Below are 72,089 nucleotides of genomic sequence, written 5' to 3' on the forward strand. Positions count from 1 at the left end.
TTTCTGTCATAGCTGTAGTCCTTGTTAACAGTAACAGCATAGCATGAAAAGCTTCATGCTCAGATGGCAGGAAAGGGAATGTTCTGTCAATCAGGTCTGCCACTGTCTGTACTCACACATTTTTATGTACATAAATTTATGTGGAACTGATAGCCACTGTCCCACACCTTCTCACAAGTCCACAGTTGAAAACATAACTGCAGCTTCCAGGATCATCTGAGGGCACAGGTTATCTCCTTCTTAAATCAAATTATGTATTTCAGCTGCAATAACAACATATCAGTTGTTTATTTTGTTACAAGGCCTTTTTTTTTTTTTTGCCAATTAAACCATCTCTTATCTTTCAAGCAGAAGTAACTGCCTTACAACTGCTTAACTGCCCAACAGCTTTCAAGGTTCATCCTCCTTCTTAAAATGACATCAAAGACATTCTTCACTCCATCTACATATTTCCCTCTTCTTATTTGTATATACTTTTGTGTACACATATATGTCCCCAGAAAAAGATAGAAAGTGTTTAATGGTCCAGAAAATGAGTTCCAAAGTTTGTGCTTATAAGAACGGTGCCCTGCAGTTTACTCCAGCAAACTGTCATAGGAGACATTAGGCTCAAATGATATTAGGAGTTCCAGCTTTTCCATAACTGTATCGAATTTCAGCAAATTTATGGTGCTGCATTCTTGGCAGGCATGTATTACATTGCTGGCTGCACTCTGCTCTTCTCTGCAAACCCATTTGCAGAAACATTAGACAGAGCAGAGCTGGCCTGGCATGTTTTGCCAGGCTTGGCACCTCCCTTGCTCCCTGCCCATGGCTCAGCTGCAAGGGCTGCCTAGCTGGGGCACAGGCTGGGAATGGTGTAAAGATGTGCATCCTTACTACAGGGAAGGATGAAAGAATCGAGGCAGATATTGCTGCCAGGAGCTCTCATTCCTGCCAAGAGGTCATCCTTCAGTAAGCTTTTCATTTGGCCTATCCCCTCACGTGCTCCTAATTGAAGGGGTGAGCCCTGTAAAAGTGCTGAGAGCAGATGACATGGGATTTTTTGAACATTCTGTGGGGTACTTAGAAAGAAATGCATGCTCCTCCAGAAGTGGTGGCTCAGAGATCTTCACACTGGGTATTATATCTCAGTCTGATACATGAATGCTGAAATAGGGTATCAATGCAAACATCTAACAGAAATCAGAACAGTTTTTGGGAAAATTATGTACTTTCAATAATAATGGCGAGGGAAATAAAGTTTAATCTACTCAGTGTTTATACCTGATTTAATCCAAAGACAAGGGAGCCTTACAGTGAACGAAGAGGACACAGCTATTTCTAACATTTTCCTGCCACCATTTCCCTAGTAAGAGTAAACCATGTTTTTTTTTCCCTGATAGTGATGTTACAGACCAGGGTGATCCATGCTATACTGTCACCAGTAAACAAACAAATGAGACAGCTATCCTAGGAAAAAAATTCATTATATAAAACATCATTAGTTAGATTAAAAAAAAATTGATTTTCTGTCCTGAAGCTATAATAGGTTAGTATTTTATCAAATAGTTTTCCCCCCCATACAATTTCTGTAAGATAAAAATTAATAAAGGTAACACTGCAGAGGTTATGATTGCCTGTAGTGCTACCCCACATAATGGTACGATCTTTAAATTTTCATTTTAATATTATTTCCTTCGTGGTTATTAATTGTAAAAGATTATTTGTTGTGTAAATGTTTGCTGGTTGTTAACAGCACTGTATGTCTGGAGTTCTAGATATCTGGTTGAGAGAGAGGAATTAAAACCTTAGCTTCAATAACAGACGGCCACTGATTGTAAGCAAAAGTTGTTTTATGTTACTGCAGAATTTATCAGTAGCATTAAAAGATCGTGTATCCTCTGATTACTACCTAAAGGCTTCCTGTATTTGCTTTATGTTAGCGTTATATGTTTAACTTCTTCCCTTTAGTTCTGTTACTGATGCAGTAACTGACTGAGCCGCGTACAAAACAAAACCCAAGATACAAGATGATCTTAAAACCTTATGTTAGGGAGGCAAGGAAAAGGTGCCAATCGCTTTTGTGTTCTAGAACACAGGTTGATCATAAAACCTCATCATATTCTCTTTGATCTGGTCAAATTACAGCCTCCTTAGAGTGGGAGGAAAGAGTTGGGACTTTATGGGCCTATTTGATTTCTAGCATCTATGTGATAAGTTTGTCATGGTTTGGTTGCATTTATGGGATGGCTTAATTACAGGTTGATCCAGCAAAGTTACCTGTATTTAAAGAGTTGTGTAATGCTTTCTTGCTTGCCCAAGAGTACTTTCAGTCACTCATAATAATTTCAAGTGATAAAGATAACTTACATTGAAAATCTAAGTTGTTTGGGATCAGATGGAGGCTGACTTTTTTCTCAACAGGGTATCTAACTTGAGCTCAAAAATCTAATGCTTTCTTAGAAAGAGGAAAAAAAAATCACATGCACACTCACACAACCTTCCAGTTAAAATTTTCAGTGTCTCTGATTTTTTCAACAAAAATTTGATTATTTCCCAGGTTTTATTCTACTGTCAGATATATGTGTATTGGTATCATGCTTGTCACACCTGATCAAATTGTAAGTGATTTGCAATTTGCAGACAAATTATGAGTGTCTCTTGGCTCATATGCAAAGAATAACCTTTCTGAAAAGTGCTTTGTCTAAGGATCTTTGGAGTTGACCAAGGCTTTCCTCTCCGTTTCCACTGTAACCATAGGCCTTGTTACTGAAATTAAATACAGAGATTCATTCAACCAAATGGAAACCTTTATCTTCAGATTAAATTAATCATGATCCAAAACTCCATTATCTAAATCTCTGCTAACTAGAAATTCACTGGTAATGATTAGCTCATTTGTAGAAGTCTACTTTTTTTAATGCGTATGCCGTGTTGTCCTTTCCTCACAGACCTCGTACTGCCTCTCCTGGTGTGCAGACAGCCCACTCAGGTTCAGATTACACAGCAGCTGGGCTGCAAGAGGGGACTGTAAATTGCAACAAAGGTGTTTTTGAAGAAAAAAAAAAGACAAAACATATATTTTGGGAGGTAAGAAATGATACCAGCATTCACACAGAGACATGTCCTGAGGCCAAGGCTGAGAACAAAACAACGGGGAAGAGAGAAACTAGGGTAAGAAAGCGATCTGGAGGTTGGAGCTAAAGAGGACACATCCTAAAATAGTATGAGGAGGCTGAGATCAGAGAACAGAACAAATTGCTTGGGGAGTTGCATGGAAAAAAATAATGTTGGTTCTCCATAATATATGAAGCTAGTATTTTGGGGTTGCAGATTTCTTCCAGATCTTTGCTGATGGAAAGCATTGCATGCAGGGTTTTTATTGTGCTTCAGAAAAAAATAAGACTCTAGAAGTTTCAAAACTGCTCAAAACAATGTACTACTTCTGTAGATCTCCTTGTTTAGCCCTGAATCAGTATTAGCAGTGAAACATTTAATACAGAAAATCTGATTTTTATACATAGCTGGGGATTTTTCTATGTCACACAGATTTATCTGAAGATATTACAGGAGTTTGAATGAATATTCACATTGTTACACTTGAATATATACTGAAGGGTAATAATCAATAAATATTTCAGTGGAAATCAACAATAATTCATGGGGAAACACACTCTGTCTTCTAAAAAAGAAAATATAAATCACAAAATTTGTAAGACCAAAGCAACAGCTATGGCAAACAAAGATAGATTTTAAGTAATCTATTTTCAGTAGTAATTCTGTTAGACAAGCTGGTGCCCTTCTCATCTCAGGTACATTTCTGTTCTAATAAGACAGTCCTTTATAACCTAAAAAGCTTGCCTTATATTCATTCAGAAGGCTCTGAATGGGATTAAAAGAGCAAGAACAGCGTGTTTTGTAGCAGTCTCCTGATAAAAGCATGCTTCGCCCCCTTACTCTCCCCTTAGGAAAATACATAAAACCAGGAAAAATGCAAGATCAGTGGGAGACTTTGAATCCCATTTTCATTGTAATGCTAAAGTATAGCCCCAGCTTGAGGCTGACTGAGATTGAGGCAACTCAACTCATTTTCAGGTTCTTTTTCCTTTGCCCTCCCGCCAGGCTCTCCACATCTCAGTCACCCCAGCACAGTGCATGTAACCACCCTCCATCTCACCAGCATGGCCAGCACACTACTGCTGAGCTCAGCCCTCTGCTGCTGGCTGCCCCATGAGACACAATGGAGTGGTTCGGACTCTCTCTGTGCTGCCTGTGTGACCTCACTCCTCCTCCTCCTACAGTCCCATAGCACCAAAAAACAAAGTGCTGGAAATAGGGACAACCTTTACATGAGCTGGAAAGCACCAGCAGCATAAATATTGACAAGGAGTGAATATTAAGCCAGGTTCACCGCCCTAAAGCTAGGGAAGAACCAGATGGGCTCTCAGGAGAAGCATCTGTGTTTGGCTGACCCTGAGCCAGGAGGAAGCAGCAAGTGGGTGACATCAGTGGGTGACTCCTTGCTTCAAGGGACAGACAGACCCAGCTGCCAATCTGACCTGCTCTCTAGACAAGTTTGCTGCTTGCCCACTGAGAACTTACGAGAGAGGATTAAATAATAACAATGTGTGTGACAAGGCAGTGAGTGTCTGCTGTGGATCCCCTGACCAGGAATAACAAGTGCATGAGGCTTTGCATGGGCAGCCAGAAGCAGCCACCCATCTACAGACCTTGATCCTCATGGGGCATTTTAACCACCCTGACACTTGCTACAACAGCTTAAGCAGCAGCTTTGCTGCATGGAAAGCACAGCTTGGCAGAACAGGACCTGGTGCTCCTGACTCCATGAGAAAACAATGTGCTTTTGACACAAAGGAGGCCCATGACATCTTGGGCTGTATTTGGAGTGTTGCCACCTGGTCAAAAGAAGTGATCCTTCCCTTCTAATCAGCACTGGTGCGTCCAGCCACACCTGGACTGCTGTGTCCACTCCTTAGTGCAAGAGAGACATGGACATGCTGCAGACAGTCCAATGAAGGGACACAAAACAATGGACTGGAGCCTCTCTCTGATGAGAAAAGGCTAAGGAATGTGAACTTGCAGCCTGGAGAAGGTTCAGGGGGGATGTTATCAATGTATACCAGTACCTGAAGGGAAGGTGCATAGGTGGCAGAGGCAGGCTCTTTTCAGTGTGCCCAGCACAGAGGCAGCAGTACCTGAAGACCAGGAAGCACATTTTTATCTTGAAGGCACGTTTTCACTTTGAGCACTGGAACAGTTTTCCCAGACAGGCTGTAGTCTTCCATCCTTGGAGATACTTAAAATCCACATGGTCCAGAACAACCAGCTGTAAGTGGCCATGCCTGAGCAAAGAAGCTGGACCAGAGGACCTCCAGAGGCCCCTTCCCACCTTAGCCTTCCTGGGAATTCCCCTTTTCTTGAAGCCAGATAACCAAACCTTACATTCCACTTGTCTCCTGATCGTAATATTGTAACCCTCACTATACTAACATTCTGCAGCTTTGTGCCAAACGTTAAAATCTGGGTTATTGGTTTTCCTTATGATGTTTTCAAAATAGGCACTGTGTATTTTCTACAATTTATCAGCAAGATGATAGAGTAATGCTTTGTACTTTTAATATCCTGAATTTGCCAAGTACAAATTCCAGCCATGGCTTATGCTGCAAGGACAAGTACTACTAGCACTATGGCACTATAGTGGCCTAAAACCATTTGCATTAAAATTTAAAAATTGAATCCCCTTCAGTAATAGGCATGCTTATATTCACAAACTGGTTCATGCACAAGAAATGAAGAGTTTTTATAGAAGATAGTTTTATTTTGCAAAAAATTTATTACTCACTGTTGTAAAAAATATGATGTTAAGATAATTTTGACACAGCTAGGTAGTTTGCAGATTACCTAGCTGCAGGGAAGAAATCTTCACAATTTTTAAGGCAATTCAAGACAGTAACAACAAGTGAATTACACATTTTGAAATATTCCATTTATAAGCTTTACACAAATGTTACCTGGTACTTGGTATCTGTAAACTTTAATGCTTTATACAAAGTTTCCATTCACATAATTAGAAGATGCAACGAAAATAATGTTTTACAGTTCTTTTTTAAAGCCTCTTACTTCCACTCTTGGTTTTACAGAAATAGCTGGCTTAACACAGAACTTTAATTTTTAAAAGAGACAGAGTAGAAGTGATTCCAGATTTCTAAGTCGTTTAAAAATGGGGAAAAAAAGTAATTATCTATCTTTGCTGAAATGTAAGAAAAACACCCAAATAAAACATTTTTAAGGTAAATTAGACTAGAAAAGCATTATTTTGATTTAAATAATTTATTACTTTAACTCTAGGGCGGTAAGTTGGCAAACATCTACTTAAAACAGCCAACACTGATTCAATTTAAGCTCATACAAATTTGGTCTATTCTTTTAGAAAAGTACTACTACTATATTTCATGAGGAAAGAAACCATACTCGCAGAGGTTTCTCTACACCACCCTCCAAGTAATTTTCCAAAGAGTGCAGTCGTTATTCATCCTAGGTCCTTCTGAACCATAGGAGTTTTATATAATTTAAAATACAAACAAACAAAAACACCACCAAACATTAAGAGAGGGAGGGGGAGACATTAGTATTACCTTAAAAAGTGTATAGCCAATAACTAAACATAAAGATGCAAGACACAAAGCAGCAAGAAAATCACTAGAGGACAGATTTTCATCTGGCATAAAGTCAGCATACCTCCACTGGCATCAGCAGAGCAATCCTGACTTGTATCAGCCACAAATCTGACTGTCCATGTACAGAAAAACTTTGTTTATGTTAGCAAAAACGATGAGCAGTGTTCAGGAGAGAGGTGTTAGCAACACAGTTTCTAAATGAAGTAAGTTCATAACACCTTGGTTCTCATCTAGTATTTTCCTGCTGATGACTGTCACTCTGGCAGTGTATTTACTTTCAGGATGAATTCATTACCACTTTCAAATGATACACTAAAATATATGTAACATTGGTCTACGAAGTTCTTAACCACAGCTAGTTCTTACCAAAAATATTCTGAAGGCCATTTACAGTGTGAAACTTAAGGTTTTAAAAGTACTATTTTATAACGTTGGTAAGTTTTTATACTGTTATGGGTTTTCACTGACCATAATTTGTGTGGAATGAACTGCAACCACTGGAAATCAGCAGTAACTGAAATTTAGAGCACCATGACTCCTGGCTGTTACCAAGTATTCCTTTTACAGATCATTAGCTACAGTAAATTTTTTTTAAAATATCCCTAAGGCATATGTTTACAGAGCAAATCCTAAAAGCAGAATTATAGCTACAGAAATAAGTAATTGCACAAGTTTCTTATAGGCACCGAGACGTTCTTTTAAGGCACAAGAGAATTCCCAGAGTGCAGAAGACAGATTACTTAACCAGGAGTGCAAACATTAAAAAAAACATTTAAAACCTGGGAAGAAGAGGTGGAATTTCACCTGCTGCTTATGGCAGCATTCAGATCCCACTACTGTCATCTGCCAAAGGTATTTCAGACTTTTTGTGTGTGTATATGTATATATATATATAGTGTATATGTGTGCTTAATCTAGTACAGTAACAAAGGGGATTCAGATGATTTCTGCCAGAGATGTGTGTAAACGCTGACCTCTACAACTACCACATACTACACTCAAAACAGTTTCTCCCAGTGTAATTTTGCACATCAATAAAAAGATATCTGTAAAACACGTAATGCAGAGTATGCTCAATCCATTTGAGCTGTATCTTCTGTCAAGTTCTACTTACAAAAAGAAAAAGTTCAATGAAGTCCATAACAGGGCAAGTAGGCAACGTAGTGGCAGCTACACTGGACAAAACTCTTGGCAATGGTCATCATTTCTGCAATGATACTATGTCAAAACTCACAAGAAACTGAGGTACAAACTTAGGTGAAGTAAACATGAGATTTATATTGCATTCATTTGAAGTATGATAGTTTCCTCTATTGCATGATTTTTTATTTTTTTTTTGATCCCTTATTTCCTTAAAAGAAAAATACATCCTCGCATACAATGCTGATACCCTATGTGGTGATGCCATAAATCCCTTAGGATAGCAAGTTTGATGGGTGGTAACCCATTAGGAGAAAAATATATTTTTGAATATTATTTTACATATATACAATATATATATATTTAATTTTCAATCAAAATGTAAAGTTTTCTTATATACTCATTACTATTTTTATGTCCAAAATGAAAAAATATTTTGTATCTCAGTTCATATAAGTTAAAAGTTAACAAGGTATTTGATATCCACCAACACTATTATTTGCTTCATTTCTACAAAATTAAAAGAAAACAAAGAAACAGTGAGTTATAAAGCTTTCCTTCTCCAAAGCCAAATACAATAAAATTTTGAAGCTAAATAATTAGTTAAAAGAACACCAAGTTTTGCATTGTAAGTAATCACAAAGAATGCAAAATGTAATCTAAGTAGAAACTAGCATTACTCTACTAACCTAGTCTAAAGACAAAGTATTTTTAAGCCCTTTTTTCTGATAGAATGTGTCCAGTGTAAATGTAAATTTAAAGCAAGAGTTATTTACACTCTCACCTGTCTATCTTAATTTTGATAAATCTCTGCCCCCTCAATTCCAAAATACCTAATATCACAAAAGTATGACAGCCACTTATTTACAGGTTTTTTTTTCAGCACTGTGAAAGGCACATTTATCTTTTGATGCATGTTTCTGCTAATGTCCTAAACTTGGGTTCCAACTGATCTAAGAAGTCAAGTGCCTCTTCTTCATGCTGATCACTGCAGCAGCCTACAGAGCCAGCCAAGGATCCTTTTCCTTCATAGTTATATGAAAGGAGATAATCTTCAGAATGCTTCTGTTCTTCATCCTGTCTGCATAGGTGCACCTTCTGGATAGGAAGAGAACAGATCTTATTATTTTCTTAAATTGTTATCCTAAACATATTGCAAAAAAATAATTTCATTTTGATTTACCTTTCATTCAATTATTTTTAATCAGAGTGTGTCCTCTAATGGATTCCTACATACAAAAAATGCACATGATTGGTCTGTATCATTACGACTACAAAATATAAGTATTTAATAAAGAAATAATTTCTACTAATCATGTATGTAACAATAAAAGAGGAAGAACCTGTTTAAATAACCTGTCAAGCAACTAAAATTCACTGAAAATTAAAAGACTGATTTACACGTAACTAGTTAGGCAAGTAGTGAAGAGTTTTTCCATCTCCAAGAAATAGAGTGACTACATTTCTAATTCATTCCTGCTCCATTGCTAAGTCAAATAGAAGATTTAAATAAGCACAAAGCAAGCAGTTAGAATAAAAGCAAACAGACATTCTCGGAAAAACTCACAAAAGCTTCAGTAATTATTCTAAATTATTCAAAATGAAAAATAGCATGGTGCTTATAGTTTAAGCCACGAAAAGAAAGTAATTTACACTTACAGCTGAAATATATTAAGGATTACTTCTAGAAAGAGCAATATTCCAAAGGGGATGCAGAGGAGCAAAGGAGAGGAAAAATGAAATGAAACCAAAACCAGAAAGCCACCTTTCTAGCACATTTACATGTCTTCCTTGAAAAGCCTGTATATATTGACCATAACCTACACTTCAAAAACATCAGTTTCAGAATACTTACTTCGCCTAAACGAGGATGTGTGAAATTATGCCACTCTGAGTAGGAGTATCTACACGTATCCATCATAGCCTGTCCTCCTCCTCCTTCTTTAACTGATCCCAGAGTCTGATGTCCACCTCCCTTGACTGATTCCAAGGTATGCCCTCTTCCTTTTACCATTTCAAATGTTTGCTGCTCTCCTGTTTTCACTCCATACCCTCCTTGATCACATGTGTTTTGTAAAGGAATTATATTGTGATCCTAAATAAAACAAAACAAAAAAAATGCAGTACTGAGGGTACCTTTTTTTCCCTCCCTATTTTTTACCTTTTTAATTCCAAAGATGAAACAGTGAGTAGAAACAGTCTCAACTGAAACTTGAGAAGTCTCCATCTCTGCACTGTGATATTTTGAACAAAAGGGTATCCTTATTCTATAAAGGTCAGTAAATCATCTTTAAAAAGGATACTGTGACAAGATAGAAGAGGGGATATCTACATTTAAATATGATATGAGATCCAGAAACTGAGGTTTTATCCCAGTGACATGTTTAATCCATATACTAGTTTATAATGGCACTACATTATGCTTCATAGGCAACAAGAAATTAGACACTTGCAATCATAAGGATTTCTTGGTTTTCAACATGAAGTATCGTTTTCAAACTTATCTCCTCTTCTTGGGGAGAACATTGTCAGGGGGTGGAGGACAACAGAGAAGAGGTAGAGTCTAAAGAGCTACATTCTTGTGTATGAACACAGTCCTGGACTGAACTATGTTCATGGTAGACAGAAAGAAGTTTAGATGCCAAAAGCAAGAAAGATTTCATGAACACGGGCTGTTCATGAAATCAACTGCATTTGGGGTCATGTTTCAGGGGCAGGGCAGAAATTGCACCTGCAATTTACAACAGGTATCTGATAAATATAAAAATCCTTCTCCACGGAAAAATAATGTTTTGCTATTAACACATATTTAACATAGGCAAAATAATAAATTTCCATCTAATCTCATTGTTAAAAATGACTGAAAATTTTATTTAAATGTTCACCTGAAGCTTTCCACCAAATCCTTAAAATCTGGAAGAATTACAAGCAGCCAGCCAAATAACTACAAGGTATGCTTAAATGTATATGGTACTACCACCTCTGCCTAAAGTAAGAATTTCCAAATTCTTGTTAAATAGCAAAGTATATCTAATGATCCCTGCACTGATTGCTTATTCCTTTACCAAATCATTTACTTGCAGGTAGTCCTGTTTTCAAACTGCAATGCTATGGACATCTTAATTGCAAGTTTCTGTGTTGAAACAAATAGACAACTTACCATCACTTCTTCTCCTGGAGCTTCTGTGTTTGAAATGATTAAATTGTGATTGGCACAATCATCAGTCACCTGCCTGTGCATTACCCCAGCACCACAGCAACCACAAATTGTGATCAGGATCACTACAGAAAAGGAAACAATACTATAAACTTTACCTCACAATGGTATCTACTTATGTTGGATAATGAATTTTAAGGACCTAAGCATTAGGTATGGTTTAAAAAAATAATTTATTGCCAAAAATGCCCATAGTCAAAGCTGTATATATTAACTTTTTTTTTCAAACAGTATAGGGATTTTTCACTGCACTGTTGAAATATTTCATTTTCTGAAACACATCTGTTTTTTCCAAAAGACATGCAAGCATCCTTTACGAAAGCACTGTGACCCACACAACTTTGTAGTAATGAAAAATTTAGTCCAAATCCAGAAGAAAAATCTTGTCTTATGCCTACAATAACAGTGCACATAATGAATTTTTCATCTCTGAATATGCTGATGGCAAATATATCATAAGTAACTAATATGCAAGCTAAATGTCCCAACACCAGAAACTTCTGCTTCACAGAAAAGGTCAGCAGAACCCTGGAGGACTTCCAGCATTATGCTACAGAACAATTTTATTTAAACCCTTGTATTTGTTTTATTCCACTTAATAATACCACTTTTTGCTGCCACAGACTCAGCCAGAAATGACTTTGCATAAAATAATCATGTACAACTAATATCTGTCCTAAATAAATGACTAAAACTTTAATTCAGAGAACCATTCTGTTTTCTCTGCTTTTCAAATTGTTAGCTTAAAAATAAAGAAGCCCACAAGGAACAGAACAGTTCTACCTAACTGCCCACTGAGCAATCTGATCTCTGAACATATAAACTTCTGTGAAAATTGGCCAAGAGCCACTTTCAAGCTAATTTAGCCTCTGTAGCATCAGCTGTCAGTGAGATCTGCATCAGTGATTCCAGCAGGTTGGCTCCTGATGCTGACAGATTGGGAAGAAGACATTCATGACAGCACTGAGTAGAGGAAACAGTGAAATAAAGGATCTTTTACTCTATCCACAGTAAAATAAAGGATCTATTTTTAAGTTCAGTCAAGAGGCAGTGAAAAAGAGGTAGCTGATGGTTCACACAGTTCCTCTACTGCATGTTCCCACATTTGAAAATTCCAACTTCAGGCTTTGTCCTAAATTTGGGTACCCACCCTGTTGTGATAAAACATTGATCTAGCTTTCAAAACATGTCCAGATCCTAGTGTTCTAGCTACTTAAGTAAGAACAGCTAGCTGAGATTCAACAGGAGCAAGACCATTTAACTAACACCAGAAAAAATGTATAACAATGAAGGGGGAAAAAAAACCCCGAACTCCGAAATACTAGCTACTGTAGCATGTCCTCTGTGATTTTTAAGGATGTTATTAGTTAGATTATGTTTGATTCTGGTAAAAAAAAAATTACTTGGTTTTGCTTTTGTATCACTATCATCATCTCACTGGTTAATAGCAGTATTACCCTTTTACAGAATCTGCTGGGTTTTGGGCAACTCCAGTAACACAACATATATTCAAGGTTTTGGTCTGTCATGGAACTATTCAACCTGTCCTTAATGTTTCTGCATGTGGGATGGGGCAACCCTGGATGCATGTGTCGACTGGGGAATGAGATGCTGGAGAACAGAGCTGTGAAAAGGGACCTGAGGGTCCTGGTCAATGGCAAGTTGAACATGAGTCAGCAGTGTCCTGGCAGCCAGGAAGGCCAACCCTGTCCTGGGGGGCATCAGGCACAGCATTGCCAGCCGGGTGAGGCAGGGGATTGTCCTGCTCTGCTCTGCACTGGGGAAGCCTCACCTTGAGTGCTGGGGGCAGTTTTGGTTGCCACAATATAAAAAGACATGAAACTGTTAAAGCACATTCAAAGGAGGGCCACAAGGATGGTGAAGGGCCTTGAGAAAAAGCCTTATGAGGAGTGGCTGAGGTCACTTGCTCTGCTCAGCCTGGAGGAGACTGAGGGGAGACCTCACTGCAGTCTGCAACTTCCTCAGGGGAAGCAGAGGGGCAGACACTGATCTCTTCACTCTCATCACCAGTGACAGGACTCCAGGAAATGGCATTAAGCTCAGTCCAGGCAAGTTTAAATTGGATTATCAGGGAAAGGTATTTCACCCAGAGGGTGGCTGGGCACTGGAACAGCTCCCCAGCCTGATAGAGTTCAAGAAGCATTTGGACAATGCCCTCAGACACATGGTGTGATTCTTAGAGTGTCCTGTGCAGGGCCAGGATTTGGACTCGATGATCCTGATAGGCCCCAGATCAGTAAATCCAGTATATGCAATGATTTCAGAATATATGGGCTCTTGTAAAATCCCTTGTGAAATCCAGTGTCTCAGATACTTCATGTTTTAATCCACAACACAAGAGAAATCACAAAATGCTCTGGGAAATTGATTTCAGCGCTCCTAGAAAAAGAAATGTTTCTACAACTCACAGACTTTTTTGAAGTCTTTTGGTTCAAGTGCTAACGGCAGGTTTTTTGGCCTCACTCACATGAACATATGGACATCTCACACAAAAATACACAATACACACACAGTAACTAGCACAAGACAAGAGCAGGAAGACTGTGATACTGATACAAACAGAGCAGGTACATTAAGTCAGTGATGACAGCTATACAACCACCAAAATAAAAAATCTTTGAATTAAGTTTGAATCAGGTTCTCTCAACTAAATTTATAATTAAGTGAATTTGCACTTTGTGTTTAAAAGAGGTGTACTTACGCAGCAATAACAATGATCCTAAGATCATTGCAAGGATGGCCCAGAGACCAAGGGTAACATTCCCACCAGCAAGCTGACGAGCTCTGCCATCACATTCAGTTGGAGTTAAACAATCACAGAGGTTAACTCTTACGGTGTTCTCTCCTATCTTTCCTCCATTATCAATCACACTTACAGGAATTTCATAAATTCCATATGGAATATCACCCTTTGGTGAAAGATACCAAGAATTATCTGTAAAGAAAAAGAACCAAAACCAGATCTAGGGTCAACAATACCTGCAATTCATTTGTCACAAATGCAACCATAATTACAATTTTCCCTTCTGCTACAGCTACTAGATCCACATTAATTAGTTTCAAGTTAGATTAAATGCGTTGATACAAAACTACATCTTGACAGGATTTGTACTTTCAGCACCTTTTAAATGTTTGAACTGAAAAAGGTATAAATACCTTATACAAACTTCTGAAAACATGTGAGTTGAAACTCTGAAGTTAATTTAGTCCATTATAAGAAACGACACTACTTAGGCTTACCAGTAAAGACCATCAATTAAACTGACATTTATTAAAAAGACTTTTGATAGCGTGACTGGAATAATTAATTGTAAACTTAAATTATACCTCTTCTCCTCTTTAGTTCTATTGCTGTATTCAGTGAGAATGACTATTTCCAGTGGGGGGAAAAAAATCATTTCATCTGCTCCCCTGTTTGGGAGTGGCAATGATTAATGACTATATGCTTTAAGGGGCAAAAGAAATCATTTGTAAAAAAATGTACAAGACTGACAGTGATGTACATAATGGTTGTTTTATGATGAGCTATATGAAACAACATGTATCATCTAAAATGTGGTTTTCAATTTGTCTAATATAAACCTTGAAAGTCTTAGATGTCTTTGCTTTCAGACTTTTCTGTCTTTTGCCTTTCTTTAGTGAATATTTGATGGAATGCTTCAGAATCGGACCCTTTTCAACTAATTCATGTCACCAGAGTAGCAAATGTATGTGCTGCTCTTGTTGCCATCATCTGGAAACCACCAGGAAACCACAAGCAGCTGTAACTTTTTGTATCAACAAATTTTAGGAAACAGTGATCCTTTTAATAATAAATTATCTACTCCTATAAAAATTATAAAAATAACAAATAAATTAAAGAAGACAGTCAGGCTTTCTTTCACTCCGCTTTACCAAAGGTGTGCTGGCTAACAGCAGTACCAACAAAATAAACTTCAAGAATTTTTTTTTTTTTGTTAGCCAATAATCAATTTTAGGTAAAGTGTCAGTTTCCCAGTACTCCACCATAATAACAAAGTACAATTTTTCTTTGGAATATTAGCCATTTCATTCTTAAATTTCTTATGAATTATGAATCTATAGTTCCTTTTCCAGCTCTTGATGCAATGCATCACATGCAGTTTTGTTCTCTCTTCTAATCTTTTTACGTCATAATCTCAGAGAGCAGCTGACTGCTGACCCAAGGATGCTGGACACAGATTCTTATTTATGCTTTAGGAGACAGATATGGTATCTTTCTCCTTGCTTTTTGGATGCCAACTGTGTGATCTTCCCTATGGGTCCATTCCCACTAGAGGGGAACTAGAGGGACCACTAGAGACCATAAGTGAGCCCCATATTAACTCCACTGACTACACCAATTCCAAACACCCAATCTATTCTTGCAGACCACCCAAGGGAGAGTCAGCAAAGCCTCCTCTGGCAGCCTGCAGCTAAGTGAGGAGGAGGAACTTTTAACATACCATCATGTGGAGTTAACTTCCACATGGAAGCCAGGTTCCGGTCAGTTATGCGATACACAAAGGGTGCACTGTAAGGAGCCTCATCACCATCCTGTGCCGTGAGGCAGATTGGTTTTCTGTCTCTGCACATGATATAGTCTGTTTGAGTGATTCGTGGGAAATTCTTGTTGCCAGGCACAATGCAAACCTGAATTGTTCCAGTGCCTGTTTTACCATCTAGGAGATAAAAATAACTAGGTTTAGCACTTAGACTTCTAACATTCACACATTAATTTCTGGTGCAAACTTTCACAATTAAATATCGTCAGCTGTAATATACATGGTTAAAAGTAAGGTGGAGAGCAACTGCTGATTTAGCCAGGGAGAGGGGGGGTCTCACAGCTCTCTCTCAAGTGCTTCTTTCTACTTGGCTGGCTGCAGATGCATCAGCAGCTCCCACATCTCCATACTCTGCATGTGCAATGTATTTGGGAGCTTGTATATCTGTGCAGGAACACATACTATTCCAACAGGAGGATAAGAGGAGAAAGAACCCACAAACCAGGAGTAAAGGACACTAAGACAAATAGAGGAAAGTGCAGAAAGTGAAGATCTCCAGCCTTTTAACTTCTGGAAGGAGAAAATTAATTACACTTTCCCTACCTTCCCTTCCCCTGGGAATACAAACACTAAGGAAGCAGCAGACTTCTTTCTGTCCTCTACCAAGTCACCATGCATTCATCAGTGGCACATACTATGTCACAAAAGTCTACATGCAAGAAATAAACGAACTCTTCCTCCTAATTACAGTTCTTCCAATACACAAATGGTCAATGCTTGTAAATGCATTCCAGTGAAATTACATCAACTCTACTTTGTAATCCTTTCTCTAGAAATAGTTGATTGCAGATGCCTATGTCATGTTTACTTTATAGACAACAGAAGCTCTAAACAATTTAAATTTCCATTATTTACATGTAACTTTAATATGCAAATTTGGACAGACTTAGAATTTTTTGCTGCAAGGTCAACAACTTCACAAAATCCTCTCTGCTTTCTCTGTTGTCAAGCTCACAGCTGCCAGGAACTATCACTTAAGAAAGAATAGTTGAGGAATAGAAGAAATATAATCCAGAGTAAAATCTCTCAATTTAGAATTACTAAAGGATTTTAAATGGGGCAGATAAGTTCTCAAAACATTGAGCTCTTGCCTGATTTCTAAAGGTTCTCCCTGACAAATAATATTCCCTGAGCATTTGATAAAGCTACCGCAAAGACAATGGTCTAGACAAGCCATTGGTCTGAACCACTACAGTTGTCCCGACACTAAATTTGCACATAAACATCTGTTACAGACCACAGAGAATGACAACATTCAGTACTCACTTCTGTCTATTGCAAGGACTGTGACATTGCATTGACCTCGTCTCATTTCTCCTATGTCTCTGTCCAAGACTCTAACAGTTCTGACTTCACCCGATTTGTCATCTATGTTGATCCAATTGCACTGGCCAGGTGGTATCCGGTATCTGTGAAGAACAGCTTGTCTTGTTAAAGATCCCAAACATAGCACACATGTGTACATACACACACACACACACACACAGACACACACATAAACACACAGATATTTGGATATACGTATTCATATACACTGACAAGTGTGCAGGTGCACACCCAAACATACAGCTTCAACGACTATTTCCCCCTTCCCATATCCCACCCATGCTGTACTAAAAAAAAAAAAAAAATAGCAGGAATTAAGGTTGTTTCATACCTTATGCCCTCACTATTTCCAGTTTCTGGATCTTCTGCTACGAATCTCCCAATAGCTGTCCCAACATCTTCGCATTCCTTAACGTCTAAGCGCAGCAGACAGGGTTTAAACACTGGTCCTTCATCCACATCCAGGACATGCACTGTGACAGAGCAGGTGCTCTGGGAAAGTTGTTGTGAGTGGGGAGCCAGCATGTAGGGTGCCTCATTGTTGACTCCAATCACCAGGACCCTTTGCTTGGCAGTTTCATAGTCCAGTCCCTGTAACAAAGGTGGGGTGTTGGTTTTTTTCCTTCAAACCAATACAAAATTTAACATTGTTTTCACAGCACGGTTATTACAGCTGAAACTACCATATTTATTTAAAATAGACAGCTATCCTTAAATAGCCGTCTTGAAACAAAGTAAAAGGACACTTTAAAAAAAAAAAAATTAAGTTTTAAGTTAGTCAAAGAAAAGGGCCTGAGAAAATACCCCTAGTAAGACAAGCAATACCACTGCACAATTTTGGATAAATATTCTGAAAATGAATTACTAAAAGAACAGAAAGCCATTAAATGTTGTAGGGATTTTCTTCTTCCATATTTATTTGGCCATTATTTTAGCTTACATGTATTTCCTTTCCACCACTAGTCAATTATGCTTCTTTCTAGTGCTACAAATCCAAGAATTTATGGAGTTGACAGTAAGCGGCTACCATTTATTCTTCAGACACCTTCTCCAAAGTCATCTTATGCCTTTAATAGAGCTGATTTTATCCTGATGTCATAATATTCACTAATCTACTACAGCATTACAATAAATGTAAGAAATTTCAACTGTGTTCATACAGCACGGACAGAGCTTTAGAAAAAGTTCTAATGATTACCAGTAACAAAAAAACCATAATAATAATTTTAAAAATTACTAGCATCTCTACTTCTACAATTTATATGTTCAAATTTTAATACTAACCTTTTCTGCTCCTTGGAAGTTACCTCTTATGGGAGTTTTAACAGATAATGAAAAAGAGGTATGAAGAGGCAAAGGGATGTGCTGGAGTACAGACACAATGTGCCTTTTACCTCACATCTACAAAAACTTATAACAAACAACTACACCGACATAAAGTCTTCTTATATGTATACTGACTTACTCACACACCAGAAAAGCAAACCTGAAGTCAGTACACTGCAAAATGAAACCTGAAGAGCTTTATGCTGTAATAATAAGTTTATTTAACTCCCAGAAAAAAAAAAAAAAAACCCAAGACTGGAGAAGGTGCTCAAACTTTCCCTGCTTTACCACTGTCTTATTTCTGCTAAAAACTATGAAGCATTCCTCAGTTACATTCCTAAGTCTAAACCACTCCAGCTGTGGAACCAGGCAAAAGCACCAAGCTCTTCTGAAACTAAAAATCAAATCCTTTGGATTCCGAGCACACAAAATTGAGGAACAGCCTGGAAGGTGAGCTTTGTGTGTTATGTGCCACACACAAGCCTCAATCACTGTGTATAATGCCATCTGCTCTACAGGAGAGTTGAGGTCAGAATGAAGTCTGATGAGCCTGACAGCTACAGGTATTCTTTGCATAAAAAGAATATTACTTTATTCTTAAAATAAAATTCCTAGTTTGTTTGGTTTAAAGCCAAAACTTGAAAATCCGTACATTTTCCTCTAGCCCTTCAGTTTTTACTTACCTTAACAACACATAGTATTCCTTCATTGGTGTTCTTGTCTGTTGTAATTTCAAAGGCCTGATCATCATTTCCTCTTATAATTTCATATACTGCTCCTGAGCCAGGTGAACCAGGTTCATCAAGATCAACAACAGAGACTCTCAGTATTTCTACACTCACTCTGTTTTCCTCCACTCGTGTTTCATACTTGGATTACCCAAAAAAGAAAACAAACCATCAATTTAAATCAGAGAATACTGTTCCACATGGCAGAGCTGAAGAACATCGTATTTAAATAATACTACTTCAACCTAAGGGTTCAACCAACAGGAATTCAACCTAAGGGTTGAAGTCAATTTACCAATATGCTATGATGATTTATTTTGTTTTCATGCATTAGCTATTTTTCCCCCTCCTCCCTTATACCCTGCATCAAACAGTAAACCCTTCCTGACAGCACAGTTGAAGTCTCAGCTTCTTCATACACTCAAACTATCACTGACCTAATTAATTCTGGAATTCTCCTTCCAGGAAATGTACATTAGCACAGTCTCCCTCAGTTACATCAGCTATAGATTCTAATTTGCATACAACATGATCAAGCTGAGAATTAGAAAAGGCATTGGGGTAAATTAAAAAACATATAAATAAAAAAAACCACAAGAACTTGGAGCAATACCAAGAAGGATCAAATACATCTCTACTCGGATGGCAAAGGATAAAAGGATTTTTTCTATTTTTTTATCTTTTTTAAGAACTTGGTTATTCTGTACAAGCTGAAAAAGAACAGATGAGTGATTCTTAATTAATATTACTGATGATATTCTACAGTAGTGAACAGAGAGGGTAAACTACATGTATTCCTTATGAATAATGAATTATTTTCATAAATTTCATATTAAAAAAACTCCTATGGCATTTGAGATGTGTATGTGATTATTGAGACATACTCTTTGCTCTGAATCATACACATGGCTGGAACAAGCAAAGGCATTTATATTGGCATTAACTGTCTCAGGGCATTAGACTTCATATTTGAGGGACTGCCCATCAGGACACTAGAAAGGGTATGAAAACACTTTAAAAAAACTTTATACAGACATTTCATTTATGCAGACTTACTTGTATCTGTTTAAAGGATGGTGCATTGTCATTTGTATCCTCAATTTTGATGACTACTGTTCCTGTAGTACACAAACCAAAAGGCTGACCTGCCATATCTCTCACTTCAACTAACAGAGTGTAACTGGGTACGAGCTGAAAAGAAGAATAAAAGCATACAGAAGTTTGTCACACTCACTTTTTAAATGCATAGTCAGACACAGGGGTAGAACTAAATATTTCACTCCCATTCCACAGCTCTGCTCTAAATTGAGTCCTCCCTGACAAAAACAGATAATTACCTTTGAAGCTTTTCTCCCTATAGCTTAAAAGGAAAAGCAGCAAAATATTTTTTTCTGTGGCTAAGCAGCACAGAGTTCAGCATCTGTTAGTAACATGCATGCTATATCCTGTATCAAATAAGGCTTCTCACAATGTCAGCATTATTTTCCAAAACCTTAAGTTTTGGAAGATACAGATGATGCCCTTTCATCTGCTTCTGTCTCCCCTTTGCAAGACCAGAGAATTCTCTTAGGCTGCCAGCAGGTGAAGTGTTTCAATACATTTCTCTTATTCCCATAAGGATGAATTAAAACTGTGCTGTGACCAGCCTCTGTCTGGAAAATAAATGATAAAGCACTGCCTTCCATTTGGCAGGGTCTGGCACTGAAGGAGTCAGTGTCCTTATCACTTCCAAGGGACTCCCTGATAAGCAGCCCACTTAAATCCCTGACTTGAGCCAGAACAGCAGAAAGTTTTTTTTTTAATGTGAACAACCAAGGGAAGGGGGACCAGGGGAAAAAAAAGTGGGCAAAGGGGAGGGGAGTGAACACAAGACGGTACAGATGGATTAGGCACATAAAGAGGTAGTTTCTAAATCAAGACGGTAACTCTAGTTCTGAATGCCTGGAAGAAGCATTTGTTATCTCTGGTGCAGGAAAGACATCTCCTGTTCTTCTTCCTAAGTTTATCTTTAAAAGATTGGAAGTGGACTAGTTTTTCAATCCTTTGTTTCTTCAACCAGTCACATTGACAGCTTCCTTAGTAATCACAGTGATGCTCACAATCACTGCAATTTTCTCTTGCTAAAAAAGCTGAGCACTGTATCTGCAAGTGCAAAATTTTACAACATGATATTTTATGTGGATTTTCGGCCATGAAACAACAAAAATATGCCATAATATATTTATCTTCAGAGAAGATGTGCCTGCACCAACATTTTCCAATTACTGTCTTATGCTAGAATTATTATTTTGAATTACATGCACCTGTCATTTTTTTTTATATCTGAAACTATCTCTCATATGATATTCTATCAAAAAAAGAAATGTTGTATCTTATTTGCTTGAAAGGCAGCTGATAAAAATAAATGGGCACCACTTTAATTTTAAGAAATGGTGTACTACTATTTAGGTTTGAACTATTGAAGATATTTCTGGTTAATATAGGATGACTGACTACTTCCAGAGAAATTGGTTCATCTTCTCTGTAATGAAGCAAGAAGCACCGCAAATCGAGCTTAATTAGGAGGAAACAGTGGGTTATGGGATTCCTGAACACAGAAAGAATAAAAAAATCCATAGGTTGAACAGCTGAGCAGTAGGATGTTCTCTGCCAAGGTTAGCTAGAATAAGGTAATCTATGCAGAAACTCTCTGGACTAATTACAGGTCTTTGAAAAGCTTCAGAAGTCCTTAGAGACATGAAAAAAAAATGGGGAACAGAAGCTATGTCTGGTGATTTTCATGCCAGCATTTCATAGAATCATAGAAAGGCTTGGGTTGGAAGGGACTAAACATCATCTAGTTGCAGCTTGCCCATGCCATGAGATTCCATCCCACGAGCTTCCACTCAGTAGATCAGTTTGTTCTGGGCACTGAACAACCTGTACTTGAACACATCCAGGGTTGGAGCATCCACAGCCCTCTGGGCAATCTGCTCCAAGGCCTCACAATCCTCTGAGGAAAGAATTTCTTCCCAACATCTAACCTAAGTATCTCCTCTTTTAGTTTAAAACCACTTCCCATTGTCCTATCACTATCTGCCCATGCAAAAAAAAGTCACTCATTTTTTATAAGCTCCCTTTAAGTACTAAAAGGCTGCAATGAGTCTCCTCTTCCCCAGACTGAACAACTCCCAACTCTCTCAGCCTATCTTCACGGAAGATGTGCTCAACTCTCAGATTTGAACTTCTTCACGTCCCTTCTCTAGACCTGCTCTAACAGGTCCATATTCTTCTCATGCTGAGGAGCCCAGAGCTGGAAACAGTCCTGCAGGTGGGGTGTCAGAAGGGCAGAGCAGAGCAGCATTAAAAAGCTATCTGTGTGCACTAGATGACAGCTAAGAATGCTTCAGGAAAGATCACCTCTCTGTCCAGCTGTGGCAGTAATACAGAAATGACACCAGAGTCACCATGTAATGAAAATGCTGGGGTAATTGGTGGGTTTTGTGACACAATGCGGTATTTCAATGTGGTGTGCAGAGTATAAGGCTCATCTCTGTCCTCTGCAGTCACTTTTCCAACAACAACACCTGTGAACACAATACAGCAATTTTTAGATCCAGAAAAATCTGCAAAAAACTAAAAATTATTTGAACAGGTATTTCTGTTTTAATCAAGTGAAAATAGCTATATGGTCATTTAGCATTTAGTTATTTAAAACACAGCAAATAGCAGCAAAAATACAGTCATAGTGTAAAATTATCTATTTTAATACTCTGGGTAATTGTTTTCCCTTCTTAGACAAAGTTGTGATTATTGCAGCTGTCAGAAAGAATAACCAAAGGAAACGCTGAAAGTTTTTATTTCAGTTAGTATTTTTGACATGGACTTCTAATTAAGCATCTCAAACACAGCAGAAAAGGTGTTGCTAGGGAGCTGCAGATTTCTGGCCTGGTTCAAACTGCTCAACTACCTCACACAGAGCACTACTGTACCACACCCCGTAGCCCCATTGGGTTTGGAACTTCTCTTTAAATTACTAACTCCCTTTCTCCAGCCCTGCCCTCTCCCAGGAAAAGTCCCATCTTAATCCATCACCTTGGACACACACTGTAAGCTTAACCAAAGGTGTTTTTCACCTTAGAACATCATCTTTGGAATTGTTTAGGAAACTTCTAACACCATTTTATGAAAACAGATGTTTTTTGGATAAATAACAACATTCTGAAATTCTTTAAAGCATTTTAGGTACACTGAATCACCTCGGTTTTTAAAAACTTCTTTTAACAATACTTTTCACTATGACTGAGATGACAATTTGGAATTTCTAATCATTAAGAAATCTTGAGCTGCTCTTTGCAAATTCAGCCTTTGCTGTAACATAATACTCCCCAGGAAATCCCACTGAAATGTCTGAAAAGGCAGGATTACACCTAGGCATACTGGTTTGTAACTGAGCTGAGTAGTGGTAAATGTGTTCAGTGATTTAAAACAATTCTTACCAGGTCTTGAATTTTCAGGGACACAAAATTCAAAAAGGTCTTGGGTGAAATATGGAGCATTATCATTATCATCCTCTATCCTGATTGTATGCACAAGTGGTACTTCTGGAGAATAACCATCTGGAGTGGTTGCAAAGCAAATGATCTGTAAGAAAAATTCAGTGCTTATTATTATACCTTTAGTTCAAGGAGGAGTCAATAAAATGAAATGAAATACAGTGTACAAAGCACACCCTTCTCAAGGTCAGGCTCTTCAGGCATTTGGAAGGGGATATGACTGGTATCTTAAAGTGAAAGCAAAACAAAACCTTTGAATGCTTTCCAATCTTTCCCTTTTCCATTCCTCACACACCTCAAGTATTTTAATCACTTTCTTTCTGACCCCTCCTCCAACTCCATCAAACAATTTTCACAAGCCTCTTGAACACATGTTTTTCAGGTGTTTACACGGCAACCTCAGTTACCGAAATTTAGATGTAAATGTTGTTATTTAGAACAAAATCAAGCATGAGAGCAAAACTACTTGCCCATTATAACATAATCTAATAAAATGCAGCAATAGGTACTGAAAATTATGTATTTAGAAGCTGTTTCTACTAATTGCCTTCTTACACTTCTCAGCCAGTAGAGAGAGCAGTGTACCTTGTTAACATAATACCAGAACTAAGCAGGTTGAGAGACGCAGAAAACCACAGTCATCTACAGTTTACCATTATTTTGTTTTTCTACAGGTCTTTTTAACCTTCCCCATAAAATTCTTCCACTTCTAGAAGTGATGCAAATCCAACTATATTTATGCTGCAATTAGAATCTAAGCAGTGAAAAACAAAACTACTCTTGAGATCTAGATGACCAGCTATTTATTTATTTGCTGAGTTCATCTCTTCAACACAACAGTATTACTCATAACAGACAGAAGATTCCAGATCTTGTCTGCCACCATTTCCCCTGCAACCCAATTGTCAAATATATCCATGAGACATTAAAAAAAAATTAATTATATTTACACAACATAGGCCTGTACCTGAAAACTTGGATACTGTTCACGATCTACCGCACGAGTAGCAAAGATATTTCCAGTTTCTCTTTCTATGTAGAACAAACCCTTTGGATCTTGATCAATTCCTGGTCCGCTCGCAGAATAAAAAATTGTGTAGTTCTGAGCTGTGTCCGATTGGACCTATAAGAAGGTATTTTTAAGCCCAAGGAAAAACAGCAACAGCATCTCAATACATTTCCCCCTTTTCATGACCATATTTAGCACAAACAAAAACTCCTGAAACAAAAAACCAAACTTGATTTACTTCTATAGCAGCTTAAACTTCAGCCTGCCATATGACTGCCCTCCTTTATAATGTGAGTACATGACAAGGGGAGTTAATTCAAACTCATAAATACTTAGAACTATAGAATTAAGGAAATGACACTATGCAAAAAAAAAAAAATTTAAATCCAATCCCTCTAGAATACTTCACACACAAGGCATATTCAGGTTCAAAGTGCTTCTTTCTGAAGCTGTTCAAGAGACTTTAGTTTTAACGCATCCACTGAGAACGTGGCTTGTAACTACAGAAGAAGTAGTGAAGGAAGGAAAGGAGGAAGAAAGACCACATAGACTATAGTCCAAAAGCTATGCCAATTCAGATAGCATCTGCATCTCATTACAAACACCAAGGAGGCAACATTAGACTTATCTATTTATAAACACTCTTCTCCCAAAATACTTTCCTTATTTACTGGATGCCAGAAGTTAGGAGGGTAAGATTAGTAGAAGAATGATTGCTCTGCACAGACTCTGTTATTACACTTGTCTCTACACATCTGCTACCAGCCACTCTGTAATCTAGTGAAGGCTAGATGGATCTATGATAACTTTAATTCTTGCATTTCTCTTTCACGCCTACTTGTTTTCTTCCAGTAAGCAATTTTCTGAATAACATAGGCCATACTCAGTCTTCAAGGCTGAAGGTATACACCTCAAGCTCCAGAAAGGATGTAGACAAGCAGGTAAGATTTACCCCAGTCTCTGTTTACAAAACCTTTTTCTAGGCAATGTTTAGTGGAGGCTTGTTTGCTGTTGCATTTCTTTTAATTACACACTCACTGATTTCCAGGCCAAAAAGCTCCCTTTGATAGTATGTCTGCCTTCTTTTTACAACTTCTGCACAATTCCATTTCACTCCAACAACTAAGATCACAAGTTATTTCAGGTACAAGATCATGAGATATACAATGAACAGGACAGAACAAGACAGAGGAATAATAGCAGGAATGTCATGGGTAGAAAATACAAGACAGCTCATTTTCTTCATGATAGAAGTCACATACAAAATCAGCATTGGTCATAAAACTAAGGTTCATACAAAATGTACCTGCTGTATTTGCAGTGGGAAAGGTCCCAGTGAGTTCTCTATCATGACAGATGGAATAGGGCCCCACCTTCTTTTGGTTCTCTTGAGAATTGTATCTCGAGCATGCCTGGTCTTTGGTGTCTGGGTCAAGAAGATAAAAAGATAGATGAGAATACATCCATATATGCTTAACTGCATATATTTTTGCTTAATTGCCGTCCTGCATTTCCATCTTTTTCCCTCCGTTCCAGTCTTCCTGACAATTTGTTTTTCCAAGGTCTTCATTTCTGATTTTATCTGTGATAATATTCCAAGCTTTTTCATTTCTTCTAATGCTTTGCATGAGTAAGATCTGCTTTAATTCCTCAAACACGGCTTTTAAGATTCTTGACATTCCTGATTATGTTACTTGCTAGCATCTCCCATTTGAGAAAGGAAATCTGCTGACTAAAGCAACACAGTAATCAACAATTGCTAAATAAGAATACTCTCTACACCAGTATTTTGCCTGATTATTTGAATTCCAAAATTGAACTACAGATACTACGCATGAAGCTTCACTCTGTGAAAAAGTATTTCAAGTAAGTAAGGTATCTTGAAATTAGAACCTAACCTTTTTTTCTTCTTCCACCAAGCTAACATGTATTTTCTTTTGAACTTGCTCTTGCATGTCCTTAAGTAATATGGTAAAAGTCTTTTTCTCAGCAGACAAAGAAAGAGCAGATGTTGTGTATACAGAACCATCCTCTAGAACCTTGAAGTTCCCGTCACTGGAACTGATAAACTCTGCAGACTGAAGGCATTCTTTCAAATCAACTGTAAGAAAAAAATATTCAGACAATAACTCAAACAGCAAAAAAACAATATCCCTCATAAAACAAAAATACCCCATGTCTCAAGTAAAAATTATATTTACTGACACGTACAATCTTCAAAAGCTTGTCATTCAGATTTTAAAACCCATTTATGCGCTCAGTTTGTCCAAATTTTCATTAACTTCCACTCTTGTGTTCATTAGTGTTTTCCTAAAGGACTTTGTGGATACAACAAAACACTTTTACACTGGTAAAAGTATTGAAGCATCAGAGACGAAATAATAAACATTTAAATGCAAAAAAACATCGCAGACATGACCATTATTGGACCAGTAGCTATTACGTTTGCCTCGTGCTCCATGCCCTACAATATCAGTGAAGATGATTAATTAATGCAAATGCCCAATGGAGATGTTACATCTTGGAAGTTTTGCCCTCAGGAGGAAAGCACTGACTGGTACTATGGGATTTAATAGTCTTGGGAGGACAAAGGCCTTGAAATTATGAGGCAGACAGATGGGATAGATAAAGAGTAACTCAAGAACAACCAATTAGCAATTTTTTAATATGTATGTGATAGAATCCCATACAGGCAATTCTAGCATACGTCCCAGGTAATTTTCATTCTATTTGCTATCACTTGTGGCTAAAACAGATTTTTGCACTTAGTAAATTCGGTTCACCACCAAGTAATTGAGCACTACAGTTGGAGAAAAAGCAAAATCAGGATATGACCACAGCCTTAAGCGAGAATGATTTAGCACCCCGAGAAGGATGAAAAGTCAAAGACTCAAACTCCAGACAAATGATCATTTCAGAGTACAAGAGGTGTGTCTTGTTCTCAGAATCAAAACTTTTCAATACTCTTTCAATGGTATCATAGTGGGCAGGACACTGCTGCAGGAGAGCTGATTGCAAAATTCATGAAGATTCAGAATATCACCCCGCATATGTAGATGGTATTTTCAATAAACTAAATTTCATTTCGTTTTCAAAACTGCAAGAACAAACGGACAGCATAATTTTAAATAAGATGTGGTTTCTTCTTCTTTTCAAGTCTGTCCTTTAAACGCAAAATTAAGAATTCCAGACTTTCAGTGGTACTGCAGCAGTGACTACTATCCTTGTTCATCTGTACAGTGCAAATGGAGTGTTAAAGAGAATATCACAGCCTCACTTAAACTTGCCTCATACTGCTGCCTATTATAGCACTGCATTTCCAACATTACCAGACTGGAGATTTTGTTTCTGATGGTTATATGAGTCAACACTATGCTCAATTAGCTATAGCTTCGTGCGATTTTTTCTTTAAAACCTCTGGTATAAAATATAAGAAACTTTTACAATAATCAGGAAAATCCTGACTAATTTCACTGTCAAGGTATGGTCTTTGTATCAATACAAAATATTTCTCTATAAATGTTTAAGTAATGTCATTTGAGCTATATTGGTTTTGCTTCAAGTTTTTGGGGGAAAAGAATTTAAGTTCCATGCTATGCAATTTCTTTCAAAGCACTGCAATAACATGAAGTTTTGTTTGTATATAAATCAACTTTATTTACATAGAGAAATGTTAAAGTCTATGACAACTCACACAGCCATAGCAACCTTGTTCATTTTAAAATTCAAAAGTAAAGTCAATGAATTTTCATTATAAAGCTAGATTTTCTGAGCACTTGAGATGAACTACCAATTCACTTTATTTGTTCCTTCTATAGAATTGTGGATTAGGACTGCAGACTTCGAGCATATTCCTCTGTTGTGAAATGACTGACAAAGGGCACCTCTGAATCCTCAAATTCAGTCTCAGGCAGCACAAAATCCTTCAGCACCTCCTATGCCACACCTTTCAAAGTTGGTTTTGAAATACTAGTCTGAAAAAAAATAGGAGTGGGATGTTTTCTCGTCTCTCCTATTCCTCTCCGTCACCTGCAAGCTGCCCTAAACTGAGACAGACTGTCCAGTCAGAGAAGGAGCACCCTGCCAACAGAATGTGCACGCATGACACCTCTGTAACACATCCCCTCCTACGCTGTGAATGCCCCAACACTGCGGAGCAGTCACATCCATGTTTCACAGAGCAGCAGCCTCTTGCTGCCTGGTTAAGTGGATTTTGTCTTCTCTTTTTATCTTTTCCATCGTCCAAATGACTTACTGTCTTCTTCATATGACCATGGGTTACGGGTGCAGTTTGGACTATTAAGCCATTTATTTATATAGTAAGCCTTGGACTCCAAATTTTGAAAACAATAAACTCTGCCATTTTGGTTTTAAATTAAATATGGTAACCTGACAACAGCTCTTTATGCAAAAGTCAAATGGATGCATGGAGCCAGTGTTCAAATCCATAACAAACAAACACAGGGCGTATCCTTCATAAAAAGGCTGATCCAGCTGTTTGGCTGGCTGTCCAGTCACCCATTCATTCCATTAAAAAAAGGTCTCCTCCAATGTTAACAGCTTCTCCAGCAAAGGTGCAATGTTGTGTTGTTAAGCTGGGAATCTCATAGTTTCTCACCTCTGCCAACTAATGTGTCAGCCTCTAGTTCAGAAGGAACATGAAAAATTACTTTCTTGCAAGCTTCACAGCACAAACTCAGCACCTAGAAAACAAATAAAGAAATCAGGGAAAAACCCACATAATTACATGGTATTTTGAACTAGACACTGATGCTGACTTTGGTTGATTTGTTTGTTAAGACAAGTGAGTGAAACAGCACAGAAAGCATTCCTCCCTAAAAATTCAGGTACTGTGCAGCATAACATATGAAGTTTTAAACTGGAAACAGGATCCGACTACTGCTCCTGGATTCGTCCATGGCTCATGTTTTGTTTTTTTTCTAAAATCACTGCACTACTGACATTAACAGCAAGAGTTCCCTTTGACTAGAAGATTTTGCCTACACTATTACTTTGGTAGAGGAAAGATAAAATACAGCTTCGCTGTGCACTTCCTTCAACAGAATTCCTGCCCAATTCAGATCCAAGGTCGCTAAGTATTAAGGTTTAATACATCAACACTCAGTTTGGTAGAACTGTGGTGATGCTGAACATTAAAGGGACAAGTGTCTTATTAAAACCACATGACGACACTTGCACTTATATATCACTTTGCATCTTCAAAGTACATTCTCAGCAAACTAATTAAATCTAGCTTCAGCAATTAGATATGACACAAATAAAACGTCGTGTATCACGGCAGTCCACTCCCACATAACCTGTTACAAAATAGGGTCCTCCTAAAAATTCAAATGAGTAGTAGATAACCAGACCTTTTTCCAAAAAGAACCACATAGAGGTACAAAGATTTTCCTCAGCACAGAGCAAGTGAATCCTGATCTCTGATTATACGTGTGCTTTTTGCCTAGTTTCTATCTCTCTGTTTAAAATTGTAATCAAAAAATCACACAGACTAATAAACAAAGACGTAAAAAATGTAAATAAATCTATCCACCCTTTTATATGCATTTACTCTTTCAGGATGAAAGTCTAGCAAAAAAGGAAAAGCATTTTTATTTCGCACATACCTTTAGGATTAAAGGTATAAAGAAGTGAACAGCTAATGGAAATCCTGAAAATTATTTGTGATGCTTATTACAAAAATATTTAAATAAAAATACTTTAAACTCTTAAAGACATTAGGACCCTTTAGAAAAAAATTGCTGTGTCTGCACCATAAAAGCTCTTCATACAGTTCCTCATATAAATACGCAGATATAAAAATATGCATATATACAAGTAATTTAAACATTGCTGTTTATGTATGTATTAGTAGGCTTTCCTTATTAACAGACACTTAATAAAACACTCTTTCTTGAAAGACATTGCACTAATTTTACGTCACTGAAATCACAACATCTTTTTACACTGTTCTAAAATATTTTAAGAATCGATGACATCTAATTTTTAAATAGTAATGCCAAACTCAGTCTGCTGTCAGCACAAAGAATGATTGAGAAGTTAAACAAAAGCAAGTGGTAGTTATTAATGGACATCAAGACATAAGGAAACATCAAGTAAAAATAGGCTGTGATGTCCTTTCACTTTACACAAAAAAGACACCTCAGGATTTTTTTCTTTGGGTGTTGTTTGTTTGTTTTCTGCTTGACAGAATATTTTCTTCTTTTTTTTTTTTATTAGATGTATGAGTAAAGTTGCTTGCATTGCTTTGCGTTTTACTTCAATATCCTTGCCAAGGCATGCGCACAGTGTCTGAAATAGTAGCACTTTCATTACAATGTGCATATATAATTAATATTAAAATAATAAATTCCGTTCTTCAACACTACCAAGTATTTGTCTTTCAGAGGCTCAAACAGCCATCTGCCCTCTTTTTGTGAATGCAATGATAAAAGCGAGGAAAGGCGGTAGAAAACGAAAGACAAATAATTTTTACTCATCTACTATAAATTAAAGGAAAAGAAAATGTGATAGAGAACTCCCCTGGTCTCCCTGGCAAAAGCCCTTCTGGAGCTCATAATTATGTAGAAATACAATAAACTGAAGGCAAAGGAAATCGCTGAAATTGTCCCATGCCCAACTAACTCTTTCAGAGGAGCTCAACACGCTCCACACCGCAGCACAATCCTTCCCATGGAAAAGGGACAAACAGGTGAGAGGCGAAGGGGAGAGATTCAAAAAAAAAACGAACCGCGGTTTACTTTTTTCTATGAATATCCAGCAGCAGCATCAGCGACCCGAGCGAGTGCCCGTCGCGTATCCTCACGGCAGGCTCCAAAATCCCCCCGACCGCCCTTCCCACGGCGGGCTGCGCATCCCCCCGGCCTCCGCCCCAAGCCGCAGCTCTGCGCCCCTCGCTAGGGCCCCGCCGAGGAGCCACCCGGCTTGGGGTCAAGAGCCAGGCAGAGATCACCCGCTCGGAAGTCTCTCCTGTGCGCTGCGCACCGGCGGTGAAGCAGGAACGGCGCGGAGCAAAGGCGCAGCCGGGTGTGCGAGCGGCGGGCCCGCTCCGCCGCGCTCCCCCCGGCGCCCACCCGCTCCTCCCACTGATCCCGGTGATCCCACTGATCCCGGTGATCCCACTCCCTCCCTACTCACCAGGAGGCCGAGGACGAGGCGGGGGGCTGCGGGGGCCATGGTGCGCGGGGCTGCGCGGGAAGGGGGGAGCCGCCGCCGTCGGTGCTGCCACGGCGGGCGAGGGAGCGAGTGCGGAGCGGCGGCGGAGGCGGCGGGGTGACTCCGCGGGAGCGCGGCTCTGCTGTCCCCTCCCGTCTGCCACGGGAGCCGGCCGGTGGGGAGGGTGGGACCGCGCGCGGCAGCGGCGACTTTAATTACTCCCTTTTTTTTTTTTCGCCTTTTGGGTAATGCCCGTCCCGGGCACGGCGCTGGAACACCCCGCCCGCCCGCCGCCCACCTCCGCGGCCAGGCGCTGCCCGTCCCCTCCCCTCGCTACCCCGCCCCGCCGCGGCGCCGGCTGCGCAGAGGTGCGGAGCCGCGCCCGGGAGTGGCACGCCGGGGCGGGGGCAGAGCTGTCCCGGGCGCGGCAGCCTCGCTTCCCCTCCCTGTCCCTGCGGGCCGCGCTGGTTCCGCGGGGCGCAGGTTCCGCGAGGGCGGGTCCCGGCCCGTCCCGGCCCGTCGGGGCGGTGCTGGCCGGCGGCAGCCATGGCGGGCCCAAGTGCGGTGTGCGCGGAGACAAGAGTTTCGGATTTTCGGCCGCGTTTCTTCTTACAGGGACGTGATCTGTGCGAGGCCGAGCGTGCTCGCTTGTGGCTCCTGGGTTTCCCAGCGCCTTCAGGTGAATAGAAGCCGAAATAACAGCAGCGAACCCAGGGGCGCAGGAGGTGGGCTTCCCGTGGGAACGGCCTGCACTCGAAAGACCTTTCAGCCTGACGCAAGGAGTGGTGTTCTCTTGCCGGCTGCATTTCATTGCACGCTTTGCTTCCGAAACAATGATTACTGAGTTGTAGCCAGTCCCAATGCCTGATCTTAAAACAGAAGGTCAAAGAGAGTGGTAGCTACGTTGCAGTATTTGTTTACATTTGTGTACAATGAAATACACAGCTAAGAAGCAAAAAATCTGAAAAATAAACCTTTTTTATAATTTCAAGCTGATAAGGAGCAATAAATTGCATATGACAGTGTGAGACATTGACTGCTGGAGGTCAGGTAGTGACTGTAGATGGCAAGAAGGTAGGAAGAAGTGAAACCATTGGATAGTTGTAGTGGGATGTGCACATTTTTGTGGGCATGAAATTGCAGGAATGCCTAAAAGTATGGCCATGTCCCCCTTCTAGTCATGTGGGTATCTACAGTGTGTGTCCAGTTGTGTGTCCAGTTGTGTGTCCAGGTGGTTACATACAAGTGCATTCTGGACACAGGGCACTCTGATAACCTGTGGTAACCTGTGATAGATAACCTGTGATAACATTCACAACTACGTGCTGCAGTACTCCATGGCATGTTGGTGTTGTAGGATGGCTCTGCTGATCGTTGCACCATAAACGTAACAACATTGGACAGGATTCCATCCTGCAGACTCAGTGGGAGCAGAGGAAAAAAGGCTGTAACACTTCATTTTTTTGTTTGTACTGGTAAAGCCTGATTTGTCTGAAGAAGCAATCTGACATCCCTGGCTGTCCCACTTCAGGTGTTCAGATAAGCACTCAGTAAGAGTCTGCAGCCCCCTGCAGCTGCACCAGGCCCTCCACTTTGCCTTAGTGAGGTTTGCACCCTGGTGGGAAGCACAGGGCCTAATTTCTAAATCTTTTAATTCATTATGCTCTATCCAAGCACTTGTGGACATAGAAAGGGAATGAATTGTCTGGACCTGCAATAATTTCCATCTAAACCTAATAACTCAGAATATTTACCTTGTGGTCAAAAATTCATTTTTGAGCTTTTTAATTCTTTGTTTAGTGTCAGTGTGGGACAAACCCACATCTGTCGGAATAGGTGCCTAGATTGGGTTGACCCAGACTGTCTATTCCAAAGCCCTAATTAACAATCTTAAAATTCTGGCCTGGCTTCGTACCACTCATGTTTTTCTCCTCCTACATGCTGTTCAGTATTTGCAGTAACACACTGGACCCCTACGCTGAACTGTGGTTGAGAGAAGCAGGAGTTCAGGGGAAGACAGGGCAAATACTGGAAGGAGAGATATAGGCAGGCATAGAAATGAGATGGGATCGTGGTACCCTCAGCCCAAGGCTGCCTTGTTCTTACTTTTCCTGGTTGTTGGCTTACAGCCATAGCTGGAAAAAGCACACTGGGCTGGATACAACACAAATTGGTTGATCTCTCTTGTGCTCCTGTGCTATCGTGAGTTTCTCCCAGAAAATCTTGTGTCTTCCTCAATGTCAGTTGCATCAAAGTTGCTCTGCTGTTCAAAAATCCAGTTGGAAATTCCACCTGAGTGAGTAAATGCCTTTAAGTCGCAGCACATTTTAGAGTCATTCACGCCTTCTTCATCACCAGGAAGCATTTGTACAGCAGAGAGGTATTTGACAATACGCTGTCCTGCCCATTGGAAGAGTTCTGTTGTGTAACTGGAGTAAATCCCTGCCCTATTTGCTGTGTGTCCCTAAGCTTATAGACAGATTTCAAGGCTTTTGTTTGGTCATGAGGAATCTCTCGTAGCTGAAGCTCTAAATTAACCTTCTTCCCTTACTATGCTTTTGACCACAGGTGTGCGCTGATATGCTTATATTTTAAGTTGCTGTGAGTGGATTCTTAGGTCTAGAGCCAAACAACAAGAATGTGAGGGGGAAAAGCATCCCTTTGTTTCATTGCTATTTTGGGCACTTACAGATTTCCACAAGAGAGTCACATACTTGCAGAATGAGTCCTCTAACAGTTTTAAGTAGAACTTTCATAACTTTGATATGCATGATAGTCTTGTGGAAAAAAACACATTTAACAAAAAAATTTACTTGTAATTTGATTATCTTGGAGCCCAGTTAGTATATGGTGTTATTAAACAGTGGGCTCAGTGAGCACACAAATACATATGAGATATTGGAGAAGAGTGAGAGTCACTGTTGTAGTTCTGTCTGATTGGAGAAGAGTGAGAGTCACTGTTGTAGTTCTGTCTCAAAAATCAGAGTGCCACACTGTATTCAACAAGTGTATTACTAAGTTTCACCTGTTCAGTGCAGGAGAATTCCAAAAGTTTGATGAAGTCTATAACCAAAAAAACCCTAAATTAAAGTTGCAATAGGGGAAGAGGAGAAGGTGTTTTAAAATCATAGGTGATTTTAAATGGGGAAAAAATAATTAGGGAAATTGTGTTGTAGGGGAGGTTGACAGCTAGAACCTGACTATCTGTTCATAAAGGATGTGGGAAAGGAGATTAATAGTGACACAGTAACAATGGAGAATTAGTCATGTGCATGACAGCTGTACCTGAGACTGGTTACCCAAAGTAAAACAAAAATGTTGCCATATTGAGTGAATGGGTGCTAAATTGATAGCTGAGATTGATAGAGATTTTAAATTAATATAGTAATGGAAGGATTAACTTAAGTGATAGAAATAGAATGGTAGGCTCTAGCCTTGCAGCTACCTCATTGAGAACAAATTTTATGTAGTCCTCTGCAAATATCTTGAGGTCAGTGACCAATGTCAATCAAAGGGAAATAAATCAGCAGTAATTACTTTGAAAGAAACAACGTAAATCTCTTCATGTTTAATGTTATATATTCTCTGTAACCACAGGTACGTCCATATGTTGAAAAGAGTTTGCCATGCTGTTAAGCTATTTCATAAAAGGAGTAGTAGAAGCAAAAACAGTACAAAGGAAAAGCAACAAGAGAAAATTGAAGACTTAGGCTATGAAGACTAAGTGGAGCAGGACTCGAGCTGGGAAAAAAGGAGTATGTTAGAGGTATAATTAGTAGCAATACAGAGAAGACAAGCTGGGAAGGACTGCTTACCTTCTCATAATCTAAATATCAGAATAATTAGATCTTGGATATTAAAAACAGTTTCACCTTTGGTTCAGAAGGTTCTAAAATGCTTATGGTTGGAAGCTAGAAGAGAATATACATATTATTATAGGTAGGAGGGATCATTCAATAATTTATGATTTCTACTCTTCTCTGTAAAAATCAGCTCCTTTCTACTGCTGAGATAGCAAAATATTGAGGTAGAATGCTAAATCAGTCCTTACTTCAGTCGTTCAGAGTACTTTTCTGTCTGGCTGTGCCCAATTCCTCACTACACTCACTACACATGAAGCAACGTAACACCAACAAAGGATTTGGAAAAAGTGGAAGCCACTTTTCCCTGAGCAGTGGGATGGTGCAACCTTTGCTTGTCAACTAACCAAGAACCTGCAGTCAGATGTTTATGTTGGAAGCATCCCTGGATGTGAAATTTGCTTCCTTGGTAGGCCACCTCAGAAGACAGAGGCACAGCATACATTTTGGTCAGGGGTTTCTGTTACTGTGCATTGTTAATAAAATGTGAAAAATGTGCCTAATTTAGGTCAGGCATACTAATTACTGTAAAAGTGCCTGAACAATAAACAACAATGACCCTTACTGAGAAACTAATTAGCTTTGAAAACTTGGCTTTCTTAATCATCAAAGAAGATGGGTTAAAGCTCATCTTTCATTTACAGAATTATTATTATCAGTGGTCTGAAGCTTTCCACATTACTCATTCCCACATGAGGGTTGGACTGAATAAAGCACTGGAGCCTGTAGCCTCACACTTTTGCCCTTCTCTTTTTCTCGTGATAAAATGCAAACGTACTCTGAAATTTAAGATTAAATCTCCAATTTTTGAATGTCCAATCCAAATTTTAATTTATATCAGTTTTACATCCCGGAATAATAAAATGCACCTTCTGTACTTAAGCTAGCTTTTCTTGTTTGCACTTAGTAATTCTAATTATTATTCTTATATGAAAACCACTATTTGCCTAGCAAAAGGTGTACTTTTCATGATCTGAGAATACCTGTTGTCACAGCAGATCTTGATTTTCCATGTGCTTTTCTCAAAGGGGAAATAACCAGGTATTCCATTGTGCAATTTCAAACAAATGCTAGATAATTTCTTTCTTTGCCATTTAAGTACATATACCTTCAGATCATGATATAAAAAGATCTTTTAGGAATTCAAACATTTTATTAGTTTTTGTTTTAATAGAACAATTTTAAATACAGCTAATGAATTTTTAAATTAAATTGAAATAGTCCATTTAATACTGCAGGGGCATATTTAACACTTGGACAAAAAAACTGTCTCTTCATGTAAAGCCAGGAAATTGTGGCTGCTCTATCAGTTTATTTGGAAGAGAGGATTCAAGATTTTCCACCTCTAAGTGACAATAAAGGAAATGTTATAGTTGGGGGGTTTTGCCATGTTCAGGCCAAAACCCAGAGCAAAAGGAAGCAAAAAGTTCATATTAAAAGTAGTTTTCTCAGAACTAGTTCAAATACTTTGTTCAGACTGGAAGAATTTAAAAGGAGGTGGTTGGTGGTGAAGTGTCATAAGCGTAACTAAGGAAAAAAATTGAGCGGTAGAAGGCAAGATATGTCCTGTAAGTAGGAAACTACTGTGGCTTTTTTTCTGTGTTTAACAAGTGTTTAAGCAACTGATCTTCACTATTACCAAAATATAAGTGATTGTTTTTTGTAAGTATGCGCACTCTATCCTAAGTTACAGGAAAAAGCATGAACAGCTTTCAGTGCAGAAACCCCTCGCAGTAAAGGTTCTTTTGTTTCTCAGAAAACCTCAAGTCATTACTCAGGGGCAGTTGAAAAGCAAGTGGAATCTCGGAACTTAAGAGGAAAAGAAGAGAGGGGATGCAAAATCTAAAACAGAATCGTGCTACTGTGTAAATGCAGGAATTTACACAGTGAAAAATTTACACTGTGATACTGCATGCTGGTCCAGGCATCTCAGAAAGCACCTACAAAAGGCTGAAAAGATATCAAGAAAGGAAATCAAAAGTGATCTTCATATAATGAAACTAAATCCAGAATCAACAATAGAAGGCAGCGGCTAGTAGGTCAGATGGGTGAGGAAAAGGACTATGACAGGGATTTGCAACATAAGGAATGACATATGGAGAATAACAGGAAATATTTAGTCACAGTTTCTTGTAAACTCAGAATTTAAAAGTTATCAAGGAAAATGCTGAGGCAATCAAGATAAAACAAGTAAAAGCAGGCATTTGTATTTGTACAGTAAATAATCAAATGCTGCACCTCAGTACTGTCATATTATGGAGGAAAAAAGGATAAATATGTCAGAAAAAGGATCAGAAAAAAATAACACAAGATGTGCTCATCAGTGGTTGCTGGAGACACAATCCTGAATGCTTGACCTTGGAAGTCCCTAAACACTGATTGGCAGAGTTGGAGATTATACTTGGGAAAGACAATGCATGCATGCTTTGCTTCTTATACTTTAGACCTTCACATCAATTTCTATTTGCTACGAGAGATACTATGAATTTAATGGACCTTAAAAAGGGTATGGTAAAGCAGGTAAATTTTATTTTTCTCTCATCATGTCTGTCTGTTGAATTGTCCTAGAGATCTAGCAGACGTGAGGGCATTAAGTATTATGAGGCAAATGTTTTCTTGCTTCTTAAAAACATTTTGGGTACATTTAAAGTCTGGAATTAGTTCTGTATCATACTTTCATCTCTATTTTTCTAGTTACAGATATATAAATGAAAAACAGAATGACAGTAGCTTGTCAAGCATCTTGAAACTGGATGTGTTTGTTCTGCACAGCTTTGTTTTGTCTTACATCAAAGATGCATAATAAAATTGCATAGGAGGGGCTGATACAGGAGTTGCTTGAGTGTTACTCATCGTACCTTTTCTCATGTACTATCTTTACTAATCCTATGACTCCTTTTTACTCACAACAGGTGTCAAAAAACTGGAACTTCCTACAGTCATATTCTTTGCTTGTAAGAGAAAAATTAGGGAGAAAGAACTCAAAGATGTTATTTCTAAAAAGCCAAGAGCAATCCCTAACACATTTTATAATCTGCAAAACAGAGTTGGATATGTGTTAGAAGACTCTTAGAAACTATAAGAGAAATACATACTATTCTGAGTTACAGGAAATTTTAGATTTGCTAGACATGGTTTTGACAAAAAAACGCTAATAGTTTACAGTATTAATCACATGATAGCAGCTTAGGTGTTCTTGGAGACAATACCAGACAGATTTCTTTACTAAGAAGGAAAATGTAACTGGCATGTTACATTTACTTTAAAAGCCATGAATCTTAATTCAAGAGTGGGGGCTGAGCAGAGAGAAAAGTAGTTTGAGTTCTTGGAATGAGCAAGCACAGATAGGTTCAAAACTCCCACAGCAGGTTCAAGTGCAGGGTAGACAAACAGATTGGTAATAATTAAAGCTTCCAAATTCTGAGGCAATAAAGTAACTATGAGGCACTTGTGGACTAAAATTCAAATGACAAAAGGAATCACAGGAAGAGAAACTTTAAGTAATCTGGTCTTGAGTTTTAAGCAGAAGAATGTGGAGAAGAAAGAAGTATGAACCTGCCTGGACCACTAAACAGCTCAAACAGGACATTGTAGTTGATCAGGAATTTACTGAAATGAGATTTTCTATCAGCATGTAGGTCAAAAAGTACAAAAATAGACTCAAAAGGACAAAATATCTAGATCTAGAAGCTAGATCCTTCAAAGAAATGAAACAAAATGGTAAGGTTTCTGACCACAGTACTATAGAGATTATATGAAGGGGACAAGTAGGCTCAGATCTTGAGGATCAGATACAGATTAAGGGACATTGAATGTCACAGATCTTAAAACTTTATACCACTTTTAATAGAAGAAATTATGTATATGGTTAAGATTATCCAACAAGAATAGGAAATGGAAATGATCACATCCATGGTGAATAAAAAATAAGCAGGTATTGTGTGAAACCTGAACAGCCTGGATAATGTCCAGTAACAGTTACTTTAAAAGAAGCTGAAATTTTGGTCATGGTACTTTATTGCTTCCCTTTAGAAAATAGTAAGTGTGATAGGTGTAGCCAATAAAGAAAAGTGCAATATCCAAAAGAATTCCTCATTTATCCTTAATAAAATACGAAGTTTTGTATGGAAGAGTAACCAAGAATGTGGAGTTTAAATAAGATAAATTTAATATGATTTTGGCAAAAGTAGATTGTGTCATGTTATAGTACATTTTCCTTGTATATCCTTCAGGTGGGATCAATGAAGTCACTTTAATAATCTATGTTTAAGTTAAGCAGAGACTCAAAGGAATTAAAATTGATACCAAAGGAAAGGAAAGGAAAGTGGAAATTAAACCAAGACTATGGAATGATTAACATGATAGCTGAAGGGAAGATTACAATGATAAGAGAGTTGTCCAGATGGATGGAGACTAGAAATTATATTTTCCAGGAACCAGTCTTAGAACAAGTTCTACTTAATATCATTACTTGTGACACTGCCTTAAAAAATTTAGATTATTGTTGGCATTAATAAACCATAGTATGGATGATGTAACACTTCAAAAATCCAGCCAGTGTTGACAGAAAAAGGTGGACTTCACATCTTGAGCAGGAATTAAAAATGTAGGCTAAAATGGCATAGTAAAAAGGAAAGCATATGGAGACTAAATCCAGAATTTTTAATTGAAATTGAAGGCTTATCAAATGGAGTTGGCACTTAAAGAGAGGGAACTGGATTTACTGGAAGATCACAGGGGAACTTTCAGTAAAGACTGAGGAACTTTAGCATTACAGTGCATAGTATTAGCAAGATGTTCTGTGCTTATAAAATAATATAAATTTGAATCAAAATTGAGAAAGACTAATATAATAATAGGAAGAGGTATTTTAAAAAGTTTAAAAGGCTATCTAGGCTATCAAAGTGGAAGTTTTAGAGAAGATACGATAATTCTTTAAAATTCACCTGGATAATCTTCAAAGATGGAATGATTTTAGACTTAAGGATCTTACAAAAGGCATTGTATATATAAAGTCTGTAACTATTCAAAGAGTAAAACCCTCTATGTGCTTTTCAAATGAAGTAGTAGGCACGAAACCCTCATTGTTTAAATATGATGCTCATGAAGTTTATGAAGGGTTTTACAGACTCATACTTGCTTTTGATATAATGGAAATATTTATTGTGGTGTCTTTTTATTGAATTCAGTTTATTCCATGGATAATGATTCCCTTAATTTGTACATAAGGCAGGAAAGAATTTTTACAAATTTTGATGCACAGTGTAGACTCTAGGGAAATTTTAATTCCCTTTCTTCCAAGTTGGGAAGGTAGAAAAGACAGGCAACAGGAAGGGATATGATATCATCAATCATTGACTTAGGATCAGAAAGTAACTTCTCCTCAGATGGAAGTATCATAAGCCCTTGTTTTGGAATTCCTCCTTTATTTTTTTCATTTTTTTTTCTATAATGTCTGAGATTTTAATTCTTTGGATCTGATTATTTGAGAATATTTCACATTTGAAATCTTTTTTTAATCACAGACCAAAGTAACATTCCCCTTCTCTCCAGGCAGGGAGAGCATGCACCAAGATACAGCTTTTTATTAGAGATCTGTACCATTTGTAACAAATGCCAAGAAGTCACTGTCGTGTTCTCCAGTGGATGTACAGAGGACAGGTGGATGAACCAGATTTTCCAATGTGTTTTTCTGGAATTTACATTGAGTATAGACTGTAGTACCATTCTCCCCTGTGATACTGAGAGCTAGCTAGAGTTTACAACAGAAGGGAGTCTTATTCTCAATTCTGTACCGCAACTTCCTCATGAATACTGTCGCTGTTGAGCCACTAGCAGAGAAAAAGACCCAGGTTCTCAGTGTGACAAGAAAAGAGAGATTTATTATTTTGATTCCAACTTATATAGACTTTTCAGAGGTCACCCAGATTGGTCAGTCAGAAACCTCCCCCTAGGCCTGATTGGCCGGGCCTGAACTGTCCAAATCTCGAGACGCTGTTCTAACAACATCCAATCTTTGTTTATAAAACACAGAGGAAAGTTCTCATGGGAAAGACCTGTGCTAGCCACAGAATACTATTTTTAAAAGTCTGTTAACTTTTGCAGCAGTAATTTTGGGATACCCAGATATTTGCTATGGCAGAGCCTAAGGCCATGGAGTTACATTTTAAGAAGATTCAATATGAAGAACCTTAACATCTATTTTAAGAGTTCCGATCAGAATGTATGTGACAACTCTTACAAAAGTAATGAAAGAACTTTGCTGAAACGCAGCAAAAGGCAAAAGCAACAATCTGACATTGAATGCTGGCCACAATAACTATTGTTTAATTCCAATTAGTGAATCAAACACATTTTTTTAAAGGCAAATAAGGGACTCTAGTTCAAAGTTGCATATTATTATTTTTCTGGTAAAAGATTTGGCTAAGTTGCTAACACATTATTCTGTCATTCAGACAGGTTTCTGTTGAAGACAGAGCTGTAGTCTATGTGTGTTTCATGAAACATGTTTTCCTCCTCTGCTCTCCCTCCTCTCTTTCCTACAGCATCAGATGAAAACTTCTGGAGGATGAACCTTCCTAGAAGGGGAACTCTCTAAGACAACTTTCAGTATTTTTATATAAAACAGTAATATAAGAAAAAACTCAGGAATTGCCAATGAGTATAAAAGCCAGAGTGAAAATAAGTCACAACCATTTGGGATTCAGTGTGAAAACACACTAGTGCCCAAGGATGTTTTCTCTCCTTTATTTTTCTGTGTGAATATATTATTCAGGTTCATTTGATTAATCTTAAAAAATCAGTTATTTTAACAAATGGAAGTATGAATTTAACAAATGGAAGTATGCCTTCAAACCTTAATTTTCTTATAATCAAGAAGAAAAACTTTAATACTGTAGAAAAAACAGTCTTCTGGTGATGTTTATATACTATGCATGTCAGAAAAGAATTTAATAGTGTTACTGACACAAGGGAGAAAGTAGAAAGACTAAACATGTTTTGAAAATATTACTACAGCTAATATTAATTTTGTAGCTTTATTGTTTTCTAATTCTATTACTAGATCTTCTACTGCTATATCTAGTACTGCTGTGTCTGGTCTGCCTTCTTGCTCTTCTGAATGCAAATATCCTAGGCAAGGGTATACTGTATTAGAAAAACTATGCAAATACTATAAATAAAATTAAAAATGTGTATGGAAATGTAATGCTTCAACTAATGAATGACATGCATGCAAATAACCTTGAGAATCTAAAATAGTCATTTGCCCAAATGGCCTCTTTTGACAGCTGTATATAAACATTTTCATTCTACTTCATTAACTGTTGAGTCTTGATATATAGGTAAATATACAGGTAAAGATAGCAAATACATATAGGTAAAGATAGCAAACTGAGATGTTTGTGGGGTATTGATCTACAGCATTTCATCTTTTTTAGAAGAAAAGAAGCAAGCACCAATGTTTTTGTGGCTTCTCTTGACAGAGAAATTTGTGCAGCTCTAACTTATTTCTTAATTTTCCTCTCACACAAATAATTGCATTTAAAAGTGTTTCCTAGGACATATCTCCCAAGTGTCCTTGAATATGCCCTTCTCTGGAAACAACATAAACCCAAGGGCTCACTCTTTTTTTTTTTTTTTCCCTGAGGATTAGTAAAATTTGCAGGTATGAATGATTTTTGATAATTACAACATTTTAAAAGTCTACTGAAATAAAAAATAGTGAACTTTCATTTCAGAAATGTGGTTTTGACATATTGCAAAATGTTCCTTCCTTTTAGTTATTTTTTCTTTAAGCTCATATTAACTTTTGGAAACATGTTCGTGTTATTGTCATTAGGCAAATTCAGTTAGTGTAAGTAGGAATGTAGGTGCAATGCCAATGACAGATTTGTTTTAATCAACTTCTATGCTTCCATGAGTACAATTAAAAGACACAATGGTACCAGTACAGGTGACAGGTTAATATACAGGCAGTACTTTGGCTTTCTTACTATTACCATTCTCTATGCATCTAGAATTTCTACCAAAAGTAACGGAGAAGGTTTGCAAAAGAGTTGCTGTCTCACTAACTATGGGATGAAATAATTAGGACTTTCCTAGAGTATCAATTAGATGATGACTAAATAAGATGAGCACTCTCTATTTCTGTTCAAAAGTATACTCTTGTGATCAAACTCTTATGTATCAGTGTGGCAAGTTTTAGGGGAAAGTGCTTCAGAGAGTTTTTCTTTATTACCTTCTTAATTTAACTCCACAGCATTTAAAAAATATTCTCTTTAATCTGTACTATGGAAAGTTTAATTCTTTGCTCTGAAATGAACATTTTAAGAGAAAATATAGTCTGTGATCTCACTAAAGCTACTACACTATCCACAACATATGGAAAAAATGCATACCTGATTAGCTAATGTTTCTACATTAAAATTTCCCAATTAGATTGTTTACATTTGGATTCTCCTCACTTTTCTGTGGCCAGTAAGTTTGTTTACATTTGGATCCTTCTCAGTTTTCTGTGGCCAGTAAAAAATAAAAGCAATTAAAATATTTAGAGAGATTACTTCATTTCAAACAAAAGAAACTGTTTGCATTATTGATTTAAGAAAGGCAAACAGATAATATATCATTTTGGGTTTACTAATCTTAACTTGAATGATTTGGTGTTGGGTATAACCAGTAACATCTGGTTATGTAACTACTTTTAGAACTAGTTTAAGTCTTTCTTTAAGATTATTTCTCTGTATGTTTACCTAACTCTTTAGTTGACTTTAACTCTGCAAAGCAGGGTTTGCCAGAACTGGTAATAGTCCTGTATATGTGATCAACACTAGCTCAGCGAAGGGGGCAGTGTGAAAAAAAAAAAGGATATATACCTTCCATATACCATGCGTTCTGCAAGGCCAGCTATGACCTTAATCAAGATCATTAAGAATCATCCCTCAGGAAGACAGGGGAAATGAAAGCTGCTTAGTTGAACTGTATTGAAACAGGAAATATTTAATTCTTATGCATATCTCTAAACACTATTTATGGAAATGTAGAAATTATTCAGAAGCTAAAACAATGCTGGCATTGGTATTCAGAGTCAATCAAACGAAGTCTTGAGTGTACATTCTTAGAGATTTACGTAAAGATGTATTATGTTGTGTAGTTTACCTTGAAAATCATGTAATGTCCACACTGACATACCTACAGTGGGATGGAGGACTTCACTAGTGGTTAGGGTATATTGACCTCCTGCCAAATTTTGCTACACACAGGAATACATGTAGCATATTTCTTACTCCTCTGATTTTCTTTTAAATTACATCTATTCCTAAGTTTTACAAATGCTCATTACAGAGCTGGCTTTAGGATGGAGCAAAATAAGCAGGTACGTAGGGTGGCAAATTTCTGGGACAGTGTTAAACAGCCTGTGTGAGAGACAGAGGAAATGGATGACTATGCAGCCCTGCCTGCCTACAGTAAGTTTGGTGGCTGCACTGTTGTCTCCAAAGAACCAGTTCAAATCAATGGTCAGCAGCAGGTTTTAGCTCCTTCTTGCAACAGCTGTTGCATTTTACTCTGCTCATCTCTCAGGCTTTATTTGAAGGCCAGCAGCCCCCCTTCTGTCCCTGAGCCCCGAGCTCAGCCTCATCCTTTCCTCTTTCCCGTGGCAGGAGCAGATGTGTCTAGCACACAGCAGTGTGGGAGGGTAATGCATATAACCCTTCCATAAAACTCTGTATGGGAGGTTATGTTGGCTGCTATCTGTGATTTTTAAATTAAATCAGCTTGTAAATGAGGAATTTTTCAAGGACAAAAGTGGGAAAACAATTCTAGACCCTTTTGAAACTCTACATCCTTCTGAAACCTCCATGTCCTGTCTCAGGCTTCTCCCCAGCTTCACAGCCTGGAAAGTTGCTGAGCTTTCACAGCCCCCATAATCCCCACAGGCCCTTCCTGTTTCCTCCTATGCTGGTTCCCCAATGTTCCTTGGGGTCCTCTAAACCTTCCTACCTCAGCAGATACACAGTGTCTAATTGAACTCCCAGATTCCTCTATCCCAACTCACTCGCATGTGAAATGCCCTTTGCCACCACCTAGTTTTGCCTACATTGTTGAGGTGCCTCAAGCCACTTCTGAGATTGTTTTTGAGATATACGTGCCCAGAAACATGTTGCTACCCAGTCTTTATCCTACCATAACTCAGATAAATAATTATCTCAAAGCAGCTTTCATAAAACTATGAATCATTTATTTTGTTCCCAGTCACCTGAAATTACTAGAAGCTTTTAACTCTGGTCTGTGTTGGTTTGCAAGGCTGTCCAAGAGTCTTTCTTCTGCAGCTTAGATACTGAATTCTCCATAAGTCACAAATACATTCTCCCAAGTTCCCTCACCCCTCTATAAGGTAATATGGACCTCCTGCAAAAATGCTTGGTGGTGAGGGGATTCACCTGTGGGAGATGCTCCCCTCTAATCTCAAGTCACTACTTGTCTAGGGATCCCAGCTAATTGTCCTATATTAGATAGTATCAAATCAAGCAAATACGTATTTTCTTATTGGGGAGGGGAGTGGAACAGTGGAACAGTATATAAAACAATAGATTCTTAAAAAATAAACATACAACTTTTATTTTTCCTTTTTAGTAACTTATCACTCCTACTTTGTCTGTCACATTATGGGAAAGCATTTTGTACCCAGCTTTAAAGCCCTGTTACCTTCTACTTGTGTCTTTGTTGCCATCCTATTACTTGTTCTGGCCCTAATATGATTGATTTGCAGTGTTTCATGCATTTCTGTAACAATTTTTCCAGGACTAGAATACCCTTATAAAATTAGTTGTGGTATTTGAAGGCAATTGGCAATGAATAAAGACTAGGGAGATTACCCCTGAAGGCTTTTAAAGTTTTCGTCTACTTGTACCATATCTTGACAATAAAAAAATTAATTACATTAAAATAAAAGGTGCCTATTTGTTGAAACATACTATCCTGTCAATTACTGAACCTATATCTTCTCATTTACAGAACCACAAAATCACAGAATGGCTGAGGCTAGAAAACATCTCTGGAGACCATTTTATCCAAACCCTGTATTCAAAGCAGGCCAGCTGGAACAGGTTTCTCAGGACTGTGTCCAGCTGGATTTTTAATATCTCCAACGATGGAGACTCCACCAGCTCTCTGGGCAACCTCTGCCAGTGCTTGACTACTCTCGTAGTAAAAAAGCTTTTTCTTTCACATAAGTGAAATTTCCTGTGTTTCATTTTGTCATTGTCCCTTGTATCACTGAGAACAGCCTGGGTCCACTGTCTTTGTTCCAACCATCACGTGTTTATACACATTGACAAGATCCCACTTGAGACTTCTCCAGACTCAGAAGTCACAATTCTCTCACCCTCTGATTCCATGTCAGAGTCAGATGCTCACCAACATTAATCACTTTTGTAGCCCTTTGCTGGACTCTTTTCACCTTGGCCCATCCTGTCTGGATGGTGGCATCACCCTCTTGTGTATCAGCACCTCCTCTGGTTTGGGTCATCTGTAAACTTTCTGGGGATACATACTCTGTCCTACTTATGACTTTGTCGCACCATCCAAGTGACTAATGAAGATGTTTAGCAGTATCAGATCCCTCAGTGCCAGCCTGGGGTACAGTGGTAGTGCCTGGCTTTCAGCTGGACTTTGTGCATCTGATTGCAACCCTTTGAGCCCAGCAGTTGAGTCAGTTTTCAATCTACCTCAATGTCCACTTATCTAGCCCATAGTATTTTGTCTAAGGCTGTTATAGGAAACAGTGTCAAAAGCCTTGCTAAAGACAAAGCAAACAATGTCCACTGTTTTTATTTTTCCCTTGTCCAGCAAGGCAGTCACTTCATCAAGTTGGTCAGACAGGATGTCTCTCATAAATCCATGCTGACTCCTTCTAGTCACATTCTTATCTTTAATATGTTTGGGTATGGTTTCCAGGATTACATGGCCAATCACCTTCCATGGGATTGAGGTGAGTCTTGCCAGCCTGTAATCCTCCTACTTGACCACCTTGAAGATAGGAATAACGTTTGCTTTCTTCCAAGCCTTGGGAACCTCACACAATACCCACAACTTTTTTAAGATTATCAAGAGTGGCTTTGGGATGTCATCATCCAGCTCCCTCAGCACTCGGTCCCACAGATCTGTGTATGTTCAGTGTTTTGAAAAAATGTTACTTGACCTGATCCTCCTCAACTGAAGGTAAGCCTTCCTGGCTCCAGACTTTCCCTCTGGTCTCAGGGATGTGGGATTGCTGAAGGCAGGTCTTACCAATAAAAAGAGTGGCAAAGAAAGTGTGGAGTGCCTTGGCCTTTTTCATGTTGTAGTAGAGGAATTATACAGAAGCAGCAACTGAACACAAGTTTCCAATCCTAGGAGTCAACAAAGCAGCATTAACATGACCCTCAGATATATGGAAATTAGGAGCCAGAAAAAGCCAGAAAATTTACATCTGTATCCAATACTGGTAAGAACACTACTAGAACAAAGTACCTAATTCTTATGGTAAAGAATATAAAAGCAACAGCTAAAAAGCTGCACTTAGGATTTGAAAATTGGTAGATAACCCTTCATGGTGGGAGATTATAAAAGCTCATCATGTTAAAAAAAAAAAAAAAACAAAAAGCAGTGAAGGGGTTGGAGACTCATGCTGCTGAAGATCTTAAAACAAGGCCAGAAACTTTTAAGAATAATTACTTCCTAAGCCCAAAAGTATTACTCAAGCACAAATTACTGAGCCTGTTGGTAGAGAAGTTGACCTACAATGTAGGAAAGGATGAAAGATCAGATGCTGTAGCAGTTTTTTTGTTTAAATTCTCATAATTTTGAATGGAGATTAACTGTTAGATTTGTTATACTATATGACACCAAAGACACTGACCCTAACTGAAACTTTTAATGACAGCTGAAGAAAGAAGAAACATTTTTATGCTTACCATAATTTTAGTATTAGATAATAGCACATTCTCTGGGATTATTCTGCTTGGAAAAGAGAAGGCTTTGGGGTGACCTAATTGTGGCCTTCAAGTGCCTGAAGGGAGTGTACAAGAAAGATGAAGAGAAACTATTTACAAGGGCATGTAGTGATAGGATTAGGGGGAATGGCTTCAAACTGAAAGAGAATAGGTTTAGATTAGATGTAAGGAAAAAATTCTTTGCTGAGCATGTGCTGAGGCACTGTGACAGGTTGTCCAGAGAAGTTGTGGATTCCCCATCCGTGGAAGTGTTCAAGGCCAGCTTATATGGGGCTCTGAACAATGTGGTCTAGTGGAAGATGTCCCTGTCCATAGCAGGAGGCTTTGAACTAGAGGATCTTTAAGGTCCCTTCCAACTCAGGCTATTCTGTGATTGTATGATTTCACTGGTGAGCTTGGGTGCCCACAGTGCTTCCTGCAGTCTTGCCCTTGAGTTTGCCCCAAGAAATACATTGTGACCTGTTGTCATCCAAAGGGCTGTCTGCATGCACAAGTTCCCATCCAGTGGAAATCAGGAGACAGAGGAGAAGGAGAGATGATGGGAACATGGGATGACTTCCTTTTTATCCACCAGGACATGGTTGGGGTTCTCTGCTTGATGTTGGAGCACTCCTAAGTCTCGCTGTAGGTGTTAAAATGTACATCGAATTTTTATGCTCCAAGAGGTGTTTTCAAATTGCATAACAAATATACACTTACTGATAACTTCACATATTTCACTTGCACTATGACTTCCAGATGGCTTATATTTGGTCTTTTTTTTTTCTGTCTACTTTATAATGCTCAAAAAGAATCTCCATATTCGTGTCCAACTTCAAAAAAATTTTAGCGTTGCCTTGCATTACCAGGGCAAAACTTTGCACATGGAATTAGATATCTCAGTCTCTACTTAATGCTTTGGTATTCATGAAGACACAGTGTTCCAACTGAGATAATTTTCAGTTTCTACAGAATTTTTTTATGATGTTTTGGTTTGGTTGCTACAGAAACCACAAAAGAAGACCCTTTATGATTTCTACATTGTGTAGAGTACATCTTGGATAAATTTATAATCCCAGAAGTATTCACATTGAGTTTCTTCATCGTGACTGCATCCCATATTAAAATCTTGCAATTATATTGGTTTAATGTCATAGGAATCTTTCCCATAAAAATCTCACCATTGTGGCTTGCATTCACAAGGATTGTTAAAACTCTGGCAATAACAGAGTAATTAACAGATGAAACACTTGTTTAATTAATGTGTTGATCGGATCTTATTTTGCCATGAAAAGAGGAAGCTGACCAGGTCCACCTCATCCACCCTGTGTTAGTGATACATTAATTTAATAACATCACCTTAAGTAGCTTATACACACGCACATACAATTTTCTTTCATTCACTCATGCTCTTTCATGTTATTCAGTTTTACATGCTTTACAAGGATAGGTGTGGTTGTTTCTTTATTTCTCTAATTCCCTTACCATGTTCTGTTTAAATTATTCCATTTGTAAGCACAGACAAGTTGATACACGCACATTAGTTTCGGCACACGTTTACCATTTATTATTTTAGATGGTTTTTGAGATTATAGAGAAAGATGGCTGCAAAACCAAAACATTTTTCAGTCTAATTAATTTATACACTTTCTTGTAATCAGTTTGGTTTATGTATCTTTTCACTCTTTCATTTGATCTCTACTTTTGTCTGATATTCAAAAGAATGAACATCTTATTTTAAAAAAATAAACAGTTTTCATTTCCTTCCTCATTGTCTTGCTATGAGCAAATGACATTGAGAAGCTTTTATCGTTACATTATTGCATTGTTGACTACAACAGAATAAAAGAACTTTAGCTAATTATATGAATATTAAGCAGACCTGAATTCAAATGATACCAGATTATCATATACTATCTATGGTATTGTCTGCATATGTCTCTCTCATTGGCATATGCAGATCCAGCAGACAGAGACCTGCATTGTGAGCGTGCACAACTGTCCATGAACTGCATGAATTGTCCATTACAGGTCAAATCTTCCTGGATGTTTCCACCTTGAAACTTGTTCTTGGGTTTTTGTATGAAGAATTGAACTAAACATTAGAACAGTGGGTTGGTCCTTCAGATTCCAGGTGATATCATAAACCATTATTTTGCTGGATTTCAGAACCAGAAATAGGATGACGACATTCCTCCTTATGGGCTTGACACTGCTTCTTGGAGCTTTTAATAGAAATTCAAGTCTTTGCAAAGTAAATGCAAATTAGAAATTCTTTTTTTATTACTTTGTCCTCACTTTTAAGAAGACTAGGTAAAAACATGAAGATGGTTGCAGAAGAGTGTAGTCTTGTCACATGTTTCTTTTGCATAAAAAAAATACCAAACCGTTTTTAAGGGGAGACGTTTTTTGTTCATTTTTCCATTACAGGGAGGTGCAATGAAAATGTGCTAATCAGAATGCATGAAGGAAGAAAAGGAAGAAAATATGGGTGGGTAATCAATAACATCCAGCTGGATTTATTAAACTACCAAAAGAACTGGTATTAGAAAGGGGAAAAAGAAAAAATAATTATGAATACAGAAATCAGACTTTATTGACATAAATGGTGGTGTTCAAACACACAAGTAGAGATTCCTGACATGACTCATCAGTATTACTGAGGTATTTTATACAGTATCACTTATCCATCTGTAAAAACTAAGTCTATATCTGTAGTACAGAAATTTATATCTCTGACATTTAAGAATAAAAAAGTCCTTTTTTCCAGTTCAACTTGTATGAACTGAGTTTGTAATATATACATCTTTTGCTTGGCTATTATATACTGATACAGGAATTCATTACAGAATTCATAGCATTGGACTTATTTAGACTCACAGATGCAAAACTCCCCCAGCCTCACCAGCTGATGGCCAATGGAAGCCAAAACATTTATAGTGCCGCCTTATTCAATTGTTGATATTCATAGTGCTTGAATTCCTTGCCTTTATCTATCATCATCTTTACTCTCCAGCCCTCCAGTCTTTCCACATCCTTTGTGCTCCACCCAATGGCTTTGGGGAAGTCCTCTTTCATGTTTTCATACTCCAGGGAACCACCATCCCTCCGAGGCTCTCATTATCCTAGGAAAGGAGGTTGCTGCTCAGTATGGTGTACAGTGAGTCAGTCAAACTGTGTTTACGGACTTTGCAAAGATAGCATTTCTTTTTCCTGTAGGACAGCAGTGTGCTCAAGCCAACCTCCTTCGTCATTTTCTCTCCTCACAGTCCTCTCCTTTCCCGTCCCCAGGGACTGAAAGGCTGAGCAAGCCATACAGGACACTGCTTGAAAACTATGAAAAAATAACTACAAAGAATTCAAACAAGCAATAACAGGAGTAAAAGGGGAGCATGAGGGAAGAGCTGAATGAACAGGTGGGGAAGAAATTCAGAAAGGAGAGAAAAGGAATGAATGACTAGAGACAGTAAGGTAACAAGATTGGACAAGAAGCAAAATAAAGTAATGAAAAGAATCAAAGTATATGGAAATATGTAAATAACTAGGAAGCAAGAAAAAGTGTACCAAAGAAAACTAAAGCTATGTTGAAAAGCCAGCTTTGAAAAAAAGATATTCTTTTCTTTTCAGTACTGGAGAAGAAATAAATACTACTTTGAGAAATGTCTCAGCTAGGGACATAATTCACAAGAACTGAGATATGAAAACAAGGAGGAAAGTAAAAAAAAAAAAAGGTGAAAATTTGCGAAGAGAGAAAAAAGAAATGCAAGAATGGAAGGTAGAGAAGGAGTAGTGAAGGCCTTTTTCATGTTAATTCTGCCTCCTTTCCTTAGTAATGAGCAGGGAATGTTTGCCTAATGGAGTCTCAGCCCCAGGGCAGACAGGAGTGCCTCAGCTCACCTGGTAGCCAGCACCTCTCCCCATTTCAGGAGTGGTATTCACAGGCTGGAAAGAGACTACTCCAGGAGAATACCGGCACATACCAGCAAGGAGAAGGGGTGAACACCTCCATACCAAAATTCATGCCCCCTTCTCGTCTAAACAGAGGGAAAAAAAGGTGGCTTTGTGTTGGTGGTGGCGTTCAAAAAGCTCTCAGCACTTCTTGCCTATGTGTTAACATAAAGTCCTGAAGTGTTTTTATAAATGGGATGGGGAGGACAAGTTTTCTTCATCACCTGTGCTGTTTTCAGCTGCTATAAAACCACTGGCCTCATGGAAATCGTTGCCTTTTTGTCTCATTTGATGTCCTCTGTTGCCTAACAGAGCACTGCAGTTAGGCCAATACAGCAATACAGTGACTGTGCATTATTCAGCAGTCCAACCGATTTAGTTTAAGTAGTTTCCAGTCTGTAAGCAGGTAAGTAGACTGTAAGGAAAACAAAGTTCAGGTTAGACTTGTCTTGTCTACAGAAGGCAAATTCAAGGGTCTGCACCCTCATTGCATATGCACATTTTCTTATGACTTTGGTTAGGTAAAAAAAAAAAAAGGCCCACAAACAAATAAACAAAAAAAGAGACATGATACTTATATGGATTTTCTCTTTCTTTTTTTGCTTGATGTTCATGTGAACGTGTTTAGCCAAAGACTGTCAAACTCCCCATGTACCTCAGGCATGTGTATGCAAGTGAAATTGTAATTTCACACTTACTAGAACTGGCCAAATACATATATGGTTCCCATAAGTTTATTTTCTTTTTGAATGTGCTATATCAGGTCTGAATATTCCACCTATTAACAGGAGAACACCTTGACATTTTATGTGTATGGTATCATTTATTATAATCAAATCTAAAATATATAATTTTAAAACAAATACATTCAGTTAGTGAAGAGATGTTTTGAACCAATTTAAGAGAGTTGCAGCAAGTGATATCATTTCTGATGAGTTCAGCAAGGCAAGCTCAGTCATGCCAGCTTGGTGAGAAAGCTGAACCTCACCCAGCTGTGAGATTTTGCACTGGAACCTCAAAGCATCATGAGCAATTACGTTTGAATGTGGGCAATCATTGTAGCTAAAGCAGCAAAATACTTGGTCAGGATGAAAAAGCTACCTACTTAAATTTAGCTTAAGAATTGTGGTTATTTTTTTACCCAGAACAAGTCATTTCTATGTGCATGAAACATGCCCAGCCTTTGCATGGGTCTACAAGACGGGTTGGGGGTGGCAGCAGAGGGCCAACATGGCTTGTGGCAGTGAAGGCAAACACAGCTGTGGTGCAAGAAACGCACCAGCTGCTTATGAGAGATCCTATCCTGCTTGCATGTAAACACAGTCTGCCCCACTAACAGTTTGAAGAGCTAGCCTTCTACAAAAGGAGTGAGAAGGCAGAGCTGCCAGGTTTCCCTGTTTTCAAGGCTGACTCTGATGTAGTCCAGTAGTAAAGTAGTCCTCCAGAAAAAAAGACGGAACTTCCAGTGCTGGTATTTATGGCACTTAGAAGTAACTTTTAGCAGAGACATTCTGCAAAGGCCTAGTAATGTGACAAGAAGATATCTTTGAGGGCTGCCACATTTCCAATGATTAACAATTGAGTGATTACTACCATGAGCTGTTAAGTTCCTCCTTCCAGGTGTGGCTAGAATTTTTGTGGGAAATGCCTGAACACCTGTAATATATTTGGCTTTGCCAGGGCAATCATGTAGGTACATAAGAGAGGTATTTATAGGTCAGCACCAACAAAGTAGTCAAGCAATGGTAATAAGAAAAAGAAGAGCACATGGTTTTAACTTTTTTCATTAGGAAGAGTGGACAGGATTAAAAAGCTTGGTTCAATGTGTACTTAATTTACAAAACTTTCTCAACTTTCTCTTTTTTTGGACCATTTTTCACATCTTTGTGTCATCATCTTTTCTTTCATGATTTCTGTGTCAAAAACTAATATTAAGACATATCTGTCCAAAAATAAACCATGCATATCTGTAATAAGAAACCTTCCTTAGGACTTAAGTAAACCAAAGACTTAAAATAAATCACGTTCCTATGAAATGTGGAAGTGCTCAGTGTGGGTTCATTTCAAGGCCTTACTAGCATGAGCAGTGTCGAGTATCATTGCACTGTCATACCAGAGTTAAAAGCCCAAACTGGTTGAGTACAGTTATACAGAAGAATCTCAAATGTCACTTCAAAATAATAGACTATTTCCATTGTTTTAATTGCAGGAACAAGGTATATGCAAATACTTAAAGATCAGAATTATAACAATAGCACCCTTTGAAAATCACTCTTTCCTGAGGAAAAATGAAGTCATTTGGAAGTGTTTAGTTTTAATATGGTGCGTTTATACTATCAACAGAGTAATAAAGCAGAAAAGCGGAGGAAATACATTTGGTAAGGGGTGTTTTCACAAAAAGAGAAAAGCCAATATTATCATTCCTGCTATTGTGTCTTATGAGATGTACATAATTTTAAAATTATGTTGTAAATATGTTATTAAAGGCTATACACCTACACAGAAATCTTTGTGCTATAATATTGCATGATTAAAGGGGAGATGTGAAAAATACGAGTTTATATTATTTCAACACTTAATGCATACTTCTAATTTGGTTTTTAATCCATTAATAGGTAGTTCAATATCAGCTTTCTCCAAATAGCTTTCATTTATGTCTCTAAGTTAGGTGACATACCTTTAATAGTCTGAAAATATTAGTGTCTTGAAAATGAATTATATGAGAACTAAATTATTACTTTTGCATGCCCTTAGGAGAACTTTCTATTTATACAGAATAAAACTTTTTTAAATACTATTTCTTATATTGAGTGTTGTCTGAAAACAAAATTATGAATTCCTATTTTTGGACATTCAGTCACCAGTTCAAAACATTCATAACAAGCCATAGTTAAAGTTGCTGGCTATGTAATAAATACATCACCATGTATAAATAAATAAGCTTCTGAAGTCACACTGTAGCTTTCAAAGGTGATATACGACTTTAATTTGTAAAAGGCAAGGTTTTTCAATCTTATATCAAAGATATTAAAAGAATCTGCCATGGAGAGTTTGAAATATTAATGTTGATTTATAACATATTTAAATACAAGGGGCATTAAAAATATCAAATTTTGCCAGTCTATGGAAAATTGAGCTTGTTCTTTTCCAGAGAACCCAAAGTCATCATGCCAAGATGAATTCGGAAGCAGGTGCTTTAACTGCTCCATGAGCAGGACTGACCACACACAGTGCCCATAGAAGACCAAGGCAAGTAAGCAGGCACTTAAATAAAATAGTAATAGGATAGCCTAAATTAATGCTTTCCCCAGCCTTAGCAGCATTGAGGCCACATATTTTTTATTTCCTCTACAACTGTCCTAAATATCAGGTTAATTGGGATGGAGCCACTTTTCCTGTTGAGGCTGGGCCTTACTTGGTCAGGAATGGACAGTGTGAGGAATCAAGAGGGAGCTTAGTGATTAAAGCACTCAGAATGTCCTAGTGCTAATAGCCAGCACCGAATGTACTTGTAATTTATGGACCATTTGACACTAGCATATTTCAAATAGTAGTTATGGGCTTGACAGAGATTACAGAGTTTGGCCTTCGTGAAATAATAGTCCCTTCTGACCTTGAAATTTATGATAGGTTAATGCCTTTGAATATGAGTCATACTCCTAAATTCCTAAAACTCTTTTTTATAAACAAGATGAAAATATAGTTTATTTTAATTCATGTTTTAATCTAACAACCCATGTTGCAGGAACTGTGCTTGGTTTAACTGATCAATTGCTGCTTTCTTTCTATTTATTTGGGGTTTTAAATGGCAGTGTAAATAAACTGAAATTTTGAAGGAGTTTTGGAAAATTTTTCCTGTGGTCAGGAAAAGCCCTGTTTCTAATATATTCCTTTTTTGAAAGAAATGTGCACAATGACTGGGTTTACGTAGTTAATCTATCTTCGAAAGGCATTTTTAGCTAATATTGATGACCTTAAAGACTACATAGAGTAAAAAACATGAGTTTTTTCTGACAAAGTATAAAAGGAGTTCATTTCAGTTTTGGAGAACTGAGGTTTCTTCAGCATTCTGTGGGTTTATTGTTGAGGGGAAGGAGTGAAGACTTCATGTAAAGGACCTAACATAAAAAAATAAGCTTTTTGTTGACTAAGAAGAAGCAAATTTCTACAATTACATCCTTGTACATACTACGTTCTCTGTTTGAAAGTTTGTTCCAGTGTCAGGTGAATACTTACAAAAATCACAGTATGCTGAAGTTTTTCCTTATGAGGAAACAGCCCTATGGTATGGAAATAAGTTTGTTATTGGTGTGTCTCATGGCCTGCAAGCCTGCACACATAAAAGCTTATACATAGTCGATTTTATAATTTATATATTTTGTATATTATGCCATGAATATTGATGTGACTTAAATTCAAGCACACTCACGTCCTCTAGCTTTGAAAACATTTCTTCACATGCTAAACTGTAAATCATTGAGATCACTAGTAGTTCTTATGCATGTCATTAAATGTTTTCAAGGCTGGGAGATTTTTTTGGTCAGGGAATTCAAAATGATAATTTACATATACTTAACAAATATTGTTATATTGCATAACATACAAAACTGCATAAGATGTTGGCAGAACATGTGTACGGAGTGACAGTTGGAATCCGTGCTGAAATACCTGCCCATCTTATCATCACTTGAATCAAAAAATGAGTAGTGGTGAAAAAAAATATTTGGAATACACAACCAGAGCACCTAAATGTCACAGAGGGTCTGGGAAATTTCAAAAATAATTGTATTTCACCTTTGTGTGACTAGTAATAACACAAGGAATGAGAAATACTCTGAAGTGCCTTGAAATTAGGCACAACTCTATACACTTACTTTGTGTCTCTCTTCTCACTGTTGGAGAAATGTGAATATGTGAAGAGGCATGTGCCATGCTACAGTCACTTGTAAATTAGCGATTGCAGAAAAGAATGGATTTTCAGTTAAAAAATAGGCAAGTAATTGCACTTTTGCTGTAATACTGGAAGGAGTATTTGATCAATAGGTTAGCTGCCTTATTGGATAGGCAAGAGCATTAGTGTCACATAATCTGAGTATTTTAAATTAGGAAAACAGTTTTACTGTTAATGTAAAACAGGTCACTAGAGATGTTAGGCACAGCACAAAACTTAGAGCTCCCTTTTGTCTAAGGATTAATAGGAAAATTTTTTTTGACTGCACTGCTAACCCACACTTGGACTGTATTTGGTTGGAAAACTGCAGTTCAGACACCAAAGTCAGATTACAGTTATATTCTTCATCTCTACAACATTCACCTGCTTATATACTCAGTTGTAATTAAGCAGTTATAAGTACACTTAAATTTGTACCTTTTTCCAAAAAGGACATCACTAAGCAATGTTAAATGTTCATCACTGAAATGTATGTCATCGTATTTGTGTTTTCAGCTGCATTTCAGGGTCTTATTGTCCATCTCAGCAGCTGTACAACAATTGTCCAAGCAATAGGACAAGAGCCACTGGGCAGAAACAGATGCACAGGAAATTCCACTTCTTCTTGGTGGAGAAGTGGCCTTCCTCCACCAAGTTTGACAGAGATCTTCTTTACTGTGTGAGTGACCACGCACTGGAACAGATTGTCCAGAGAAGATGGGGCGTCTCCCTCACTTGAGATATTCAAGAAGTGTCTGGATGCAATCCTGTGCCACGTGCTCTAGGATGATCCTGCTCGAGCAGAGGGATTGGACTAGATGAACCATTGTGGTCCCTTCCAATCTTATCTGTTCTGTGATTCCGTGATTGGCTATGTTTAAAAAGAACACCTTTGAGAAAAGTGTCCTGTAGTTGAAAAAGTAAACCTCGAAGACGACATAAATCTCCACCTGTGACCCTCATAAAAATTAGTGGTTTTATTGCATATTCCCACTAAAACTCTTTATCTTGACCAGTAAAATAGGCTGTACCAGTCCATTTATGTGAACACTCCCATATGCACATCAAATACCCACACACACTGAACTTACTGTCACATATGCAACAGAGTGGTCAGAAATTGGCATATGAAGATATGCCTGTTACATTTTACATCAACATGGATATTAGGGCTTTTCAAAACTCAGGTGGCACATCTACCAGGATTTCTAAATGTCCATTTTGTGCAGTGTTAAAGTCCTTGTAAGAAGTACAGGATGGTTTTAAATAAGCTTTGGGTATTTACACAGAATAATACAATGGCGTGGGTTGGAAAAGACCTTAAAGATCCTCTAGTTCCAGCCCCCTGTCATGGATGGGGATACCTTCCCCTAGAACAGGTTGCTCAGAGCCCCATCCAACCTGGCTTTGAACACTTCCAGGGATGCAGCACCCACAGCTTCTTTGGACAACCTGTGTCTGTGTCTCAGCAGCCTCACAGAAGATAATTTTTTCCTAACATCTGATCTAAACCTATTTTCTTTTGGTTTGAAGGCATTCCCACTTGTCCTGTCACTACATGCCCTTGTAAGTAGTTTCTTCCATCTTTCTTGTAGGCTCCCTTCAGGCACTGGAAGGCCACAATTAGGTCACCACAAAGTCTTCTCTTTTTCAGGCTGAATAATCCCAATTCTCTCAGCCTTTCCTCGTATGAGAGATGCACCACCCTTCTAATCAACTCTGTGGCCTTCCTCTCGACTCACTCCAATTACCTCAGATTGCCAGAAAAACAGATTTTTGAATTTTGAATCCTAAAGTTAATGACTACTAGTCTAGCAAACATTTGTTCATCTAAACTGGCAGGGAAAGGTTGCTTTGCACAGTGCAGGCTCTGTAGGTGGTCTTGTGCTTTGCCCAGAGGACGCTCTGTGAAGGTCTCTCAGAGGCTGTCAGGGAGCCAGTCCTCTCATTGCTAAAGTTTATAGGTCTTCACTTTGAAGGCTCAGAGTTTGGCCATCTTTCCCAGGAGGAGTATTCAAGTGCTCCTTCTGTGTAATAGCAGGTTTGACTTTGCCTGTCACTGGAGAAGTGGGATGTCACTTCTGCAGCCATTCTGTCCCCAGCTACCTTCCCTAGTGCAGGACCAGGGCTGTGCACCATCTGAGAGCAATTGTGCCACATTTTTCAGTAAGACTAATTACAGCTCCAATAAGCTATTGGGGAATGTTCTTGTGATATCTCAGAGTACAATTCTGTACCATTCCCCTGAAGGAATTTTATACCAACAGTCTGGTCTAGTTATATCTGAGCTCATAAATCAAATCAGACTACATTGATACTTATATTTTGTAAAAAATGAAGGCAGCAGCCACACCTTCCCCTGGCTAGCAGTGCCTCTGTTTAAGCCTTTATCCCAGGGAACAGGCAGCCAGGTGAAATCTTGACATGACTCACGTGCTCTTGCAACTGAATTATTCATTGTAGGTGTAGTCAGTGTACAGAAGCTTGACTTGCCTCTCACTTCTGCAAGACCAGATTTTGAAATGGTAATAGTAGTATGTACATGCCAGAAATATTTTATCAGATATTTCAGATTAATGAGGAAATTTCATCTGTTGTAGTGTTTCCTAATTGTGTTTGGTACTTTAAAGCTTTTGATCTCTTTATTTCATATCAAGGTTCAGAAAAATAATTAGCAAACCTCTGCACGATTTCAAATATTAAATCTGGAAACCCTCATGTATTCCTACTAAAAGGAACAACAGATGAAACAAGATCAGTGACTCCTGTGTTACTTTATTTCTGTCTCAGAAATCCAGTTATATTCACAGATCAGTAAGGTCTACCTAGATATATTTAATTAGAAATAACATTATGTATTTTCATACTAAATTAGTGCCAAAAATTTTCAACAAACTACAAACTTTTTACAATATATGCATGAGATCAAGAAAGATACATGCTTTGGAAAACTGTTGGGAAATTCCCATTTAAGTAGCATCTTTTTCCCCAGTTGCTAACTATGAAGTCACTACACACTAATCAGTAGAAGTAAACAATCTGGTAAACAGTCTGTATAAACAACTTCTTTGCCAGAAAGCATACCTTCTGGCAAGACAGGTTCTTTAAGATAGAAATCCTTTTTGAAAGTCTTGATTATAAATTCTGTTACTAAAGCAGGACTCTTAAAGCATCTTTAAGTTATGCACATTGGAGTACAATACAGTTTATGCAGTTCTAGCCATTTTCCAGGGGATGTAACGGAGTATTTTATAAATATTAGAATGTTTCTCTGGGTTTAAGATGTTTGCTAGCTTTTATATCCTATTGTCCTATTGCTTTCAATGTTGGAAATTACTATCCTAATTCAATTCCACATCTATCAGACAAGGACTCATGCCTTGATTCCTTTGGCTTTGTGAAGAAGCTTCACAGTTAGCTTTAGACAGAGATACAAATTAAATATATATCATAGATACCCTTCAGAAGGCATAATAAGACAACTGCCCTTAGAAAGACTCGTGGTGTATGTTATGCATTTGTCATAATCTTCCAGGCATAGGTTGTGAATTTTACATTCACAGATACACACACATTCCCCTTAAACATAAACCCAAACCCACCTTTCCCATGATATTACAAAATTTCACAGAGAAAAAAACAGACACAGAAATCTTGAAGTTTCTTATTGTAACATTGCCAGAAGTCCACCATCTCTCTATCCCCCATCTTCCTCCCGTCTTGGAGGGTTTTGTGTTCACCTGCTGCCTCAGCCCCATGTGCCCCTGCCTCCAACTCCCTGAGACATACACCTTGAGATCCCCATTTCTACTGGAATCTGACTCCCCTCTAGTGAGTCAGGAAAGAGGTGACAGGAAGTGATACCATCTGGCTTTCTCCTATGGGATTATCCCTGTTTCCCGGATCACTATGATGGAAATTGTGCATCTCTCTCCCTACTTTTTGGGTGTGTGGGAAAAAAAGGCTCAGTGTGGAAAAATTAAGAGCAAAACATGGGCACATGGGAAAGTCCTGGGAATGTGGAGGAACCCCATAAGCTTGTAGCTTTACTGGAGAGAGCCTAGAATTGCAAGGCTTATCCAGGTCTATGGAGATGGACCTCAACTATGGAGATTTGGTGTGTTTCCATTGTCAAATAAAGAGTCCCTCTTCCAGCCTTGGATAATCAAGAGAGGGTCTTTGCACGTTCACATGAAGCATATTTTTTATACATATGTATAAAATCAGAGTTTAGACTGGTTTAGAAAATGGCTGGTTGAAACTAAACATGGAGGCAAGCCTTTTGTTGCTGGGCATGGGACCTGAGCTCGGCTTACAAGGTGACACTTCTGTTGGTAGGTTTTCTTTTTATTAATTTCATATCTGGGGAATAGGCTTAAGCCCATTTAAATCTGTTTTAAAAAATAATGCTTGATTATCTGCCTTTATGGCTACTTTGTCAGTGAGAAAGCAATTCTTTAGTTCTTTGCTCTTACTTTTCTACTACAGACTTGCAGAAACAGCTTTAGTTTCTAAGAGACCCAGCTGGGTTGGAGTGAAGAAAGGATGTTTAAGGCCACTTCTCAGAACTGGGGCGTATGCTGCAGCTGTGCTTGCTCCTCCTTAGCCCTGTGTTTGAAACTCTGTCACTGCCAGGTCCAGAGCTTCACAGGATTATGCTCTGGGGCTGTCTTGGCTTGTTTCAGTTTGCCCAGAGGAAGAGACTGTACTTGCCAATTGGCACTGTGGTTATTGTTCATCTTCATTTCCAGTGCCATCAGTTGAATCCTGTATTTTTCCAGCATTTCTTATTCGCTTCTCATCCTTCTTTTTTTTGTTTTGTTTTGGTATGGTTTTTTTGTTGGGGTTTTTTGTGATTTGATTTGAAGTACCAACACAATTTTAAAAAAATCTGATAAAATAATAGTAATTTCCACTCTACAGTAATCCTTTTTTTCTACAGATACAGTATATTTTGGGAAATGCAAATGTTTACTAGGCTATATTGCCTTCCTTTTATTGGCTGCACTGTGAAGTAAACACATTTCATGTGAGTCTTTGTGTATCCTTTCAAGTACAGAGGCTGAGTGATGTGCTGTTGGTCATTTTAAATTGTTTCTTTGTTGTTTTGTTTTTCATATGAATACCAAACTATAACAGAGACTAAGTCTCTAAAATTATTAGCAGAAATCTCCGCTTTCCAGCCATGGTCTGAGTAGCACCAGAGAAGCACAATTTTCAAAGTATCTTTGTAGTTTTTACCTTTCTTTTCTGTTTCCATGGCCAATTTTTTGTATCCTTTTAATCTGTGTCCTTTTGAAGACAGCTGTGTTAAAATGCATAATTTAACAGGTCCCTGCTTGCTTTCATGGCACTAACTGATTTCAGTCATGGCTGCTTTTTCTAAAGGTTCAGCTTTATATTGGTGCCCAGTTAGGTTTTACAGTTATGTAATTTCATGCTGTATTTTTTTTCAAAGTATCCAGAGACAGCAATAAAATACTGAAAAGCAAAAGCGAAGATTGTAAGTATCTAGTACACTATACAGCATTGCATACCCTTCCCCTAGCTTGTAAATGTAGCTCATAAACATGATAGGTGCATGCTTCTGCCTGCATTTGTTCCATTTCTCATATGTATCCAACAAAGTACAGTTCAGGAGATTGTTTATTATCGTTCAGTGTTTCTCTTAACTAAGGGATTTCCTTTCTTCTCTGTATACCTTTAAAATAACCTAATTTACTCAATTCATAATGTAAAATTAGTTTGCTAGTAAAAAAATTAAAAAGTGAAATACTTTCAAAATAGCAAGGTATATATATAAATATATATATTTTTTCTTTCTGATGTTACACAACACTTTTGGCACAGTCTCACTGCATCTTGCATATTAGCTAAAATAAAAAATCAAAATCAATTGCTAATGCTGAGAAGAAAGCAGACTGTAACAAGAAAACAACCAAAGATTTAGATTCTTTTTTAAGTGGATTAAGGTCTAAAACACTAAAATCGTAAATCTCATGGCACAAAAACCAGGAATTGTGGTCAGCATTATATTTTGAGGTGAAAAAGTGACTTATAGATGCTGTATAAGCTAGCAATGATTTAAATGTTTAGTAAGAAATTCTAGCTGCCTGAGCACATAGAGTTTTTCATAGTCTGTGTCCAAGCTGTTCAGCAGATTAGCCGTGACAAAACCCAAATTATGCCTGAAGTGTCATAAGGGCCTTGGGCAGAGGGTTTGTTTTGTACCCTGCCCATGTTCTGTGCTGGCCACCAGGCACAGCCAACCCCTTCTGAGCAGGGACAGAGAAAGAATTCACGGGGAGAGCAAGGGAAAAGGCTAGGGAGTGTTCAAGCCCTGATGCATGTGTGTTGAAGAAAGAGCTGGTTTAGGACTGCCCTGCAATTTTGGTCTTTCATTTCTAGAAATGTGTGGGTTTCCCTGCAATTGCTCCAATTTGGCCTGAAGGTTGTTAATAGAAGTGGTTAGATTAGAGCGAAATAAAACTCTAATCATGCAATCCTTACTAGTCTGGAGCAAGGCAAAAGCTATAAATTCAGGAACTAATTTGCAAGCCCAGTTGCATGCAAAAAGGAAAGAAACTGAGGTCGTAGGAAATCATCATTTTTGGTTATGAACAGCTCATCTGCATACCAGTTCTTATCTCCAGTATTTTGTGAAGGCCTTCAGTGTCCTTCAAAAAATATTTTGAAGAAATTTTGCTTGACAGTATTTCTTCTTGGAGCAAGTTTTCTTTGCCTGTGAATCAAGAGAGTTTCAGATGTCCTATTAAATGCCATCTCCTTCAGGTAACCTTTTTGACCTTCTCTGTCTCTTTACACCTGTTCCTGAGCCTAATCCTTAAATTATTAGTGTTGCAGTTGTTCAAAATAGGCTCCAAAATTCTCAGGGTGGGACCCTTGTCTAAATTTGTATTTACAAAGCTCCATCCACACAATCTGCACCTGGGGCACTATATGGACAGTAAATGATCATGAACCTTCTTAGTGAATAGATACATCTAAATAGGTACATCTAAAACTCTTATTCAGTGTGCTGATTAAAAAAAAGAAAGAAAAAAAAGCACAGCTTTTAAAGTTTACAATATAAGTTGTGGTTGGAACATAACCATGGTTACTACTAAAGATATTTTAATGTTATTTCTTCTGTCAATAAGTTGAATTCAAATGTTGTAACTGCAAGCAGATTTCAGTATAATTATCTTTTATCTTTCAAAAGTATTTAGCTTTCTAATTGTGTTACTGCTACCATAAGTTAAGGAGGTATTTTCATGAAAATATCATATTTTCAAACATAATTTCAACTTCACAATGACAGGAAAATATTTAAATCAAGTGTTTTGCCTGGGTCTACACACACAAAAAAAAATACACCTACTGTTGTTGGTTGCATACCCTTTTATAACTCCACAAAATTTCAATGCAATTACTCCTGATTTGCACTCTGCTGTAAGAAACAAGCGTGTCACGTTTTTCCTTGGGAAGTCACTGTGCCAAAGATTGCTGTAGGCTGTGCAGGCTCGTTAGGAACGTGCCACTCTATACCTACCTTGTTCATATACTCTTCCCTGGATCCATTATTGGCCACTATCAGAGAGGGAACTGGGCCAGCTGTGGTTTAATTTGGTACAGCTGCTTTTACAGCCTTAGATGTCTCTGGAGGAATTAAGCTCATCCTATGAGATGAAAACCAAACAAGTAAACTTAAGACAATACAACTGCTGTTTAATAATAATTTCTGATACCTTTGCAAGAATCAACATGGTTTAGAAGACTTGTTTCCATAGGAAAAAAAGCCTGGAGATACTTTTTCAGAGTTATCTGACCTTCTGCAGCAAATCTCATTGGATTTAATTCTAATCTGACTTTGCAAATGAGAAACAAACATCATGGAAATTAATGGATGTCATAAAACTGGATTTTAAATTAGAGTTGGGCCAGTAACACTGTTTTAGAGAATTGTAGCATAACTGACTTCAAAGACCTCCCTATGACCCAAATGTGAAAATGTGGGGAACTTGCTTTATTGACTTAATTTGAGATTTTAGCTTGAAATTATACAGAATTTAGCATTTTATTCTATTTCTAATTCAGATTTTCATCCAACCTAATTACAGTCCTATAAAGATGTGCAAAATACGACAAAAACCACAAAGGTGGATTCAACACGCAAAATACCAAGGGAAAGCCAAATTTCTCAAGCACTGGTTTTCATGGGATTTACTAGATGGTAGAGTTTGTAAAGTTTGTGTAGCTTTGGTGAACATCTCCTATGAGCTGTAATCTGGGGACAATGTGGCTGCCAGAGCTCAATTTCCAACTTGTCCTGAGGCCTCTTTATGCTTAGGTATGCCCCACCTACAAATGTGCTTAACTAAAAGGCTGGTAACTTATGAGTGACGTTCAGTCAGCATTTTCACACGATTACCTTGCCAATTAAAAATGGGCTTGGTAGTGAGTTTAGAAGTTAACTCAGATACTCCTAGCTTGGGCAGAGAGTTGCTTTCAGGCAGGGTGAGGCCAAGTCTGATTTTGTATGAGATGTCACGCCTGCTTGGAGAGACGCCGTGACTCGCCAGGGAGCTTGCTCCCTTCAGCCTTTCTCCTGGACCACAGCCAGGGGCAAAAGCACCGCTGTGAGACAAGCGTGACTTTGATCCTGCAAGTGGCTGCAACTTTGCCCAGTGCCTCTTCTTTGTTTACTGTGGTTTCTTTCACATCCTCAATATTACTGCCATATGATGGTTTCATTAAAAAAAAAAAAAAATCCATCATCAGTTTAAATTATTTTTAAAACTTACTCTGGGCATAGCCTAATTGCATGTTGTTTCCACGGTAAGAGGAAAACTGCATGTGCTTGGGATTTGATGACTGTAGAGTGCAAGAAAGAAGATTTACAGTATTTTAAGTATATTAATTATGTGTATCTTATACTAAGAAAGATAGAAGATAGCACAATGATGACTTTCCTCTAGGTGATGTACACACAGGACAAAACAACAGCTGTTTATCTTTAGAAGTGTACCTCTGGGTATTATTTGGGGAAGGAAAATGCTTATCTTGGAGATCAAAAACATAAAAGTATCTGGAAAACAGCAAATTGTTCAGGTGTGGTGTTGCACATGGAAAATTCCCACTTCAATCCGGAAACAAATTGGTTATTGAATGTGTCTAATTATGCATATATATGTGACATTCAATTTGTACAAATAATTGTGATAACTGTCAATACAAATTAGATGTTTGTCATTTGCACATATTATGTATGATATTTGGCTTGTGTGTTTGCACATTAACATGAGAGATGTTGCGACATAAGGAGTTACCTTTTTCTTGACTTCCTTATGCAATACACAGAAAAATGTTTGGATAATCAGGGAACAGAGCCTGAATATTCCAAACAACTGCAACAATTACTTTTGGTCACTACTAATATTTTGAATTAGTCTGAATAATAATAAAGAAAATTTCATTCCCCTATCACTGTCCAGATCAAATAGGAATACAAGTTCTCCCAGTGGCACTCGTGCAGATATCTCTCGTCAACACCTCCTACTCTTTGCAATTGCTTGAAGGGCCTTATCTTCTCTACAAGATGAAACTTGATTCATTTACATTTTCCCTTTTCAAAGCAACAAGTAATAAAAGCCAGAAACTCTCTGAGACCTACATTTTTCACATGTTCTCTGTCACTCTCATTTACGCCCTCTTACTTAAGTTAGACATAATAGGCATATTTTTCAGAGTAAATAACACTTTGAAGGAACTCTGCATGTCTGTCTCTGACCATCTCACTACTTTAGCCTTGTTTAGCAACATGGTTTCAGTGTTCTTCAGTGGTGTTATAATGCTTTTTAAGGTTATAGCATTTTCTGTATTATTGGTGCTTTTGTAATACAAAAAATCCTACCAATAATGTTACAAGAATCAAAGGTCGTCAGATATTCTAGTAGCTATTCCAACCAGTAACTTTACTACTCTCAAAGGTTTATTTATTATTCTCCTGAGATTACATGTTGATAATCAAACTGTGGAAAAGGTCTGTATGATCAAGGCTTAAAATACTTCTTTGGTTCCTCTTTATCTTTTGCTTAAATAGGACTTTCACATTGGATATCCTGCCTGAAAGATTTTAAAATAATGTAGGTAATCCATAGATACAGAGAGCTCTTAGTAACAAATAATATTCCATACCAATTCATACAGATTAACTGGTGTAGACAGAAACAAAAATGAAAAACTAAACCTGCCATGGTGAGGCTTCCTGCATACCAGACTGCTCAACTCCAAAGTCCATATGATGTTGAAAGCAGAAACAAGGTCCTATAGCTTTTTTCTTTCTTGACAATGAAATTTGAGAGCTGATTTCTGTCTAGTCATTACATTGAATCTGTACACCAGTAAACTACAGAATGCAAAAACACCCCATCAAATGTAAGTTCTTCAGCTGGCATCTGTTGTCTGCACATCTCTGAAGTGAGTGGCACTGTGCCTCAGGTGTCACTCGATAGAAATGCTCCATCTGCTTCCATCATCACAGCAGGATTTTTAAATTAATCACAGAAGGCTGCATTAACCACACCTTCATGCAGCACCTTCTTCCTTCCATCACTGATACTATCTTTTTTCAGTCAGTGTCACTCCGTGAAATACATTGACTGACCAATGTCAATCACATATGTTTGATTAGTGTATCCAGTGATGCATCCAGGGCTTTTCTGCCTTGCATATTTACTCGGTTTGCAACACCATATAATGATGTCTCAGAGATTCATCATTATTAGGAATGAATTTAAACTGCTGATATTTCCATTTTTTTTCATTTTAAAACACAACATAGGAACTTAAATCTTGTAAATCATGCTATTCTACCTAACAACAATTTACTCATTCCCATCACTAATGTGGCTCAGCAGTTGTACTCCTACCATGTATAATAAATGTGGGTTCAAGGTCATACAAACTTAACTACTAACTTTTGTTTTGAAAATGTATTAGTAGGCTTAGGAATTATCCATAGTGGGGTCAATGGCTAGATATGGAGACCAGTGATGAGTGGCATTCCTCAGGGGTTACTATTGAGACCAGTGCTGTTTAACATTTTTGTCAATGTCATGGAGAGCGGGATCAAGCCCACGCTCAGAAAGATTGCTGACATAAAGTTGTATGGTTCAGCCCACATACTGGATGAAAGGGATGCCATCCAGATGGCCTGAAGAGTAGACCCACGAAGTTCAAGGCCAATTGTAAGGTCCTGCACCTGGGCTAGGGCAATACCAAGTACCAATACAGGCAGAGCAGAGAATGGATTGAGCACCCCTCAAGAGAAGAATTTGAAGTAGATTGGTGATGGGAAGCTCAACACTGGCACAGAGAAGGTGAGGATGCCCTGTCCCTGGAAGTGTTCAAGGCCAGGTCGGATGGTCTTTGAGCAATCTGGTGAAGTGAAAAATGTCCCTGTCCCTGGTCATGAGGGCTGGAACTAGACAATCTATAAAATCCCTTACCAGACAAGCCGTTAAATGCTGAAAAGCAGATCACAATGAATTTAAGGTTATACAGGATAATAGTGATATATTTTCAATGATAAAATAACCTGGTAAAACTATTTGATTCCTTTTGCAAGAGCCAAAGAGTGACAGGATTTTAATAAGCTGTCAGAATCTGCTTGATATTTGAAAGGTTGACACATTTGAGCAAATTTTTGTCCTAATTATCTCCAGTCTGACTAAATGGTGATAAGCTCAGAGTTGACATTCATAATGTAAGGCTATAAAATACTTTTACAGGTTCACTGAGTCCAGCTCCTTGTTGCTGTAAGCAAAATGTCAGAGAGGTTCTTTCCCCAAAGTTATCAAGTTCCCATCTCCTAATAATTAGATGTGTTGTTCAGTGTCCTTTAATTATAACCTCAGTGACACTGCAGAAAACTGATCCCTTCTTTGTTTACATTGCTTTAATTCACTGAAAAATAATACACCTTTGAGTGGAACATGCACAGGTTCCTCTCCCTCAGTTACTGTAAAAAACCTCTTCTAATACTTACTGCAACAAGATGTAGTTAAAGTGTGTATTACAAGACCATAGGTTTTCTGCTATAATTTGTGGTAATGGTGTATGCCCAGCAACTAGAATGTTTTTGTAATAGGATATTGAGTCATTGTCATACAGCTTTGTAAAGAAATAAAAACAAAAAGACAAAATAATTACTCTTTTAATATTAAATAAATTCTTCACAAGTCACTGAAGCTTTTTTACAAGACAAAGCCAGAAACATATCCTTGACCCCAGATGGGAAATAGTGATCTTTAAAGGGAGACTATCTTTTCAGGTGAGAGGAAGGTGTTGCTCAGACAATTTGTGTTACACAAAGAGGCATGATAGTCCTTGAAGAACTTCAGTCCTCCTGGGCTAACAATAGGGAAAAGCAAGATTTAGGGTGTATAAGCAATTTTTGTTTGTCTACTTGATTTTCCTCTATAAGTGTGGTTTCTCTCTGTGGTAAATAGAAGTTTGAAGTGAGGAAGTCATAAATTCCTAAGTAAATAAATGTTTCTGATTTCAGTGGGGCTGACTTGTGAAGTGTTTGTGTCCTGAGAACTTGATTTGCCTGTAACAGCAGACCTACAGCATTCACCTCTGTGTCGGAAATTACATGAAGTCTAACAACTCTGAGGTGTATCAAAGTGCCCAAAAGTGGACAGAGGAAAAGATTTTTCTCATCAGGCTTCCGTGATGTGGAGTTATTTCAGGTGTCCTTCTAAAATAGAAATTAAGTGATCTGTCTTATCTTCCAGTCACTACCACTTTGTTTTGAACTTTTTTCTTTCTTTACTCTTTACTCAGTGTTACCTGAACCTGAGAAGGAGGGGGAATTTTCATCCTAGTTTAGCTTCTTATATCATCAGCCACATTTTTTTTCCTTTTTTCAAACTTTCAGAAAAGTTTTGTTATCTATTTCCCTACATTACAAAATCATTTTCCTGAATAATTCTTGCTGTTTTTCTTTCTCTCAACATTTTTTCTATGGTTCCCATTTCCAAAATATGTTAAACTCAGGCTTCTTCAGTGTTAACTTGACTCACCCTTCCATTTGCAGTTCTGGTTCCCTAGAAGCCTCTTCCTCCACACACTTCAAAGAATCACAGATTATTCTGAGTTGGAAGAGATGCACAAAGATCAAGTCCAAATCTTCTCTCTGCACACACCAAGAGTCACACCATGTACCTGAGAGTGTTGTCAGAAGTCTTCTTTAACTCTGTCAGACTTGGTTCTGTGACCACTTCTCTGGGGAGCCTGTTCCAGTGCTCAGCCACTCCTGGGGTGAAGAATCTTTTTCTGATATCCAATCTAAACTTTCTTTGACACAGTTTTAGGCCATTCCCTCTAGTCCTCTTGCTGGTCATCACAGAGAAGAGATCAGTGCCTGCCTCTCCTCTTCCCCTCATGAGGATGTTGAAAACTGCAATGAGGTCTCCCCTCAGTCTCCTTTTCCCCAAGGTGAACAAACAAAGTGACATCAGCTGCTCCTCAAATGGCTTGCCCTCAAGGCTCTTAAGCATTTTTGTTGCCCTCCATCATCTTTCTTGCCCTCCTTTGGACACTCTCTAATAGCTTAATGTCTTATATTTTGGCACCCAAAACTACACACAACATTCAGGGTGAGGCTGCCCCAGCACAGAGAAAAGCAGGACAATCCCCTCCCTTGCCCGGCTGGCAATCCTATGCCTGATGCACCTCGGGACATGGTTGGCCCTCCTGGCTGCCAGGGCTCTGCTGACTCATGTTCACCTTGCCACTGACCAGGACCCCCAGGTCCTTTTCCACAGTGCTTCTTTCCAATATCTCATTCTCCAATCTGTCTGTACATCCAGGTTTACCCCATCCCAGGTGCAGAATCTGGCCCTTACCCTTACCAAACTTCATACATTTGGTGGTTTCCCAGCACTCTAATTTATCAAAGTCTCTCTTCAGGGTCCCTCTGCCTTCAACTTTCTCTGTTTCACGTAATCATCTGTCTTCTAAATTATTGTTTCATCTCTCATGCCACCTTTTACTGAAACAACCTCTTAATCTTTTCCACCAAACTTCCCCTGCAGAGAGAAAGGCACAACTATACCTTCAAATTATTTTTTTACCTACGGTTTTTCCCCTCTCCCAAAAGTCACTAGTTTCTCATAAACTAGTGCTTTCACAGATCACTGCCTAGTGACTTTTTTTTAGAATAATGAAACACTCTTCTTGACTGAAAAAAAGTCTTTGTCTTATAACTTTTGATAGGAGATTTTTTTCATGATGGCTAATACGCTTAACACAAAATAAGAGACCACTGTTGCTGGGTTTTATTTTGATGACAGCAGTTTTTTCTGCTTGACAGTTTGAGGCAATGTGCTGTATTATAGCTGGTCCATTGTTTTATTTCCTCCAATTTTGACATGATGAAAGACGACAGAAAATGAGATAATATAGAACAAATGATTTTATTAGAAAATGTTGTTAATTAGGGGGTTTATGCTTACACATTTCTTCTGTGCACAGTGGAATATCCCCATTAAGAAGAACAGTGCTTTTATCGGTCACCTGCTGTCAGTTATAAAATATTATAGGTGAGGCTAAAAAAAAGGTTATTTTCTGAGCCACGAAGGACAGTAAGTCTA

At 38.1% G+C, this 72,089-nt stretch overlaps 1 protein-coding gene across 2 annotated transcripts; it reads right to left on the reverse strand.

Annotated features, from left to right (window-relative positions):
- Positions 1–5,816: 5,816 nt before the first annotated feature.
- Positions 5,817–31,987, reverse strand: DSC1 (desmocollin 1). 2 transcript variants are annotated; one of them, XM_085052738.1, is made up of 17 exons: positions 31,703–31,987; positions 29,163–29,247; positions 26,443–26,645; positions 25,851–25,970; positions 24,503–24,658; positions 23,479–23,623; positions 22,400–22,566; positions 20,057–20,191; positions 18,956–19,141; positions 17,278–17,537; positions 16,887–17,029; positions 15,522–15,737; positions 13,760–13,993; positions 10,981–11,102; positions 9,676–9,915; positions 9,004–9,049; positions 8,788–8,918 (listed from the first exon to the last, which is right to left on the reverse strand). In XM_085052738.1, the coding sequence occupies exons 1-16, from the start codon at positions 31,739–31,741 to the stop codon at positions 9,011–9,013; spliced, it is 2,490 nt and encodes an 829-aa protein (XP_084908864.1). In that variant the 5' UTR covers positions 31,742–31,987; the 3' UTR covers positions 8,788–8,918; positions 9,004–9,010. The 2 variants fall into 2 exon arrangements, with proteins under 2 accessions (XP_084908863.1, XP_084908864.1); XM_085052737.1 differs by lacking the exon at positions 9,004–9,049 and having other exon boundaries at positions 5,817–8,918; positions 31,703–31,984.
- Between the last annotated feature and the right edge of the window lie 40,102 nt (positions 31,988–72,089).

The sequence above is a fragment of the Lichenostomus cassidix genome, chromosome 2 (assembly GCF_008360975.1).
Source record: "Lichenostomus cassidix isolate B80296 chromosome 2, HeHo_3.0, whole genome shotgun sequence".
Taxonomy (NCBI): Eukaryota; Metazoa; Chordata; class Aves; order Passeriformes; family Meliphagidae; genus Lichenostomus; species Lichenostomus cassidix.

Bases quoted from the DNA above. Each gene is read 5' to 3' on its own strand.
- DSC1 (XM_085052737.1), bottom strand. From the start codon at position 31,741: ATGGCCCCCGCAGCCCCCCGCCTCGTCCTCGGCCTCCTG. The intron at 17,030-17,277 runs GTATGAAACAAC...TGTTCTTCACAG, and splicing joins GGAAATAGTGAGGGCATAAG to ATACCGGATACCACCTGGCC. The intron at 11,103-13,759 runs GTAAGTACACCT...CCTTTTCTGTAG, and splicing joins AGGATCATTGTTATTGCTGC to TGATCCTGATCACAATTTGT.